Source organism: Paroedura picta, chromosome 6 (genome assembly GCF_049243985.1).
Source record: "Paroedura picta isolate Pp20150507F chromosome 6, Ppicta_v3.0, whole genome shotgun sequence".
Lineage (NCBI taxonomy): Eukaryota > Metazoa > Chordata > Lepidosauria > Squamata > Gekkonidae > Paroedura > Paroedura picta.
In genome coordinates, this window is record NC_135374.1 from 120,359,529 (window position 1) to 120,431,617 (window position 72,089).

The 72,089-nt window shown below is 46.9% G+C and overlaps 1 long non-coding RNA gene across 1 annotated transcript; it reads left to right on the forward strand.

The window, feature by feature from the left end:
- Positions 1–9,584: 9,584 nt before the first annotated feature.
- LOC143840455 (uncharacterized) lies at positions 9,585–37,132 on the forward strand. The gene is made up of 3 exons (XR_013232195.1): positions 9,585–9,672; positions 33,440–33,553; positions 34,262–37,132. It is a non-coding gene; the product is annotated as an uncharacterized LOC143840455 (long non-coding RNA).
- Positions 37,133–72,089: the final 34,957 nt, after the last annotated feature.

The following is a 72,089-nucleotide window of genomic DNA, read 5'->3' on the forward strand; positions in this document are numbered from 1 at the left end:
TCCTTGGTGTTTTTCAGACTGATTTCCTTCCGCATTTCACATAGAAAGACAAAAGGCAGCTGACCACCCTTGATGCTGTCTTCTCAGCTAGATGAACAAGCAGTCTCCGGAAGATGCTGGGAGAGAAAACCCTCACTCGGAAAGGGCAATCAAAGACCTCCAAACATTATGGGTTGGTCTTTTGCTGCAATTGGCTTTGTCATTGTCCCTGTGTTGAATGATCTCACCCAGGTTCCCATGTCCTTTCTTGGGAAACCCCTCTGTTCCTTATTCAATCTTGGCTCATAAGCTGGAAAATGCTCTTTCAATGCATTTTAGAAGTAGATTTTCCTGTTCCTCACAGGAAAATCCAGCTGCAAAAGCACATTGAAAGTGCATTATCCTTTGTGTGCAGAATGAACCCTTGAATTTGATCCTGGAAATCTCTGTCATCTAACAGAATTGTGCCCCTTTGCCTTGTTGTTGTTGTTGTTCTTGTTAGGTGCGAAGTCGTGTCCGATCCATCGCGACCCCATGGACAATGATCCTCCAGGCCTTCCTGTCCTCTACCATTCCCCAGAGTCCATTTAAGTTTGCACCGACTGCTTCAGTGACTCCATCCAGCCACCTCATTCTCTGTCGTCCCCTTCTTCTTTTGCCCTCGATTGCTCCCAGCATTTGGCTCTTCTCCAGGGAGTCCTTCCTTCTCATGAGGTAGCCAAAGTATTTCAGTTTCATCTTCACCCTTTACCTTATTTGGGCTCAAAAATTATCTCCTGAATGTCTTGCCTAACTCCAAAAATTCTAGCTTATTAAGGAGCTAAACAGGGCTATTTTAGCTCCTTTATTAATCAACCTATTCTGAAAGGATTGTGCTCCAGCCTTATTAGGGGTCGGTGGCCATATCCTTATACTTGGGTCAGTCCAGGACCCATTCTGTACACAATGGATAATGCATTTTCAATATGCTTTTGCAGCTGGATTTTCCTGTGTGGAACAAGAAAATCTGCTTCTAAATTGCTTTAAAAGTTCATTATCTAACATGTGTGGAATGGGCCAGGTACCCTTGTAGCTTTATGACAAAGATGCTGTTTTATTCTCCTGCTTCCGAGTGAGTCTGAAACATCTAATGAAACCCTTCCCTCACCCCGCTGGTATGTTATGTGGTTAATCAAAAATCCTTGAGAATCTGGAAATCCCTCATCTGGTCAAGTAGTGGTAAAAAAGTAAGAACAGGTCAAGTACTTCACGTGTGTGTGTGTGTTTATATATATATATATATATATATATATATATATATATATATATATATATATATATATATATATATATATATATATAGGTAAAGGTATCCCCTGTGCAAGCACTGGGTCATGTCTGACCCTTGGGGTGACGCCCTCTAGCGTTTTCATGGCAGACTCAATACGGGGTGGTTTGCCAGTGCCTTCCCCAGTCATTACCATTTACCCCCCAGCAAGCTGGGTCCTCATTTTACCGACCTCGGAAGGATGGAAGGCTGAGTCAACCTTGAGCTGGCTGCTGAGATAGAACTCCCAGCCTCATGGGCAGAGGGATGTAGGATAGGGAACCTGGCAAGAATACAACATATGCTTATTTCGCCTACTTCAGCCAGTTATAAAATTCATGCCAGCAGCTCCCTTCATCAAGAGTCTATGGAGAGGCAGTCCAGGGTGAAGAAACTATTTTAGTAAGGATATGGAAAAGAACTCAGAAAGGAGACCATATTTACACAGGTCAGTCCCTGATCACACACAGTCCCTGACCATGGTTATTTCAGGGAAACAGAGAAGTACCAGGAACACAGAAACAGGCCTGACTTTACCCTGTCCTTCAAACACATGAGTCTGTCTTATACTGAACCAAGGTCAAAGCCCATTGCACCAAGGAATCGAATGGGTGCTGGGTTGCATGGCTGCACTGTGTCCCTCCTGGATGCTGGCCCTCCTCCACCTGCTCCCTGCTTGAACTTGAGATCCAGCAAAGTGAAGTGGTTAAAGAGTAGCAGACTCAAATCTCAAGAACGGGGTCTGGTCTCCACCCTGCCTCCATGTGCTGCAAGCTGGGTTGTCAACTTCTAGGTAGGGGCCTGGAGCTTTTCAGGAATAACAACTGATCAGAAAAGTTCCTCTGGATAAAATAGCTGGATGGAAGGAAGAAAGAAAGAAAGAAAGAAAGAAAGAAAGAAAGAAAGAAAGAAAGAAAGAAAGAAAGAAAGAAAGAAAGAAAGAAAGAAAGAAAGAAAGAAAGAAAGAAAGAAAGAAAGAAAGAAAGAAAGAAAGAAAGAAAGAATGAATGAATGGAGTTGACTGAAGATGGCGCCATAAAAGCTGGACTTCTGTTCAGCTCTTAAGCCATGCCGAGGGTCAGGAGCTTCTACACCTGGCTGACCTGAGCAGATACGCAAATCTGCTCGCCGGTCGCCCCAGGAACCAGGAACGGCATCCTGAGGGTCCTACAGATCTGTGGGGAGGTAGGGGGACCGAGCTCCCCAGATCAACAGCGGCGTGTGCTCAAGGTCACGATGGCGCCGTTGTCGCAAACAACTTTACAAGCTTGAAACGACCAGCTGACCTTACATTCTTCCCAGACCATCTTTTACCAGATTGACAGGAGCGTTGACAGAAGCTGAAGTCTACAACAGTAAGGATTGAAAGCTTTCTGGCTTTTCTCTTTCTTCTCCCACAAGCTCTTCCTCCCCCCTCCTCAACCAATTTACAAGTGAATTCCTTCTTTCGTCGAGTGAGAGACTCCCAGCTAATTATACCCACTAACCAAACAAAGAGACAGCTTTGAAGTTTTGTTGGAAAAAGTTCAGTGGGGGTAGCTGACTTGATACGGAGATCGACAAACTGATAATTTGGGATCGCCCGTGCTCCCGCGAGACCTCACGAGACTTTCTGTTTATAATTTGTGACTGCCTGGAACTATGGAGAAATTAACTAAGGCACAGCTTTCCATTTGTTATGCGAAGGGAACTCAAAGATACTGAAAGCAGTCAATAAGCTGGAAAAGGAAATTCGTGGGATTAAGGGGGAGCTTTTGGACGGAGCCAACGGTCTGGAGAGAGCAGCTGATATAGCTCAGCCAATAATAAATCAAACGAAAATTCAATGCTTGGAAGTTAATCAATACGAGGGGGAGAGAGCTAGGGATGTAAAAACCCAAAGAAACTTTGAAGAACCTGTGAAAACAGATTCAAGGAAGGAAAGCACCGAAAACCTGGAAGTCTGTTCAGAGCAGGAAGTGATTTGGATCAGCAAAATAAAAAGAGTCTATTCAAAAGTGACAGCACCCAGGAAGCTATCAGGAGATATTCCTGTGCGACCAGAAGAAGAGATCAAGATTGATAAAGTATACAGAGCCTACTCAAAGGCGACTGCAAGCAAGAATCAAGTAAGAGACTTCTTTGGCCCTGACAGAAGGACAATCAGAAACACTCTACTATGGAAAAAAACACAATTTCATTTGCTGCGACCACCTGAAGGATGAGTTGAACAATGGAGTATTTTCCTGGCTTCCTGTGGGAAAGACAGCAGCAGTAACTTTTAGGACAGGACCAATATATGAAGGGAACTGACTTTATATCATCTAAGACAATAATAGAATATATCCTTATAATAGATTATACTCTCATATGTATCAACAACTACTCTGCTAAGGAAGATGGTAATAACTCCTAGATCAGGATCAACACGTTATGGGAATTGAATATGTATGTCAATATGTATGCTAAAAGAGGATAACAAACTATACTTCATAGGTATTAACAAGACGGCAGTAGTAACTCTTAGGTCAGGGCCAATTTATGAAGGGGACTGACCTTATACCATTTAAGATAATAACAGAATATATTCTTATAACAGATCATATTCTCATATGTATTAACAATCACTTGGCTAAGAAAAATGGTAAAAACTTCTAGATTAGGAATAATATGTGATGGGAACTGAATATGTATGTTAAAAGAGATGGCAAACCATATCAGCTGGTCGCTTTTTTTCTTAATTTTTCTGTAAATGCTTTATATAATAATAAATAATAAAATTATAAAAAGAAAGAAAGAAAGAAAGAAAGAAAGAAAGAAAGAAAGAAAGAAAGAAAGAAAGAAAGAAAGAAAGAAAGAAGGGAGGGAGGGAGGGAGGGAGGGAGGGAGGGAGGGAGGGCTAGCACTTATTCCAACAGGAAGATGGAGAAGGAAGGAGCCAAGGGTAAGGCAAACCCACTCTTGGCCCCCCATTAAAGAGTGGACATTCCTGAGGAGTAATCAGGTAGGGTGTGAGTTGTTTATCACACAACTTTAATTTTATTATAGTCAAAAGAAAGATAGGACCACTGAGCTATCAACACAATTACCAACCTCCAGGTGGTACAAAGAGATCTCTTGCTTTTACAATTGATCTCCAGATGAGTAATACCTGTTCCTCTGGATAAAATGCCTGCTTGGGACTGTAGGCTTTATGGTATTATATCACATTGATGCCCTTCCCTCCACAAACCCTTCCCTCCCCACCTCCCAGATCTCCAGCTATTTCCCATCAAGGTCACTTATGGTTGCCAGGTACCCCTGGTAACTGGTGTGTGGGGTGGGGCACCAGAGTGCTTTTATCACAGACTTTTGCCCAAATACCAGAGCGTCCATGCTACTCCAGCAACCTGATGATATCATTTCCAGTGCACACAGGAAATGATATTGCTGTGTTTCCAGAGCTAGAGGCCTAAGCCTCAGCTGCTGCCGAGTCCCCCCACTGGCCAGCTGAATGGCACTAGGGGAAGGGACCCCAAAGCAGGAGATTCCTCATCCCTGCTAGGGGTTTAGGAATCATTAGTTAAGGGTTATCTACCCTGTCTGGCAGAGACCTTCCAGGATCTCAGGCTATGGTTATTCATATTACCTCCTACCTGGCTCTTGAAACTGATCCTGGGATCTTCTGCATACAAAGCAGGTGCTCCTAAATCCAGCAGTGAAAGATAAGGTGGTGGTGAAATTGAATAGAGGAATGAGAAACACTCTAAAATCTTAACCATAAGCTTTATATATAAAAGAAAAAAGGCCATGTAGGTGTCCCTGTCCGGGCCCGGACACCACCCCTGTCTGGGTGGTGTCAGGGTCTGCGGACCAATCCGGATTGGGCTGGCCCCTGGAGTGCCTGCCTCCAGGAGCCGTGCACCAGCCGCTCGCCCACCCTCCCACCCAGAAGGTTCCTGGCCACTGAGGAGGGCGCTTTGCTCGCTCGCCGTGTTCACTGATGCTTCACCGCCATCTCCGCAGGTCAGTGCTTGCTGGTGGCAGCCTTCCCGTGGCCACTTGCCCTTCTACGGGCTCTTGCTGCATTGCAGACGCAGCAACAGCCTTTCCTGCCGCAATCCGCCGTGCACAAGGAGCATGCCCGGTGACATGGAGTTTCCCTCTTTGCTTGCCCTGCCAGGAGCTCTCTCCACTTCCCTGATGCAGAGTCAGCCCCTGCTCCCGAGCTGGCCCGCCTTCCCACGCGAAGGCCTCATGCCACCTTTCCGCTGATCTGAGAGCCCCTCGCGGCCCCCACAGGGACGGATAGCCCCCTCCAACTGGCCGCGCTCATCGTCCACCCCAGCTTCCCACGGTAAGGCCTCACGCCACCTCTCCCCTTCCCTGCCCGAGGACCGTGGCTGCCGGGAGGGCCCTTTCCCTCCCCAGTTGCCCCGCCCCACTCCTCTGTGGCTGCCCGCCTTCCTACTAGTATCATATAAATGTATGGCACTGTTAAAGCAGGATGAGAACATAATCTGAATATAAATGTATAAAGAATTTGAATTCAAATGATAATATTCTTTAGAACCCAAAGGACTGATAACCTGATAAACTCGGTTTGTAATTCTAGCAAGGCTCTTGAATCTGCTTCATTATGTTGGATATTTTTATGATGCTGTTTACTAATTAACTGCTAATTTATTCTCTCCTTATAGATGTAATCTTGTGATATCTTCTGAAGGTGTGCATGCACAATAAAGATTGCACCTTGAATAAAGCATGGGCAATAAAAAGGAAGAGCTGGAACTTCTCATGCTGATGGAAAGGTATGATCTAGTAGGCATCACAGAAACTTGGTGGAATGATTCTCATGACTGGAATGTAATGGTGGATGGATATGAACTGTTCAGAAAAAACAGAATAGATCGAAGAGGTGGAGGAGTGGCACTGTATGTGAAGAAAGGGCTTACCTGTCAGGAAATTCTAGTGAAGGAGAGCATATCTACAGTGGAAAGCATCTGGGTGAAAATAAGCGAGGGGAAAACAAACAGTGTGGTGGTTGGTGTCTGCTACCGACCGCCTGACCAACGAGAGGATGTGGATGCTGCACTTTGTGAGCAGCTTGAGAAAATATCCAAACGGCAGGACCTTGTCATCATGGGTGACTTCAATTTCCCAGATGTGTGCTGGGAAACAAACTCTGCGAAGCGTCCTCAGTCATGCAAGTTTCTGACCTGCCTGGCTGACAATTTCATTTATCAAATGGTAGAAGAACCCACAAGAGGTTCAGCCATACTGGACTTAATACTGACCAACAGGCAAGAGTTGGTGGATGAGGTGAAGGAGGTGGGGACCCTAGGGGGAAGTGACCATGTCCTCATAGAATTCCTTTTGAGATGGGGAGCCAAGGAAGCTTGTAGCCAGACGCGGATGTTGGATTTTCGTAGGGCAAACTTTAATAAACTCAGAGACATGATGAGTGTCATACCATGGACGAGAATGCTGGAAGGGAAGGGTGCATGTGAAGGGTGGGCGCTACTCAAACAAGAGCTATTGCATGCTCAATCAATGACTATTCCAGAAATACGAAAGCACTGCAGGAGCTCTAAGAAGCCTATTTGGATGAACAGAGAACTTCAAGAGGAACTAAGAAAGAAAAGGAAAATGTTCAGGAAATGGAGGGAAGGTCAGAGCTCTAAAGAAGAGTACCTACAGGTTACTAGGCACTCTAGATCAATCATCAGAAAGGCCAAAGCTGAGAGTGAGCTGAGATTGGCCAGGGAAGCCCATTGTAACAAGAAAAGATTTTTCAGTTACGTGAGGAGCAAACGTAAAGTAAAAGAGGCAATAGGCCCGCTGTTGGGTGCGGATGGACAAACGTTAACGAAAGATGCAGAGAAAGCAGAAAGGCTTAGTGCCTATTTTACATCTGTTTTTTCCCACAGGTCAAAGTGTTTAGGCACATCTAGAGATGGCTGTAGCCAAATGATAGTGTCTGGGTGGCAGGTTAACATGGATAGAGAGGTTGTCGAGAGGCATTTAGCTACATTGGATGAGTTCAAATCCCCTGGTCCAGATGAAATGCACCCGAGAGTACTCAAAGAACTTTCCAGAGAACTTGCACAGCCCTTGTCCATCATCTTCGGAACCTCTTTAAGGACTGGAGATATCCCGGAGGACTGGAAAAGAGCAAACGTTATTCCGATCTTCAAAAAAGGGAGGAAGGATGACCCGGGAAACTACAGACCAGTGAGTCTGACCTCTGTTGTGGGGAAGATAATGGAGCAGATATTAAAGGGAGCGATCTGCAAACATCTGGAGGACAATTTGGTGATCCAAGGAAGTCAGCATGGATTTGTCTCCAACAGGTCCTGCCAGACCAACCTAGTTTCCTTTTTTGACCAAGTAACAGGTTTGCTGGATCGGGGAAATTTGGTTGATGTCATTTACTTGGATTTTAGTAAAGCTTTTGACAAGGTTCCCCATGATGTTCTGATGGATAAGTTGAAGGACTGCAATCTGGATTTTCAGACAGTTAGGTGGATAGGGAATTGGTTAGAGAACCGCACTCAAAGAGTTGTTGTCAATGGTGTTTCATCAGACTGGAGAGAAGTGAGTAGCGGGGTACCTCAGGGTTCGGTGCTCGGCCCGGTACTTTTTAACATATTTATTAATGATCTAGATGAGGGGGTGGAGGGACTACTCATCAAGTTTGCAGATGACACCAAATTGGGAGGACTGGCAAATACTCCGGAAGATAGAGACAGAGTTCAACAAGATCTGAACACAATGGAAAAATGGGCAAATGAGAACAAGATGCAATTTAATAAAGATAAGTGTAAAGTTCTGCATCTGGGTCAGAAAAATGAAAAGCATGCCTACTGGATGGGGGATACGCTTCTAGGTAGCACTGTGTGTGAACAAGACCTTGGGGTACTTGTGGATTGTAAACTAAACATGAGCAGGCAGTGTGATGCAGCGGTAAAAAAGGCAAATAACATTTTGGGCTGTATCAATAGAGGCATCACATCAAAATCACAAGATGTCATAGTCCCATTGTATATGGCACTGGTCAGACCACACCTGGAGTACTGTGTGCAGTTCTGGAGGCCTCACTTCAAGAAGGACATTGATAAAATTGAAAGGGTACAGAGGAGAGCGACGAAGATGATCTGGGGCCAAGGGACCAAGCCCTATGAAGATAGGTTGAGGGACTTGGGAATGTTCAGCCTGGAGAAAAGGAGGTTGAGAGGGGACATGATAGCCCTCTTTAAGTATTTGAAAGGTTGTCACTTGGAGGAGGGCAGGATGCTGTTTCTGCTGGCTGCAGAGGAGAGGACACGCAGTAATGGGTTTAAACTTCAAGTACAACGATATAGGCTAGATATCAGGAAAAAGTTTTTCACAGTCAGAGTAGTTCAGCAGTGGAATAGGCTGCCTAAGGAGGTGGTGAGCGCCCCCTCACTGGAAGTCTTCAAGCAAAGGTTGGATACACACTTTTCTTGGATGCTTTAGGATGCTTAGGGCTAATCCTGCGTTGAGCAGGGGGTTGGACTAGATGGCCTGTATGGCCCCTTCCAACTCTATGATTCTATGATTCTATGAAATCTTTGTTGGTCTTGAAGTCGCCATTGAACTCGAACTTTATTCTTTATGTCTGGTTTTGTTTTTTATTGTGAGATACGTTTTTTTCTTTGGGGGGATTTTGATGTATTAGTGGTCATAGTTAATATGTTGCAGCTGATCTGTAAAGGCGATAAACTAAAACAGTTCTACAGGGCCTGCAAAAGGGAGCTCTTCCACCAGGCATTTGGTTGAGGTTGACCGAAATCAGCAACATCTACAGGGCCCCTGCACCCTCCCTCCCAGGAATCTATATACCCATTCTGAACTTTGGACCTGTTTGATTTGTTATAGACTGTTACCCTCTGTTATAGTTGCTAATGTTAATGTCATTATTGTTGTAGTTAATTCATATGCCATGTAGAAACCAAGTTCCATGTATTATTTATGTTCCATGTAAACTGTCCTGAGCCTCAGGGGAGGGTGGTATCTTAACACAAGCCCCCTTCCTCCGGACAGACTATTGGAGGGACCAATACTCTCCTGGAAAGCCACGGCCAGCCCCTCCTGTCCGACTTCCCAGACAGGCAGGGCTGCTAGAATCCCCCCCCCCTCGAGGCAGAGATGCGTGCCCAGAGATCCACAGCATGACACACTCACCCTGCTTCAGAGGCACGCTGAGCTGCAGGCAGAAAGCAAGAGAGCAGGACATATTTACACCAACTGCAGAACTCGCGGGGCTTTAAGACCCAGGGGACACTTACTGGTGGGGGCAGGAGAAAGAGAGGGCTGCCGGGAGACAGGGATTTTCACCCAGCTACACAGGCACAGCTGACTTCAACAGAGAGAGAAAGACACAAACCTCACACAGGACAAGACAGGTACGCAGACAGACCACCAGGCATGGGAGGAGAAATTTGCTTTCACTTTGCTCAAAGACAAGCAGCCTACGGAGAGGGCAAGTCATGCAGAGAAGGCAGGCTTGGAGATGGCGAGCCACGCCTTCTCCTGCCACTAGGAAGTGCCTGCAGGGGCTACCCTCTCTCCAACAAATGCCAACCCTCACCCCTGCTCGAAGAAAACATGCCACCTCCTCTCCAACTCTCCCTGCCCCTGCTTGGGTCCCTGGGGGTGGGGGGCATTGCTCTCTCTCTCTCTCTCTCTCTCTCTCTCTCTCTCTCTCTCTCTCTCTCTCTCTCTCTCTCTCTCTCCATTTCTCTCTTTCCATGTCATTCTCTCCCTGCCTTTCTCCCCCTCTCTTTCTCCCCATATTTCACTCTCTCTCCTGTCTTTCTCCTTTTTCCTCCCATTCTTGCTTCCTTTTTATCTAATCTACTTTCCTTTCTCTCACTCATTTCTCTGACCTCCCCCAATGCTAGCGCCCGTTGTATTTCGGACTACAACGGGCTATTAATCTAGTATAAATATAAAATGAAAGAATGAATGAATGAATGAATGGTGTAATATGTCATATGTAGAAGCAATGAACATTAATAATACAGAAAAACATAGGCCCTTAGAACTTCCTTCGCTAGCTAGAACTAAGGGAAAGGGAATCTGGCCTGTTTCCTTGTCAAGGGATCACACTTTTCCCCTTCTGCCTACAGCTAGAGACTTGATCTTATTTTTTTTTATGAAAGTTGAGAATTTGGGCCACCTAACAGGCCAAATGGTGATATGTCCAGATTCTAGCGCAAGCCTGGCTGGCTCGGCAATATGGTAGCTCTATTTAGAAGCTGGTTATGTCCTTCTGGACTCATTGTTGGGGCTGTTGGGCCTGTCAATCACAATCATGAGTCCCCTCATTAACTAGAACCAGGAGACAGAGGAAAACATTAAGGCTATAAGGTTTTAGGTAGGTTCTGGAGACCTCCTAGAATTAGAACTGATCTCCAGGTGACAGAGCAATTCACCAGAGAAAATGGAGAAAATGGCTGCTTTGGAGGGTGGACTCTATAGCATTATATCCTGCTAAAGCTCTGCCAAACCCCTCCCTCCCCAAACTCCACCCTCAATATCTCTAGGTATTGTCCAGTCCAGAGTTTGAAGTGAGGGTTTGGCAACCTCCAAGTGGGGCCTGGGAATCTCTTGGCTTTAAAGCTCATCCTGGGTACCGAGGTTAGTTCCCCTGGAGAACAAGAATTGTTTGGAGGATAGACTCTGTGGCATTGTGCCCTACCAAGGTCCTGGCCTTCCCTGTCCAAAAATCTCCAAAAATCCAGACTTTGACCTACTAAATAACCAATTAATCCTTTGATATTGTTTGGTTAAGTTCTCAAATCTCCAGGAATTTGCCAACATGAAGCTGGCACCACTACTTCCTCCCTGTTACCAGGTGAACCTATCAACCCTACCATTCACACAGCGGACTAGAGAGCGCATCTCCCTTGGAGAAAATGGATGCTTGGGAGGGTGGAATTTTTGGCATTGTACCCCCCTGAGGTCATGGTCCCCTCCAGTCTTGATCCTCAAATCTCCTGGGGTTTCCCAGCCAGGATCCTGCAACCCTAACTCTCCATCCCTCACCAGTGCCCATGGGGAACTAGTAGAATTGCTAGCTTTGCGTAAGTAAATTCCTAGAGATCTGTAGGGTGGAGCCTGGGGAGGAGGGGAGGCTCCTCAGTGGGGCATAATACCATAATTCCCACTCTCCAAAGCAACCATTTTCTGCAGGGAAACTGACTGGAAATTAGTTGTAATTCTGGGAGAGTACCAGGTTCCACCTGAAGGTTGGCAGGCCTAGGAATTGGTCTGTTTGCACTGCACTGGAAGCAGAAAATGGTTCACATTTGGCCTCCGCTCACTAGCTCTCCAAGCCCAACAACAGCAGACAGTTAAAATATTTTCAACAAATCCCATAGCCCCATCAGAATGGTGGGGAAGGAATGCAAATGCATTAATTATGAAGTCGCGTTATGACTGGAGTCTCACCAACTGTTCCCAAAGCGGCTGGTGGCATCATCGTTAACGGCAAAAAAATAGATTGAACTTCCATTAAAATAAATGTCCTCTTAGAAAGCACAGCTGGACGGCCAATGCCATTTCCTACTTAAAGCTTCCTAAAGGGAAAGCTTTAATCAACACGATCACGACTGTCTGCTCTCCTCATTTATCATCCAGGATTGTTTTTAAAGCCCAGCCTTTGGACCGCATATACTTAATTAGCTGTAAGGCTCATTACCTGAAGATGCAATTTTAATAAAGGGTGCAGAGCAAATATTGGCCTTCCCATAGATCATTTTGCAAGTGGAGTTGAGAGGAACATCACTTTGCTAACAGCCTCGTCGTGTCTGTTCCACGTTTGGAAACAAAAATATTTTAGGGGGGGGTTTTAGATTGGTTTTATCCAGCACCACTTGGGAATCTGCAGGCAAAATAGCGGCAGACTGTAAATGCGTATCTGGGACGTTTTATTCTAGTGTGCTTTATTTTTTAATCTGGGTTGGAAATGTGTAACCCTCTCCCTTGTAATTGCTGGATAAAGCTAAAGAAATACAAGGGGAAATAAATCATGGTCTTTGTGAATATGCCAGATGCCAACCAACAGAATTTGGGATGGCTCTCAGCATTGCTCCTATTTTGTTGGAGACAATGGGGTACGGAACCATTCTGACCAGTTGCTATTATGATGGATGCTTTCCCCACCCCCCTTTCCTGGCTGTTCTGCTTTACCCACCCCATTTGCCAACTCCTGGAGGGTGGCAAAAGGGCCTACCTCTCTCTGGGTAACACACTGCCAACACATGGTTGTAGTACAGGACTGTCAGCTGGGAGAACCAGGACTCCTGTATGTATGTGTGTGTGTGTGTGTGTGTGTGTGTGTGTGTGTATGTATGTGTGTATGTTTATTTGATTGTTTGTTTGTTTCTATACTGCTGCTCTCGGTTGACTCATGGCTGTTTACAATAAAATGATAAAAACACAGTTAAACCCCTAAAAACACCCCTTAATACAATTAACAAGATGGCAGGTGATAGGAATTCAAAAAAAACTCCACACCCCTCCCCCTCCCCATTCAGTACATGGGTCAAATTTCTTTCCCTGGGAGTGAGGGCTCTGACCTGACACACACATTGGGGATCCACCGATGGTAACTCTGGGACCTGTACTGGCCTCAGCCATAAGCCTGGTGGAAGAGTTCCATATAACAGGCCCTGCAGAAAGCTGACAATTCCGACTTGGCCCTTCGTTCTTCTGGGAGCTCATTCCACCAGGGCTGAATCTGTACGGAGCTTTTATTTCAATCCCAGGTCAATTCAATCCCTGCCATCTACACTGAATGCGATTTCCATTTTGATTTGGGGTGATTTAAATTTTCCCTCTGCAACAAACATGATTGATCCAGAGTGACCCTAACTTTCTCGCACAATATTCTGGAGTGGATATAACCCTCAATATTTGAAAAATCGGCATGAGTCTGCTTCCACTAAAATAAACAGTGAAATAAACAGTGAAACACTGAAATAAAAAATACAGCTGTCTGCTTCCACTGAAATAACTTGCTGCAGAGCCTCCAAAACTGTAGAAAAGCCCTAATTGGCCAGGGTGTCAGTTAAAAGGCTTCCTCATTCCCAGGTTGCAAGGCTTTATTTAAAGTGGAAGCCCTAACTTCTCTCAGCAGAAGCTCCAGAAGCCCTAACTTCTCTCTTCAGAGATTTGCCTCTTGGGTGTATTCCCCATCCTCTGCTGTCTCCAATCATCCCCCCCCCACTTCAAGAAAAGAAGGAGGCTCCTGCCCACCCATCCTTCTGAACTTCCCTAATCACGTGCAGAACACTTTTCTATTTCAATGGGGAGGCGGGATAGAGGTGCACCCGAGTTCAAATTGATCTGAATTCAGCAGGATCCACAATGGAATAAACAAAGTAAGTGCAGAATCAACCCAGGTTGGAGTTAGGGCTGAAAAGGCCCTGGCCCTGGTCAAGGCCAAGCAGATGTCCTGGGGGCCCAGGACAACCAGTAGATTCATACCCACAGAACAAAGAGCCCTGCGGGGGGCATAAACAGATAAGTGGACTCCTGAGGCCTCACCTCTGCATCTCTCACAGTACCATCGGGACAATTTACTGCAGAGTATACTTGTCCAGCGGAGTAGCTGCTTGCCAAGCTCCCTCCCCTGACCCCTTTACACTGGACTAGCATTTCTGAGATGTTAGATACTAGATGGCCTGAATGGCCCCTTCCAACTCCGTTTCTATGAAAATAAGGCTGGCTTAGAAATGTCAACTGAAACATTGGTGATTTCAAGGCTGATGTATGCGAACAGGAGTGTGAGGGTTGGATACACACTTTTCTGGGATGCTATAGGATGATTTGGGCTGATCCTGTGTTGAGCAGGGGGTTGGACTAGACGGCCTGTATGGCCCCTTCCAACTCTATGATTCTGTGATTCTGTTCCTTCCTTGGCTTGTTCAGCTTGATTCTGCTTCAGCTTTTCATAGAATCATAGAATCATAGAATCATAGAGTTGGAAGGGGCCATATAGGCCATCTAGTCCAACCCCCTGCTCAACGCAGGATCAGCCCTAAGTATCCTAAAGCATCCAAGAAAAGTGTGTATCCAACCTTTGCTTGAAGACTGCCAGTGAGGGGGAGTTCACCACCTCCTTAGGCAGCCTATTCCACTGCTGAATTACTCTCACTGTGAAATTTTTTTCCTGATATCTAGCCTATATCATTGTACTTGAAGTTTAAACCTATTACTGCATGTCCTCTCCTCTGCAGCCAACAGAAACAGCATCCTGCCCTCCTCCAATTGACAACCTTTCAAATACTTAAAGAGGGCTATCATGTCCCCTCTCAACCTCCTTTTCTCCAGGCTCAACATTCCCAAGTCCCTCAACCTATCTTCATAGGTCTTGGTCCCTTGGCCCCAGATCATCTTCGTCACTCTCCTCTGTACCCTTTCAATTTTATCTACGTCCTTCTTGAAGTGAGGCCTCCAGAACTGCACACAGTACTCCAGGTGTGGTCTGACCAGTGCCGTATACAATGGGACTATGACATCTTGTGATTTTGATGTGATGCCCCTGTTGATATAGCCCAAAATGGCATTTGCCTTTTTTACCATTGCATCACACTGCCTGCTCATGTTTAGTTTACAATTCACAAGTACCCCAAGGTCTCGTTCACACACAGTGTTACCTAGAAGCGTATCCCCCATCCAGTAGGCATGCTTTTCATTTTTCTGACCCAGATGCCGAACTTTACACTTATCTTTATTAAATTGCATCTTGTTCTCATTTGGCCATTTTTCCATTGTGTTCAGATCTCGTTGAACTCTGTCTCTATCTTCCGGAGTATTTACCAGTCCTCCCAATTTGGTGTCATCTGCAAACTTGATGAGTAATCCCTCCACCCCCTCATCTAGATCATTAATAAATATGTTAAAAAGTACCGGTCTGAGCACCGAACCCTGAGGTACCCCGCTACTCACCTCTCTCCAGTCTGATGAAACACCATTGACAACAACTCTTTGAGTGCGGTTCTCTAACCAATTCCCTATCCACTTAACTATCTGAAAATCCAGATTGCACTCCTTCAACTTACCCATCAGAACATCATGGGGAACCTTGTCAAAAGCTTTACTAAAATCCAAGTAAATGACATCAACCGAATTTCCCCGATCCAGCAAACCTATTACTTGGTTAAAAAAGGAAACCAGGTTGGTCTGGCAGGATCTGTTGGAGACAAATCCATGCTGACTTCCTTGGATCACCAAATTGTCCTCCAGATGTTTGCAGATTGCTCCCTTTAATATCTGCTCCATTATCTTCCCCACAACAGAGGTCAGACTCACTGGTCTGTAGTTTCCCAGGTCATCCTTCCTCCCTTTTTTGAAGATCGGAATGAAGTTTGCTCTCTTCCAGTCCTCCGGGACATCTCCAGTCCTTTTTGTGAGGGCATGTGTAGACATGGCAAATTGCCATGGTTTACAGAACTTTATATATTGCCATCAAGTTGCAGCTAACTTATAGTGACCCCCGTAGGATTTTCAAGGCAAGAGACATTCAGAGGTTGTTTGCAGAGCAACCTTGGACATCCTTGGTAGCCTTCCATCCAAATCCTGACCAAGGTTGACCTTCCTTGGCTTCTGAGAAATGATGAGTTGGAGCTAGCCTGGACCATCCAGGTCAAGGCCATCCAAGTTAGGGCAAATTTAAGCATAATACATTCCAGAATCAGACTAGGTAGATACTAGAAGAGAATGGGAAATGCATATGAGTAAATGGCAGGCTGAATGCTAACCTAACACCCTAAGTGTCCCTGTTCCATTTTGGCCATTTGCCAATCTCTAGGTGGGAGCTTGGAGATCTTCAGGAATAACAACTGATTTCCAGACTCTTGTGGCCCCACCTCCAAACTTCAAGGCACATTCCCAACACAGAGGTCACCAACCTCCAGGTGCGGCCTGGAGACCTCCTGGAGTTTGAGTTCATCTACAGACTATAGAGATCAACTTCCGATCTGGCTGTTTTGGAGGGGAAACGGCTGTTTTGGAGGGGAAATTTTGCTATGAATGCTCATCTCCAGACAGCAGAGATCAGTCCCCCTGGAGAAAGGGGCTGCTTGGGAGTGGGGACTGCAGCCTTGTGCCCCACAGAGCCCATGGATTCCAGCCTCCAGGGGGGACCTGGGCATCCCCCAGAATGACAGCTCTTCATCAGACTGCAGAGGTCAGTTCTCCTGGAGAAAAGGGCTGGTTGAGAGCAAGTCAATTGGGCTGGCTCTGCTTCCTCTTTCCCCAACACCAGGGCAACTCATTGGGCCAGGCTATGCTTCCCCCCTCCCTCAACTTTTACACCAGATAAACTTATTGGGGCAGGCTGTGCTTCTCTCTCCCCCTGAACTTCTACTCCAAGACAAACCATTGGGGCAAACACACACCTTCCTGGGTCGTGTTACTCACTGGGCCCAGCTCTTTTGCTGCTGCTCCTTTCCCTCTATGCCTGAGCTACTCAGTTTGACAACTTCTTCGGCTGCTGCTTCTGCTCCCCCTCCCTTCCACCAGGGCCAAGCTACTCAGTGGAGCCTCTTCTGCTGCTGCTTCTCCTCTCCCTCTATGCCTGAGCTACTCTCTGGGGCCGGCTGCATCTCTACTCAGTGCCTTTCAAGGGTAGCAGGAATTTGGGGGTGGAGAGCGGTCTCATCAGCCCTTTCTGGCTGAGGGCTCCCTCCCAATAGGGGCTTAGCTTCACGGAAGGCCATTCCTGGCCAAGGGTTAATCGGGTAGCAAGTGACTCATCATTTCTGAAAATATGTGGTTTAGTGATAAGTCACAACTGCATGGAAGCATTCAAGTTCTCCAGAACTCTGCATCAGGCTGGTGGGGAGACAGCTTCCAGCCCATGATCCCAAGTCCTCTAATAAAGATTCCGAGTGGCAGATTTGCATTGATAAAATGGTACCAGTGGCCCATTACATCTTCAGTTGTTTTTTTTTTAGAGAAACCGCAAACATGGTAGCCTCCAATTAAAAATACAGAAATCAGAAGTGGGTTGTACACCAAGTAGAACTCATGAGAGTTCTGTAGAACCTGAAAGCTGACACAGTTTTGTTTGTTGTTGCAGTTGGTCACATGAGTATACACACATGAAACTGAATCAAACCACTGGTCTGTCAAAGTCAGTATTGTCTATTCTGACAAACCGTGGCTCTCCAGGGGCTCAAGAAGAAGTCTTTCATATCACCTTTGATCCGATCCCTTCAACTGGAGATAAAAAAAGATAAAGGTAAAGGTATCCCCTGTGCAAGCACCGAGTCATGTCTGACCCTTGGGGTGACGCCCTCTAGCGTTTTCATGGCAGACTCATGGCAGACGGGGTGGTTTGCCAGTGCCTTCCCCAGTCATTACCGTTTACCCCCCAGCAAGCTGGGTACTCATTTTACCAACATCGGAAGGATGGAAGGCTGAGTCAACCTTGAGCTGGCTGCTGGGATCGAACTCCCAGCCTCATGGGCAGACAGCTTCAGACAGCATTTCTGCTGCCTTACCACCCTGCGCCACAAGAGGCTCTTTCAACTGGAGATACCAGGCATTACACCTGGGACCTCTGTATGGTTGCTACAGGAGGTGGAGCCAAACAGATTCTGTACCACTGTGTTATGGTTCATTCCCAAGGTGTCATCTGGCTTGTGCTGTTTCATTATGGCTTGCACCCAAGATGTCTGCCTGACAACAGTAAGCCACATATTAAGGTGCTTGCGAGACAGAAGTCAACCAAGAATACAAACTGTGTGCATCGTTTATAAATAGCTCTTCACCCAAGTGAACACTTATTCTCTGTCAATGCTAATTCATGCACAAAATTTGTTATCCCCTCCTCCCAAAAAGTCTAAATTATTCATGGGGGAGACTTTAAAAAGTGTTATCACTAATGTGAACTGTAAGCATGTAATTGATGAAATCTGCCTAAAGACCCCAAGGAAGATGATTTAAAATGGCAATTTGTTAAAATAATGTCTATTAGTGCTGATTTTCCCTTGCTCCTACCAGTTAACCTAGCAGGCTCATTTATCATTGGACTCAAATTAATTCAGCCATACTGTGGACTAACCTTCTGAGAGTTTCTCAAAACCACATCTTGCTGAAATGACAATATACCATGCAATGCTCTCTCCCTCAAAAAAGAAAGAAAGAAAGAAAGAAAGAAAGAAAGAAAGAAAGAAAGAAAGAAAGAAAGAAAGAAAGAAAGAAAGAAAGAAAGAAAGAAAAAGAAAAGCAAGCTGTTTGAATTTCAAGTTACCGAACAGGAAGCAAAATGTTTCAAGAGCTTTTATAGTTCTAAGATATATCGTAACTTGGGGGTTGGAAATTGGAATATCCTTTCAGTTCCTTTCAGTTCATATGAATCGCCTAATGCTGGGAACGATTGAGGGCAAAAGAAGAAGGGGACGACAGAAAATGAGGTGGCTGGATGGAGGCACTGAAGCAGTAGGTGCAAACTTAAATGGACTCCGGGGAATGGTAGAGGACAGGAAGGCCTGGAGGATCATTGTCCATGGGGTCGCAATGGGTCGGACACGACTTCGCACCTAAGAAGAAGTAGAAATGGCTGGAGAGCATAGGAACTGTAATGACTTTTTCCAACCTTGGCCTGGCAAATAAAAAAACAGTATAAAAAACCTTACTAAGGTCAAGACTGCTGTGCCCAGGGAGTCTTGCTCTTAGTGTTGCCAGCTTCCATGTGAGGCTCTCCACCCCACCTCCCTCATGGGGAGTCTGCTATAGGGAGAGGAAGGGAAGAAAATTGGAAAATACTTTGGGACACCTGAGGATCACTGTGGCTCATTCCCAGTTTTCTCAGACCTCTCACAGCCCCACATACCTCACAGGTTGATTATTGTGGGGAGACTAATGGAAAAGGTGTTTGTAAACCGCTTTGAGACTCCTTTGGGTAGTAAACAACAGGGTACAAAAATCCGTTCTTCTTCAAAGGAGCAACCATGAAAGAAGCATGTGGGCACATAATATTTTATCAACAGTGAAAAAATGGAGAAGAAGGAACAGGGTGGATACCTGCATACTGTGACTACCCCATGTGTATTAGGGCAGAGGGGCATTTCGGTGTCTGCGGCCTCATTCACACAAGAAGGCAAATGATGCAGAACTGGGGGGAATTGGTTGCCATGTAATCTCCCCCTAAGAAGAGGCTCCAGTCTGATTTTCCCTTCACATATCTGAAGACATGGCTCTGGAAAGCTCATCTGAAACCACTATGCCACAATTCCCAAAGGTCAGCTCTCTTCCACACTCAACAAACATTCCAAGCCACAGGTTATTGACACCCATATCTCAACACCCATGCCCTCATTTGTCACCATGCCACCACAACCTCCCACACAAGACACACATTCAACCCCATGCCCTTACAGACTGGACAATTCCTCCCCTTCCTCTTCCCACTGCCAATTTCTAGTGCCCCTTGTATTCTTGGATACAACGGCCTTTGCCCCTAGTATATAAATATATCCTAACCATTGGTGTCTCTAATATTTGTGAAAAAACCCTTTAGGCGAAGCACTGTCCGTGTCACATCTGGGTGTCCATCCTGTGCTTCCACCTGCACAGGCCAATCCAGGCGCACCCAGTTAAGCTTCACTCACCTGGATTGGGCCATTCCCTGGAGCGCCTGCCTCCAGAAGCTGGCTGTGAAGCACTCTGCCAGGCTTGTGGCCAGACGCTGCTAGGCTGCTGAGGAGGGTGCTCCCGCGGTGCCCTTCCTCGGCTGCAGATTGCCCCTGTCACCAGCCAGTAGCACGAGGACCAGATCGACCACTGCAGGCCGGCTGGCTGTGAGGCTGTCAGCCCAGCCACAAGCCAGAACGAAAGGTAGGGCTGCAGCGGCCCTTCTGGACTGGCCCGCTAGTGCGCATTGCATTCCTGGGTGCAACGGGCTTTCAGACTAGTACAAATATAAACAAATTGTAGGCATTATGTTAACAGGTGCTATTGGAGCCCAAAATTGAACAGTTAGTTACCTCCATTGAGTCTTGGGCCTAATTTATTTCTGAGCATATGCCTAATTTTAAGCATATGCAAACAAAAAACCTCTATGTGCCACATAGTTATAAACATCTGAAAGCAGAAATCTTATTTTATGCTAGCAGGGGCTCATGCTACTTTAAGTTCATGGCAAGAGTTGGTGGATGAGGTGAAGGAGGTGGGGACCCTAGGGGGAAGTGACCATGTCCTCATAGAATTCCTTTTGAGATGGGGAGCCAAGGAAGCTTGTAGCCAGACGCGGATGTTCGATTTTCGTAGGGCAAACTTTAATAAACTCAGAGACATGATAAGTGTCATACCATGGACGAGAATGCTGGAAGGGAAGGGAGCATGTGAAGGGTGGGTGCTACTCAAACAAGAGCTATTGCATGCTCAATCCATGACTATCCCAGAAATATGAAAACACTGCAGGAGCTCTAAGAAGCCTATTTCGATGAACAGAGAACTTCAAGAGGTACTAAGAAAGAAAAGGAAAATGTTCAGGAAATGGAAGGAAGGACAGAGCTCTAAAGAAGAGTACCTACAGGTTACTAGGCACTGTAGATCAATCATCAGAAAGGCCAAAGCTGAGAGTGAGCTAAGATTGGCCAGGGAAGCCCATTGTAACAAGAAAAGATTTTTCAGTTATGTGAGGAGCAAACGTAAAGTCAAGGAGGCAATAGGCCCACTGTTGGGTGCAGATGGACAAACTCTAACGAAAGATGCAGAGAAAACAGAAAGGCTTAGTGCCTATTTTACATCAGTTTTTTCCCACAGGTCAAAGTGTTTAGGCACATCTAGAGATGGCTGTAGCCAAAGGATAGTGTCTGGGTGGCAGGTTAACATGGATAGAGAGGTTGTCGAGAGGCATTTAGCAGCACTGGATGAGTTCAAATCCCCTGGTCCAGATGAAATGCACCCGAGAGTACTCAAAGAACTTTCCAGAGGACTTGAACAGCCCTTGTCCATCATCTTTGGAACCTCTTTAAGGACTGGAGATGTCCCGGAGGACTGGAAAAGAGCAAATGTTATTCCGATCTTCAGAAAAGGGAGGAAGGATGACCCAGGAAACTACAGACCAGTGAGTCTGACCTCTGTTGTGGGGAAGATAATGGAGCAGATATTAAAGGGAGCGATCTGCAAACATCTGGAGGACAATTTGGTGATCCAAAGAAGTCAGCATGGATTTGTCTCCAACAGGTCCTGCCAGACCAACCTAGTTTCTTTTTTTGACCAAGTAACAGGTTTGCTGGATCGGGGAAATTCGGTTGATGTCATTTACTTGGATTTTAGTAAAGCTTTTAACAAGGTTCCCCGTGATGTTCTGATGGATAAGTTGAAGGAGTGCAATCTGGATTTTCAGATAGTTAGGTGGATAGGGAATTGGTTAGAGAACCGCACTCAAAGAGTTGTTGTCAATGGTGTTTCATCAGACTGGAGAGAGGTGAGTAGCGGGGTACCTCAGGGCTCGGTGCTCGGCCCGGTACTTTTTAACATATTTAATAATGATCTAGATGAGGGGGTGGAGGGACTACTCATCAAGTTTGCAGATGACACCAAATTGGGAGGACTGGCAAATACTCCGGACGATAGAGACAGAGTTCAACGAGATCTGAACACAATGGAAAAATGGGCAAATGAGAACAAGATGCAATTTAATAAAGATAAGTGTAAAGTTCTGCATCTGGGTCAGAAAAATGAAAAGCATGCCTACTGGATGGGGGATACGCTTCTAGGTAACACTGTGTGTGAACGAGACCTTGGGGTACTTGTGGACTGTAAACTAAACATGAGCAGGCAGTGTGATGCAGCGGTAAAAAAGGCAAATGCCATTTTGGGCTGTATCAACAGAGGCATCACATCAAAATCACAAGATGTCATAGTCCCATTGTATACGGCACTGGTCAGACCACACCTGGAGTACTGTGTGCAGTTCTGGAGGCCTCACTTCAAGAAGGACGTAGATAAAATTGAAAGGGTACAGAGGAGAGCGACCGAGATGATCTGGGGCCAAGGGACCAAGCCCTATGAAGATAGGTTGAGGGACTTGGGAATGTTCAGCCTGGAGAAAAGGAGGTTGAGAGGGGACATGATAGCCCTCTTTAAGTATTTGAAAGGTTGTCACTTGGAGGAGGGCAGGATGCTGTTTCTGCTGGCTGCAGAGGAGAGGACACGCAGTAATGGGTTTAAACTTCAAGTACAACGATATAGGCTAGATATAAGGAAAAAGTTTTTCACAGTCAGAGTAGTTCAGCAGTGGAATAGGCTGCCTAAGGAGGTGGTGAGCTTCCCCTCACTTGTAGTCTTCAAGCAAAGGTTGGATACACACTTTTCTTGGATGCTTTAGGACAGTGGTCCCCAATCTGCGGGCCGCGGCCCGCTGCCGGGCCGCTAAGGCCATGGCGCCGGGCCGCGGCTCCCTCTCCCCGCCCCCCCCCCGCAGTAAAAAACTTCCCAGGCCGGAAGCTTGCGGCCCGGGAAGCTTCTTACTGCGGTAGGGCGGGGAGAGGGAAGCAGGGCCGGCCGCGACCCGATGAGCGGGCGTGGCCCGCGGGTGCGGCCTGATGCGGGGGCGCGGCCAATGCGTGGGCGTGGCCCGCGCGGGCCGCGGGCCGCGCCCTGATGCCCTGCCGGTCCCCAACCTCAGAAAGGTTGGGGACCACTGCTTTAGGATGCTTAGGGCTAATCCTGCGTTGAGCAGGGGTTTGGACTAGATGGCCTGTATGGCCCCTTCCAACTCTATGATTCTATGATTCTATGCAGAGAAAGCAGAAAGGCTTAGTGCCTATTTTACATCTGTTTTTCCCCACAGGGTTTAGGCACATCTCGAGATGGCCGTAGCCAAAGGATAGTGTCTGTGTGGCAGGGTAACATAGATAGAGAGGTTGTCGAGAGGCATTTAGCTGCACTGGATGAGTTCAAATCCCCTGGTCCGGATAAAATGCACCCGAGAGCGCTCAAAGAACTTTCCAGAGAACTTGCACAGCCCTTGTCCATCAACTTCGGGACCTCTTTAAGGACTGGAGATGTCCTGGAGGACTGGAAGAGAGCAAACGTTATTCCCTTGTCCATCAACTTTGGGACCTCTTTAAGGACTGGAGATGTCCTGGAGGACTGGAAGAGAGCAAACGTTATTCCGATCTTCAAAAAAGGGAGGAAGGATGACCCGGGAAACTACAGACCAGTGAGTCTGACCTCTGTTGTGGGGAAGATAATGGAGCAGATATTAAAGGGAGCGATCTGCAAACATCTGGAGGACAATTTGGTGATCCAAGGAAGTCAGCATGGATTTGTCTCCAACAGGTCCTGCCATAGTAGAGCCTCTTGTGGCGCAGAGTGGTAAGGCAGCCGTCTGAATGCTTTGCCCATGAGGCTGGGAGTTTGATCCCAGCAGCCGGCTCAAGGTTGACTCAGCCTTCCATCCTTCCGAGGTCGGTAACATGAGTACCCAGCTTCCTGGGGGGTAAACGGTCATGACTGGGGAAGGCACTGGCAAACCACCCCGTATTGAGTCTGCCATGAAAACGCTAGAGGGCGTCATCCCAAGGGTCAGACATGACTCGGTGCTTGCACAGGGGATACCTTTACCTTTACCTTAGGTCCTGCCAGACCAACCTGGTTTCCTTTTTTGACCAAGTAACAGATTTGCTGGATCGGTAAAATTTGGTTGATGTCATTTACTTGGATTTTAATAAAGCTTTTGACAAGGTAACCCACGATGTTCTGATAGATAAGTTGAAGGAGTGCAATCTGGATTTTCAGGTAGTTAAGTGGATAGGGAATTGGTTAGAGCAGCGGTCTGCAAGCTTCCGCTTGCTGTGGACCGCTGCGGAGTAGTAGGTGGAGAGGGTGGCCCGGGGGCCTGCGCTCGCGCCCGTGTGGCAACCCCAGCGCAAACGCACAGGCGCGGACTGCCGTGCACGCACGCTTGCACCCGGGACGGGTGCAAACGCGCGTGCGTGGTAGTCCGCACATGCGCGTTTGCGCCGCCGCCATGCTGGCTGCTGCGGCTTCCCCTCCCGGCCCCTCCAGGCCGCGAGCAAATCGGCGACTAAAGCCGATTAGCTTGCGGCTCGGCAAGATTCTCTTCCCTCCCCTCCCGAAGTGAGAAGCTTGCCGGACCGCGAGCTAATCGACCGCTTTGGCGGCCGATTTGCTCGCAGCCTGGCGAGCTTCTCGCTTCGGTGGGGGAGGGAAGAAGGAGCCGTGGCCCGGTGTCGAGGCCTTCACGGCCCGGCGCCAGGCTGCGGCCCGCGGGTTGGGGACCACTGGGTTAGAGAACCGTACTCAAAGAGTTGTTGTCAATGGTGTTTCATCAGACTGGAGAGAGGTGGTTAGCGGGGTACCTCAGGGCTTGGTGCTCGGCCCGGTACTTTTTAACATATTTATTAATGATCTAGATGAGGGGGTGGAGGGACTACTCATCAAGTTTGCAGATGACACCAAATTTGGAGGACTGGCAAATACTCCGGAAGATAGAGACAGAGTTCAACGAGATCTGAACACAATGGAAAAATGGGCAAATGAGAACAAGATGCAATTTAATAAAGATAAGTGTATAGTTCTGCATCTGGGTCAGAAAAATGAAAAGCATGCCTACTGGATGGGGGATACGCTTCTAGATAACACTGTGTGTGAACAAGACCTTGGGGTACTTGTGGATTGTAAACTAAACATGAGCAGGCAGTGTGATGCAGCGGTAAAAAAGGCAAATGCCATTTTGGGCTGTATCAACAGGGGCATCACATCAAAATGTCATAGTCCCATTGTATACAGCACTGGTCAGACCACACCTAGAGTACTGTGTGCAGTTCTGGAGGACTCACTTCAAGAAGGACGTAGATAAAATTGAAAGGGTACAGAGGAGAGCGACGAAGATGATCTGGGGCCAAGGGACCAAGCCCTATGAAGATAGGTTGAGGGACTTGGGAATGTTCAGCCTGGAGAAAAGGAGGTTGAGAGGGGACATGATAGCCCTCTTTAAGTATTTGAAAGGTTGTCACTTGGACGAGGGCAGGATGCTGTTTCTGTTGGCCGCAGAGGAGAGGACACGCAGTAATGGGTTTAAACTTCAAGTACAACGATATAGGCTAGATTTCAGGAAAATTTTTTTCACAGTCAGAGTAGTTCAGCAGTGGAATAGGCTGCCTAAGGAGGTGGTGAGCTCCCCCTCACTGGCAGTCTTCAAGCAAAGGTTGGATACACACTTTTCTTGGATGCTTTAAGATGGTTAGGGCTGATCCTGCGTTGAGCAGGGGGTTGGACTAGATGGCCTGTATGGCCCCTTCCAACTCTATGATTCTATGATTCTATGATTCTATGACATCTGGAGAGCCACAGTTTGGCCACCCCAGTCTTACAAGTAATGTGTACCAACAATAAATATCTTTTGCTCTTTCCCCTATTTGCGAGACTGCTTTCTGAAGCTAATGAACCCATGCTCTGGCAAAGAGACTAAAACCAATTTAGGTTTTCACAACTGTTTGCTAAGAGAAGCTCCAATAGCCAGAGGAAGAACATACTTTGTGCTTCATTAAACTGGCTAATATCAGTTGTGAACTGTTCAGAAAAAACAGAATAGATCGAAGAGGTGGAGGAGTGGCACTGTATGTGAGGAAAGGGCTTAGCTGTCAGGATATTCTAGTGAAGGAGAGCATATCTACAGTGGAAAGCATCTGGGTGAAAATAAGCGAGGGGAAAACAAACAGTGTGGTGATTGGTGTCTGCTACCGACCGCCTGACCAACAAGAGGATGTGGATGCTGCACTTTGTGAGCAGCTTGAGAAAATATCCAAGCGGCAGGACCTTGTCATCATGGGTGACTTTAATTTCCCAGATGTGTGCTGGGAAACAAACTCTGCGAAGCATCCTCAGTCATGCAACTTTCTGACCTGCCTGGCTGACAATTTCATTTATCAAATGGTAGATAAACCCACAAGATGTTCAGCCATACTGGACTTAATACTGACCAACAGGTAAGAGTTGGGCGCTACTCAAAGAAGAGCTATTGCATGCTCAATCTATGACTATCCCAGAAAGATGAAAACACTGCAGGAGCTGTGGATAAACAGAGAACTTCAAGAGGAACTAAGAAAGAAAAGGAAAATGTTCAGGAAATGGAGGGAAGGACAGAGCTCTAAAGACGAGTACCTACAGGTTACTAGGCACTGTAGATCAATCATCAGAAAGGCCAAAGCTGAGAGTGAGCTAAGATGGGAAGACCATTGTAACAAGAAAAGATTTTTCAGTTATGTGAGGAGCAAACGTAAAGTAAAGGAGGCAATAGGCCCACTGTTGGGTGCAGATGGACAAACTCTAACGGAAGATGCAGAGAAAGCAGAAAGGCTTAGTGCCTATTTTACATCTGTTTTTCCCCACAGGTCAAAGGGTTTAGGCACATCTAGAGATGGCTGTAGCCAAAGGATAGTGTCTGGGTGGCAGGTTAACATGGATAGAGAGGTTGTCGAGAGTCATTTAGCTGCAGTGGATGTGTTAAAATCCCCTGGGCCAGATGAAATGCACCCGAGAGTGCTCAATGAACTTTCCAGAGAACTTGCACAGCCCTTGTGATATGATTCTATGATTCTATGATTCTATAAATCATATTGACAGGCTGGAGGGCATCATCGTCCCCACTGAAGATGCTTGAGACCTTGTTCAAATTGGCATAACCGGCCACAGCTTTTATTGTAGAACATGGAGTGTTAGTTGGACATAGGGGAGAGTCTGCCCTGTGGTCATCCGACCACACCCATGCCTGTATTTCCTAGTGGCGCCTGCCAGGAATCCCTCCCCTTCTCCCAGCCGGGAGTCGAGGTTCCTTGGCCACTAAGATCCTTTCTTGGGAAGTGCCCCCACCCAAGGTACCACAGGGGGTGCACACCTCCATTAGTCCAACCTCGGGCCACCTGGCTTCGTGAACGCTGATACTCTTCCACAGAGGTCAGTCCTCCACACCCAGCCACCTCTTGGGAGTCGGGCCACAAGCCGTCCTCCCCCAAAAAACTCAGGCTCCCCCTATGCCCCCCGCCACAAGAGCAAGGACTTTAAGGCCTTGCTCCCGCCCAACACTCCTCCAACTCCAACCACGTGACAAGAGCTGCCCGAATATCCTGCAGCCACATGTCTGTGCCCCATTCCGACAGATGTATGCCATTGGGGCAGTACAAAGTCTCCAATTCGTGATCAATGTCTGGGTGCACTATCGCCACCCCCCCCCCACCATCTATAGATTTTGCTACCATTTTATTAACTTTACGGGCAGCCAGGTTCACCCCTTTTGGTGACAGCGCATGCCACCATCTACGTCGTTCCCCTATTGCTGACCAAAATATTTTTTCTTCGGCAAACCTTGCTGCAACACAGCTAGATCAGCTGTCATAACATTAATCAACTGTAACCCTTTCAACTTAGGAATATTGTTTCCTCCAAGATGAATCACTAGGGCTGTTGGTGCACCAGCCTGGTACACCTGAGCTGCAAGCATCTCCACCATTTCATCCCCCTGTAGCCAGACCAACGAAGGTGAATGCGGTCATCGAGTACCAAGTGAGGTCCCCAGCCAGAGCACGCTGCGTACAGACTTGCCTGATACACGTAGCTGTGGCCCACGCAGAGAACATCCAAAAATGATGACCGGTTCCCTGGAACAACGGACAGGTCAGCCACATTGCACAGGACACACGTACAATCTATAAGCTTTAGACCTCCACAGCCCTATGCCCATGATTTCCTCCAGTGACGCCCCATCCTGATATGCCTGCGTTGCCGCCCCAATGCAGAAAGAGTGAGTGCCATAGTGGCCAGGCTTCAGACCCACCCGCTGTATACAGGATTTAAGAATAGCTGCGAATTGGTATCTGGAGAGGCAGGAGCCATCCCGATGTATGAAGAGCGCTCCCTGTACCCTTGGCCTAATTGCCAGGTATGCTCCCATGCTGTGCACTGGGCACGTGATTCCCGTTGCCACTTTGGCTAAGGTGACCCACATCCCTTTTCCCATCTGGTGATGACTTCATAGGGGGAGTGACAATACTATCCCAGTTTCTTCAACAGTCTCCATAACAGGTGTCTGGTGATGGGGTGTCTCAAGTCCCAGGTGTATGGGTCAGACTGCTGCCACCCTTGGATAGCCCTCCTGGCTATGAAAGAGGACCCTGGGTCCCACCCTCCAAGGATCTTGCTAAAAAATGAAAGTCTGGCCAGCTGCACCTGCAATGTCCCTGGGGCCATGCCCACCCCCCTCTGCCATGCCAGATACTGCAGGACCAGTTGCTCCTCCATTGGCCATGGGGACCAGGAGCCCAACTGCCTGGAGAACTGCAGGAAGGGATCAACTGCCCCTTTATATGCTCTTCGTGTCGATGGCGGCCAGGGAACCAGGATCCCCTGGATTAGTGCTCGACGCCAAGGCTCCAAAGCCCAGGTAGAATCACCTCTGGTTCTGGTCATGCCCTTGGGACGAGCCGGCGAAATTGGGTGATCTGTGAATGAGACAAATCATCTGCTGCTTCATTGTGGACCCCTGCCACATGCCTCGCCACAAACGTAATGTTTGCTTCAAGGCACATGAGCACGAACCTCCAGACCAGCCCCATTACCCTGTCGGACCTGGAGGACTGACTGTTAATGATGCACACAACCGTCTATTTGTTGCACCAGAACGTGACCTTGCGGTTTGCAAAGCTGTCCTGCCACAAGATGGCCACCACCAGGATGGGGAAGAGCTCCAAGAATGTGAGGTCTCTCCTTACTTCTGCACCCCATGTGTCCAGCCAATTACCTGCACACCATCGCTCTTCGTACAGCACCCCAAAACCCATGCTGCCCACCACATCAGAATGGACTTGCAGGGCATCCTGCAAATCCAAAGGGGATTGCCAAATAGCTACCCCATTGAAGTTCACCAGGAATGCCTGCCATACTGCCATATCAGCCTTCATGGCCACTGTGATCCTGATGTGATGGTGTCGGGCCTGCACCCCTGCCATGGACCTGGCCATCCGCTCACAAAAAGCCCTGCCCGGGGTAACCACTTTGTAAGCAAAATTCAGGTGCCCTAAAAGCGCTTGCATTTCTTTTAGTAGGCACTTCCGGCATCGTGCCATGTCCCCCAGCAGGCGGGAGAGGTTCGGCAGCTTGTCTGGGGGCAGCTGGGAGGTTCCCTGTTCTGAATCTAGCTCTATGCCCATATAGGTCAGCCGCGTGGCTAGGCCCTCTGTTTTGTCTGCCGCCAAGGGAACCCCCAGTTCCCCAGCCAGGTCCTGAATGGACTGGATCTGGTGCAAACAGTCCCTGGTCCTCTGGGGTCCTGCGAACAAGAAATCATCGAGGTAATGAGTCCCCGTGACGAAGTCTCCCCACTCCTTGACGGCCCATTACAGGAACCAGCTGAAGGCCGCACACGCTACTGTGCAGCCCATCAGCCCTTGTCAACATACCTGGAACTTCATTCCCAACAGGCAGAAATCATCAGGGTGTACTGGCAGGAGGGGAAATGCAGACTGCACATCACATTTTGCCATCAGGGCCCCTCTTCCACAAGCCCTGACAATTGCCACTGCGTGCTCAAAGGAGGCGTATTTCACCGCACAAAGGGCCGGATCAATATGATCATTGACTGATGCCCCCCTGGGATATGACAAATGATGGATCAGGCAGTACTGACCCTTGGCCTTTTTGGGCACCACCCCAATGGGGGAGACCCTGAGGTTAGTCAGAGGTGGTGAGGAGAATGGCCCTGCAATCCTGCCTGCCCTGCACTCCTGCACAAAACCTGCCCTCCTGCCCTGCACAAAACCAACTTTTGTTTCACAACTTCTGGCATCTGCGCCGCAGATTTTAGATTCCTGCTGACCATAGCCACCCTTGGTCCTGTAAAAGGAATACAAAAACCTACCTCGAATCCAGCCAGCAAATAAGCTGCTGCTTTCCTGCCCGGGTACCTCAGCAGCCATGGCCACAAAGCCTCCAGCAGCACTGGCATGGGGGCCCGTGTAAGGTCACTTCCCCTTTTGGCCTCAGGCATTTTTAGTGGCTGTGGAAGGGCCTGGGGCTTCCAGCCCTCCCTTCTTCCTTGGGAAGGATCGGGCCCCACAAAATGGCTGCTGGTCGCCTCTTTCCTTAGTGCAACCAAGGGCAGTGTGGCTTCCGCCGCACCTTTCACACGCATGGGAGTTGCGGCAGGGTTTTCTGGTGCAGACTGTACAATTATAGTCCCAGCACACCAGTCCTACTTCCCACTAGGCTGCGGCTGCTCTCCATTCCCTCCCCTTCTGAAAGCGCATATGTGGGCCCACTCAAACTGGCCATGTATCCTGATGTTTGAGGTCCCAGCGGGCCTAGGGGTTATGCTTGACCCAACACCTTCACCCCTCCTCTGCAGGGAGGGTGAATTGCTGCCCCCCCCCTCATAGGGCTTCCGTCCCCCTTATCCCTGCCACTCTCTATGAAGGGCAACCCCTCCCGGGAGGTGAGCTCAATCCCCCACCTTCGGCCAGTTCCAGCCTCTCCCCCTCTTGCCTCCTGTTGGGTACTGCCACCGCCCACGCCGCATGGGCCTTTAGGGCACTCACCCGTCATGTGGGCTAATCCCTCCCCTTGTCCTCGGTGCTCTGGCGCTGAGTGCCTGGGGCCTTGACATCTGTCGCCTCCCCCCTGGGGGTCCCCAACCTGCTCCTTTTCTTCGGCGCCTTCGAACCACTGAGGCTCAAAGGAAAGAGAGTGGTTTGGGGGTTTTTTTACTACCAGCCAACCTGCCGCGGATCACAGCAGGTGCTCCACTTGTGAGCGATCTGAAGAGGGGGAGTAGACAGAGCCACTCCCGAGGCAAGGCCTCGCCCCTTCCCCCGCACCTCAGCCTTCTGCAGATTGCTGTGGGCTGCTATGTTTGCGAGCTGCCGCTCGTGCCTTGAAGAGGGGAAGCTGAAGAGCAGGCTGTCCTCTCGCTCCGCTGTCGGACGAGGAGTCTGGTGACGACGGAAATCCTTCCATCGTCCTTGGTGCCGGGGCGGCAAATGAGGCTGTGCTAGCACACATGGCACTATTTATAGCCTGCCTCACTGCCACGCCCTGCGTGCCAACTGGCACATCATTTCTTTGCGCCTCTTCCTCTGGCCTCTGCACTTCCGCCCGTCAAGGGGCAGCCTTGAGTAAGTCCCAGCTTTCTTTAAACCTCAGATACAGTTGACTTCATTTTCCACATGGTCATTTGTTTGACATATGAAGTGTTCCAATGTCTATGTCAAGGATGCAAGTAGAATCATCTGGATGATTTCTTGTTTTTTTAGTAAAGTGTACATATAAAACTTTACTTGTGACCATATCTCTTTTCCTCCTGTTCCCCTGTCCTCTTGTCTGAAACAAATGATAGAATTTCCCAGGAGGACTGTGACACCATAAACCGATTAAAAGTTTTCCTTTTTATTAAGAAATAAAACATATTAAATGGCAACTTGCAAAGGAAGTCGTGACCAGTAGCAGTCGGTTGTCACTCACTTTCCTCCAGTGAATTAAGCTGCCATAAACATTAGAAATATCATCCTTCATGTCAGAAGCAAACCCATTACACTTGAATTCAGAGGACGAAAGGGAATTACCTGGGATGCTAAAAACTTACACATGATTGTAATTACATTTTTCAGCATCTAAGTGGTTGAGGGGGTGGGGGAAAACAGTTTTGCTGTTTAAATTAATGAGCATCTGTCTATTAAATTTATATTCCCCATTTGGTGATTCAAAATGCCAACAGATGCTAAGGGGGGAAAAACTTCACAGGGGAAAAAAGATCATATTTAAGAAAACAAAAGGTTCATTCTTGATAGTGCAGAAAATTATATAGTCATCAAATTTAACTTTGAAAGTGGCCAAGGGAAGACTAATTATTATTTATCATATGACAAAATTACATACATGAAATATATAATCATATAAAATATGCGACCATGTTGTTACGAGTATGCAGACAAACTGAAACATCATATAGCTTGATGTGGTGGTTAAGAGTGGCAGCCTTAGGGTTGTGTGATTCAGCCGCCGAAGTAACCATTCCCGCCCATAGCATCGAGCACCGTGATGCGGCGCTGGCTGCTACAGGTGGGAACAGCTGCTTCGGTGGCCAGTTTGCACAACCCTAATCAGGAGAGCTCCAATCTGATGAAATACTATTGGCAACCATTCTTTTGCAGGTTTCAAGCTAATTGCCTATATCCCTAACCATCCAACCATCCATTGCCTATATCCCTAACCATTACAACCATCTGGGTGTAAACTGCACGGAGCTTTTATTCCAATCCTAGGTCAATTCAGTCCCTGCCATCTACACAGAATGCGATTTCCATTTTGATTTTGGGCAATTTAAATTTTCCTTCTGCAGTAAGAAGGATTGATCTGGAGTGTCCCTACGTTTATTGTGTGATATATTAGAGTGCTTTTAATGCTCAGTATTTCAAGTTTCAGATTGAGAAAGCAGGCTTTTTTGAATCTGGCCTCTCCTCTGTGGTAGAGACACTCTGATTGGCCAGAACTGCTCATGTGACAAGCTTGTCTTAAAGGAGAAGCCCCTAATTTCTCTCAACTTCTGTCAGTCTTGGATTTTTTTCTCCCTTCTCTGCCTTTTTCGATCCTCTCCCCCCCCCTCCAAGAAAAGAAAGAGGCTCCCTGCTTGGCTCTTCTCCCCCCCCCCCTTCAAGAAAAGGAAGAAAGATGCTTGGCTCTCTCCCCCTTCTGAACTACCCTAACCACGTGCAGACCACTTTCCTGTTTCAATGGTTGGGGTGGGGGGAGAGGAAGACCCGAGTTCAAATCGATCTGAATTCAACAGGATTGACAATGGAATAAACAAAGTAAGTGCAGACTCTGCCCCAGTCTACAGTCTTCCAGCTTATCCATCAGAAAGCCTCACTGAAGTCCAGGTATACAACATCAACTGAGATTCCACAATGAGCCCATCATGCATTCAGTTTGGTCTGAGAAGACCTGTTGGAGACAAATCTCTGCTGACTTCTCTAGATCAACAAACTGACCTTCATATATTTGAAGATCACCCCATTTAAAATATGCTCCATTATCTTCCCTGCAATTGAGGTACTGACTTGTAGTTTCCTGGGACATATCCCGTTTTTGATGAATGAGATAATATGCACTCTTCTTTGGTCTTCTCCCCAGTCCTCCAAGAAGCCCTGAAGCTGATTGACAAAGGCTCCACAAGCTCTCCAGAAAATTTGTTGAGAACTCTTGGGTTCTCCAGCTCAGAGATTTGAACTCATCCAGAACAGCCAGGTAAATAAATCTGATGAATGAAATTGTCAGCCAGGAAGGTCAGAAATTAGCATGACTCTTGACAATTAGCAAATTAAATTCATCATAATTATAACATCGACCGTTTATGCACTGGAGGTTTCATGACAGGCTGCAGGCTGGAGTTTTAGTCATGGCAGGTTGCCCCACCTCTTCCTGCACCCACATAGGGGAGCATTTGGCCTGGTGCACCTCATCCGGCCCAGATTTGTGCTCCTGCATTGGAGCTAGGGCAGTGAAGTTCCCAGTGCATAAACGGTCATACTGATGCCCTGATATTCTATCAAGCTGCTCAAGGAGGGCAGCATCAACATCTTCCCCCTGTTCAGGTGGTCTGTAGCAAACACCAGCCACTATATATACATGCCCTAATACACAAACAGTACACAGGTACCTTGCTTCTTCTGTCTCCATTTTTTCACTGTTGATAAAATGTTATGTGCCCACATGCTTCTTTCATGGTTGCTCCTTAGAAGATGAACTGGATTTTTGTACCCTGTTGTTTAATACCCAAAGGAGTTTCAAAGCGGTTTTCAAACGCCTTTTCCCTTCGTCTCCCCACAAAAGAAAATCTGTGAAGAATGTGGGGCTGTGAGGGGTCTGAAAGAACTGGGAATGGGCTGCAATGACCCAGCAGGCCTCAGGTGTCTCAAAGCAGTTTCCCATTGTCTTCCCTTCCTATCCCCATAGCAGACTCCCTGTGACGGAGGTGTGGTAAAGAGCCTCAAATGGAAGCTGGCAAGCATGAAGTCTTTCTGTGACCATAGTAAGGTTTTTTATAATGGTTTTTTTTTATTTGCCAGGCCAAAGTTGAAAAAAAGTCATTTCAGTTCCCAAGTCTCTCCAGTTCCCATGTCTCTTGTTCACTGTGTACAGTTTCAGGTTGTAAATATTCTTTATGTAGGTCTTCCTGCACTTTCCATACTCACAGTACTGATTCTGGTGTGTCTGTCTGTGCCCCAAAATACAAACAGTTGCTGGTAAGGGCTGGCCGTAGCCCATAGCCCAGGAGGGAAACACCTGCACCACTCATTGCCAACTGCAGCCTGCAAGCCCCTACATAATATCTAGAGTATAATGATCAGCATCCAGTTTCATCTGCAGAATAATGCTGTGCAGTAGGCCTAAATTTGCAGAGAGTTGTGAAGAAGAAATACACATGGCTTGGCTGTGTCTAACCACCAGCCAGAGCAGTATTTTAAGTGAGAAGGGACTTTTTTTTGGCCTCCCTGTCAGCCAACAGTTTGGCAGAAGGGGAAAGTTCCCTGTTCTCAAAAGGAATGCCCACACCCATGCCCTCAGGCTCCCCTGCATTGCTCCCTCCCCTCAGTCAAGGGTTGTCAGAGGCTCCTTTGCAGCAGGCCTGAAGGGGGGAGGAGTGCGCACACCATCCTCCTGCCAGCTCCATCAGTGTTTTGAGGCAAAGTTACAGTTAGACATGACAGTTAGGACAGCCTTGGGGCGAAAAGAGCTGGTGCAGCCTGTGCAAGCCTCTGTTCTCATCCCCCATGACAGCCCTACTGACCTCCTCTCCCTGCGGTGGTCAGGAGCAGACTGACTAGAATTCCTGGGTTGCTATGGCCTGTCCTGGTAAAGGCCCCACCCACTCTCACCTGGACAGGCCCCACCCACTCTCCGCCCACTTAGCCCTTCGCCAAATATGTATATTGGTCCCTGAGTGGTTTAAAGATGTTCCCATAGATTATTAAGATGATTATTGAAAATTACACGATGTATTGAACTGTTATAATGTTTTACTGTTTTATTTTATGACTAGGGTAAAGCCCGTTGTATACAGGAATACAACAGGCGCTAGAACATGGCATTGGGAAGAGGAAGGGGACGAGTTATCCTGTCCGTAAGGGCATGGGGTTGAATGTGTGTGTTGTGTGGGAGGTTGTGGTGGCATGGAGACAAATGAGGTCATGTGTGTAGATATGGATGCCAAGAACCTGTGGTTTGGAATGTTCATTGAATATGGGAAAGGACTGACCTTTAGGAATTGTGGTGTAGTTGGTTACAGATGAGCTTTCCAGAGCCATGTCTTCAGATATGTGAAGGGAAAATCAGACTAGAGACTCTTCTTAGGGGGAGATTACATAGCAATCAATTCCTCCCAGTTCTGCATTCAACATCATGTCCCTTCTTGTCCCCCTGGCCTAATAAACATGGGGTAGTCACAGTACACAGGTGTCCACCCTGCTTCTTCTGTCTCCATTTTTTTACTGTTGATAAAATTTTATGTGCCCAAATACTTCTTTCAAGGTTGCTCCTTAGAAGAAGAAGAAGAAGAAGAAGAAGAAGAAGAAGAAGAAGAAGAAGAAGAAGAAGAAGAAGAAGAAGAAGAAGAAGAGTTGGTTCTTATATGCCGCTTTCCCCTACCCAAAGGAGGCTCAAAGCGGCTTACAGTCGCCTTCCCTTTCCTCTCCAGAAGCAGAGCTGGATTTTTTTACCCTGTTGTTTAATACCCAAAGGAGTTTCAAAGCGGTTTTCAAACGCCTTTTCCCTTCGTCTCCCCACAAAAGAAAACCTGTCAAGAATGTGGGGCTGTGAGAGGTCTGAGAGAACTGGGAATGGGCTGCAGTCACCCAGCAGGCCTCAGGTGTCTCAAAGCAGTTTCCAGTCACCTTCCCTTCTTCTCTCCATAGCAGACTATCCATGAGGGTGGTGGGGTAAAGAGCCTCACTTGGAAGATGGCAAACCTAAGAGGAGATCCCTCTGTGCACAGCAGTCTTGACCTTAATCAGGTTTGTGCACACTTAGGTAGTGTGGAATTCCAGAAGATGAACCTACACCAATCTGGCAACCTTACCTCCTCTCTGCAATGTTTTCTTGACCTGAAATATGTCAGGGAGTGCTAGGTAGCTGCAGGGGTGTTACACACTTCTGAGACCCCATTTTCAGACTTCAAGGAGTATGTTCAGACCAGGGACAGCCAACCTCCAGGTGGGGCCTGGAATTGCTGCTCATCTCCAGACTATACAGACCAGTTCCACAGGCAAAAATGGCTACTTTGGAGGGGTAACTGTGTAGCAGTGTATCCCGCTGAGGTTTAGGGATGCCAGCCTCCAGGTGGGGTCTGAGAATCCCCTGGAAGTACAGCTCATCTCTAGGCAGTTAGGCTGAAGGGAAAGCTCTCTCCCCTCTCATTGTTGTTGTTGTTATGTGCGAAGTCGTGTCCGACCCATCGCGACCCCATGGACAATGATCCTCCAGGCCTTCCTGTCCTCTACCATTCCCCGGAGTCCATTTAAGTTTGCACCTACTGCTTCAGTGACTCCATCCATCCACCTCATTCTCTGTCGTCCCCTTCTTCTTTTGCCCTCGATCTCTCCCAGCATTAGGCTCTTCTCCAGGGAGTCCTTCCTTCTCATGAGGTGGCCAAAATATTTGAGTTTCATCTTCAGGATCTGGCCTTCTAAAGAGCAGTCAGGGCTGATCTCCTCTAGGACTGACTGGTTTGTTCGCCTTGCAGTCCAAGGGACTCGCAAGAGTCTTCTCCAGCACCAGAGTTCAAAAGCCTCAATTCTTTGACGCTCGGCCTTCCTTATGGTCCAACTTTCGCAGCCATACATTGCAACTGGGAAGACCATAGCCTTGACTAAACGCACTTTTGTTGGCAGGGTGATGTCTCTGCTTTTTAGGATGCTGTCTAGATTTGCCATAGCTTTCCTCCCCAGGAGCAAGCGTCTTTTAATTTCTTTGCTGCAGTCCCCATCTGCAGTGATCTTGGAGCCCAGGAAAATAAAATCTGTCACTATCTCCATTTCTTCCCCTTCTATTTGCCAGGAATTGAGAGGGCCGGATGCCATGATCTTTGTTTTCTTGATGTTGAGTTTCAAGCCAACTTTGGCACTCTCCTCCTTCACCCGCATCAACAGGCTCTTTAGTTCCTCTTCACTTTCTGCCATTAGAGTGGTATCATCTGCATATCTGAGGTTGTTGATATTTCTCCCTGCAATCTTGATCCCAATTTGTGACTCCTCTAATCCCGCATTTCTCATGATGTGCTCTGCATACAAGTTAAATAGGCAAGGCGACAGTATACAGCCTTGCCGAACTCCTTTCTCAATTTTGAACCAGTCAGTGATTCCATGTTCAGTTCTCACTGTTGCTTCTTGACCTGCATATAAATTTCTCAAGAGACAAATAAGATGCTCTGGTATTCCCATCTCTTTAAGAACTTGCCACAATTTGTTGTGCTCCACACAATCAAAGGCTTTAGCATAGTCAATGAAGCAGAAGTAGACGTTCTTCTGGTACTCCCTAGCTTTCTCCATGATCCAGCGTATGTTGGCAATTTGATCTCTAGTTCCTCTGCCTCTTCGAAATCCTGCCTGTACTTCTGGAAGTTCTCGGTCCACATATTGCTGGATCCTAGCTTGTAGGATTTTGAGCATAACTTTGCTAGCATGAGAAATTAGTGCGATGGTGCGGTAGTTTGAACATTCTTTGGCATTGCCCTTCTTTGGGATTGGAATGTAAACTGACCTTTTCCAATCCTGTGGCCATTGTTGAGTTTTCCAAATTTGCTGGCATATTGAGTGTAGCACTTTTACTGCATCGTCCTTTAAGATTTTGAATAGTTCAACTGGAATGCTGTCACTACCACTAGCTTTATTGTTGCTCAGACTTCCTAAGGCCCATTTGACTTCACATTCCAGGATGTCTGGCTCCAGGTCAGTAACTACCCCATTGTGGTCATCAGGGATGTTAAGCTCGCTCTTGTATAGTTCTTCTGTATAATTTTGCCACCTTTGTTTGATCTCTTCTGCTTCTGTGAGGTCCCTACCATTTTGGTCCCTTATCATACCCATCTTTGCATGAAACGTTCTCTTCATATCTCCAATTTTCTTGAAAAGATCTCTGGTCCTCCCCATTCTATTGTTTTCTTCTATTTGTTTGCACTGTTCATTTAAGAAGGCATTCTTATCTCTTCTAGCTTTTCTCTGGAATTCTGCATTCAGTTGGGTGTATCTTTCTCTTTCTCCCTTGCCTTTCACTTCCCTTCTCTCCTTAGCTATTTGTAAAGCTTCCTCAGACAGCCATTTTGATTTCTTGCATTTCTTTTTCTTTGGGATGGTTTTAGTTGCTACCTCTTGTACAATGTTGCGAACCTCCGTCCATAGTTCTTCAGGCACTCTGTCTATCAGATCTAATTCCTTAAATCTATTTGTCACCTCCACTGTGTATTCGTCAGGGATATGATTTAGTTCATACCTGAGTGGCCTAGTGCTTTTCCCTACTTTCTTCAATTTAAGCCTAAATTTTGCAACAAGAAGCTCATGATCTGAACCACAATCAGCTCCTGGTCTTGTTTTTATTGACTGGATAGAACTTTTCCATCTTTGGCTGCAGAGCACATAGTCAATCTGATTTCTGTGTTGACCGTCTGGTGATGTCCATGTGTAGAGTCGTCTCTTGGGTTGTTGGAAAAGAGTGTTTGCTATGACCATTGTATTCTCTTGACAAAATTCTACCAGCCTGTGCCCTGCTTCATTTTGTACTCCAAGGCCAAACTTGCCTGTTATCCCGGTTATCTTTTGGCTTCCTACTTTAGCATTCCAATCCCCCATGATGATAAGCACATCATTATGATGATAAGCACATCCCCTCTCATGCACCCCTTCAAAAGGAATGCACATGGCCCCAGAATCCACTTGGTTGCTTAGCTGGTGATGTCTGCCCTTCTGAAGCCTCAGACCTACTGCTGGCAACTGCAGTCCCTGTTGTTGTCTGCACGGCCAAGTCATTGCCTAATAAAAGTGGATCACCTAGTTTCCCCCAAAGTCTCACTGTCTACTTTCCTGTAAAGCTAAATACACTTGTAATTCTGGGCCACTTATGTCTTTGAGTTCATAGGAGTTTTTTATTTACCAGGCTCACCAGGTTAGAAGTCTGTGCTCCTAACCACCACACCAAGCTGGAGGAAAGAAGGGAAGGGTGAAGACAGGACAGATAATGGTAGGTTGGCTGGTGGGTGTTAAGGGAGGAGGGAAAGGGAGGGGCAATGAGGGTGTTCACAGAAAGGAAAGAGGAACTAGAGAGGGGGAAATGAATCCCTCCCACAAGTCCTCATGGGTTCCCTATTTCCAGCGTTTATTGTACTGGTTGAAATGACTGCAAATAGTGATGTTGTTATTACTTGTAGTATTTCTTGTCTGTTTGCTGTATGTATTATCTTGCCGTCATATTGCTTTCTATTTACCTAATACCATTTTGTGCATTGTTTAACATATCATGTTTAATACTTGTCTTGTTTCAAATTTCTGTAATCTTAGTCCTGTTATATTGTTTATTGGATGTCTCATCCTATTGATGGCTTTTAGTCTCAGCGAGGAAGGCAGACTGCAGAGAACACAAACAAAATATAGATGCTGATCCAGTAAGCTGTATAAATGCATGTCTCTCTCCACTGAAATCCATTAGTTAGGCATTCAACATGAGTGAAAATAGATTGCACTTATATCTGCCACAACCTTGAGAATATATCTGAAAACAAAAGCAGGAGTGAGCTTAAGACAACATTTTCATTTTATAATCATGCCCAACCCTAAATTTTGGCATACAGAAATACCATAGATATAATATCTGCTTTGTGTAGCATCCCTATATGTCAAACACAACAACAAAAGATCTCTAAAATAAATGGTTGGAAATGTCATATCTAATTTGTTCACCAGAGACAGTAAGAGTGCTATCACATGACAACTTGCTGAGCTGGGTGATAAATGTATGCAGTTTTTAATTGGGTTCCTTGTACTGTCATAGATAAACTCACATCTATATATTCATGCTGTTGCAAAGCTAGCGTATTCTTTTTTTAAAATTTCACCCTGCAAAACCTTATTCAATTACATGTAGACCATGCCCTCCAATTAAAAACAGCAAAGCCATTCCAAATCTGTTAACATCATCTTCTGCAACAGAGAACTTCCTCCCCTTAATGTTCAAGGAACCCTGCTTTGTCCGTCTACATGTTGGGTAGGAGGGAGATTTAGAAGATTCTTTAACGTCAGTATTATTCTTTTTTTTAAAGATTGCTTTGTGTTGGCTTTGGATGGCTTATTGATTGACTGAATGAATAAAGTATTAATATCCTTCCTTTCCTCATGGTTCAAGGCGGCATACAATAATTCACAATATTTTTAATTAAAACCCAAATTAAAATTGCAGACCCCCAAATCTCCTCCCCCTGCCTCTTCCCGATTAAAAGATGTCTGCTATTTCACACCCCTTCAAAATCTCTAGTAAATAGGCAGGCTTTGCCATACCTCCTGAAGATCTCTAGCACAGACAAGTGATGCAGAGGATTTTTCTGAGGAAGAGGCAGCCAGTAAATCTCATACAATCCCACAGAGACATCACAGGAAGAAGCAGTCTTTGAGGAAAAATGGGCAAATGTGAACAAGATGCAATTTAATAAAGATCAGTGTAAAGTTCTACATCTGGGTCAGAAAAATGAAAAACATGCCCACTGGATGGGGGATACACTTCTAGGTAACACTGTGTGTGAACGAGACCTTGGGGTACTTGTGGATTGTAAACTAAACATAAGCAGGCAGTGTGATGCAGCGGTAAAGGTAAAGGTATCCCCTGTGCAAGCACCGAGTCATGTCTGACCCTTGGGGTGACGTCCTCCAGCGTTTTCATGGCAGACTCAATACGGGGTGGTTTGCCAGTGCCTTCCCCAGTCATTACCGTTTACCCCCCAGCAAGCTGGGTACTCATTTTCCCGACCTCGGAAGGATGGAAGGCTGAGTCAACCTTGAGCCGGCTGCTGGGATTGAGCTCCCAGCCTCATGGGCAAAGCTTTCAGATGGCTGCCTTACCACTCTGCGCCACAGCGGTAAAAAAGGCAAATGCCATTTTGGGCTGTATCAACAGGGGCATCACATCAAAATCACAAGATGTCATAGTCTCATTGTATACGGCACTGGTCAGACCACACCTGGAGTACTGTGTGCAGTTCTGGATGCCTCACTTAAAGAAGGAGAGCTTTAAACTGAAGCGACAAGGGGAAAGAGACGATCAACATACAAAGGGGCAGCCCAGTCAGGAAGGCCAGCTCATAGGGAACCAAAAGTAAAAGGATTTAGATGCCTTTATACTAACGCCTGAAGCATGGGCAATAATAACTAAGAGCTGGAACTTCTCAAGTTGATGGAAAGTTATGATCTAGTAGGCATCACAGAAACTTGATTCTCATGACTGGAATGTAATAGTGGATGGATATGAACTGTTCAGAAAAAACAGAATAGATCAAAGAGGTGGAGGAGTGGCACTATATGTGAGGAAAGGGCTTACCTGTCAGGAAATTCTAGTGAAGGAGAGTACATCTACAGTGGAAAGCATCTGGGTGAAAATAAGCGAGGGGAAAATAAGCAGTGTGGTGGTTGGTGTCTGCTACCGACCGCCTGACCAATGAGAGGATGTGGATGCTGCACTTTGTGAGCAGCCTGAGAAAATATCCAAGCGGCAGGACCAGATGTGTGCTGTGAAACAAACTCTGCAAAGCGTTCTCAGTCATGCAACTTTCTGACCTGCCTGGCTGACAATTTCATTTATCAAATGGTAGATGAACCTACAAGAGGTTCAGACATACTGGACTTAATACTGACCAACAGGCAAGAGTTGGTGGATGGGGTGAAGGAGGTGGGGACCCTAGGGGGAAGTGATCATGTCCTCATAGAACTCCTTTGGATGGGGGGGGGGCAAGGAAGCTTGTAGCCAGATGCGGATGCTGGATTTTCGTAGAGCAAACTTTAATAAACTCAGAGACATGATGAGTGTCATACCATGGATGAGAATGCAGGAAGGGAAGGGAGCATGTGAAGGGTGGGCGCTACTCAAACAAGAGCTATTGCATGCTCAATCTATGACTATCCCAGAAAGACGAAAACACTGCAGGAGCTCTAAGAAGCTTATTTGGATGAACAGAGAACTTCAAGAGGAACTAAGAAAGAAAAGGGAAATGTTCAGGGAATGGAGAGAAGAACAGAGCTCTAAAGAAGAGTACCTACAGGTTACTAGGCACTGTAGATCAAGCATCAGAAAGGCCAAAGCTGAGAGTGAGCTAAGATTGGCTAGGGAAGCCCATGGTAACAAGAAAAGATTTTTTAGTTATGTGAGGAGCAAACGGAAAGAAGAAGGAGAAGGAGAAGAGTTGGTTCTTATATGCCACTTTTCCGTACCCGAAGGAGGCTCAAAGCAGCTTACAGTCGCTTTCCCATTCCTCTCCCCACAACAGACACCCTGTGGGGTGGGTGAGGCTGAGAGAGCACTGACATCACTGCCCAGTCAGAACAGTTTTATCAGTGCTGTGGCGAGCCCAAGGTCACCCAGCTGGCTGCATGTGGGGGAATCAAACCTGGCATGCCAGATTAGAAGTCCGCACTCCTAACCACTACACGAAACTGGCACTCGGGAGGCAATAAGCCCACTGTTGGGTGCAGATGGACAACATCTAACGGAGGATGCAGAGAAAGCAGAAAGGCTCAGCGCCTATTTTACATCTGGTTTTTCCCACAGGTCAAAATGTTTAGGCACATCTAGAGATGGCAGAAGCATCCAAGAGATAGTGTCTGGGTGGCAGGTTGACATGGACAGAGAGGTTGTCATGAGGCATTTAGCTGCACTGGATGAGTTCAAATCCCCTGGGCCGGATGAAATGCACCTGAGAGTCCTCAAAGAACTTTCCGGAGAACTTGCACAACCCTTGTCCATCATCTTCGGTCCCTCTTTAAGGACTGGAGATGTCCCGGAGGACTGGGAGAGAGCAACGTTATTCCGATCTTCAAAAAAGGGAGGAAGGATGACCTGGGAAACTACAGACCAGTGAGTCTGACCTCTGTTGTGGGTAAGATAATGGAGCAGATATTAAAGGGAGCGATCTGCAAACATCTGGAGGACAATTTGGTGATCCAAGGAAGTCAGCATGGATTTGTCTCCAACAGGTCCTGTCAGACCAATCTGGTTTCCTTCTTTTACCGAGTAACAGGTTTGCTGGATCGGGGAAATTCAGTTGTTGTCATTTACTTGGATTTTAGTAAAGCCTTTGATAAGGTTCCCCATGATGTTCTGATAGATAAATTTAAGGACTGCCATCTGGATTTTCAGATAGTTATGTGGATAAGGAATTGGTTAGAGAACCGCACTCAAAGTTGTTGTCAATGGTGTTTCATCAGACTGGAGGGAGGTGAGTAGCGGGATTCCTCAGGGCTCGGTCCGGTACTTTTTAACATATTTATTAATGATCTAGATGAGAGGGTGGAAGGACTACTCATCAAGTTTGCAGACGACACCAAATTGGGAGGACTATCTAGAAGATAGAGACAGAGTTCAACGAGATCTGAACACAATGAAAAATGGGCAAATGAGAACAAGATGCAATTTAATAAAGGTAAGTGTAAAGTTCTGCATCTGGGTCAGAAAAATGAAAAACATGCCTACTGGATGGGGGATACGCTTCTAGTTAACATGGTGTGTGAACAAGACCTTGGGGTACTTGTGGATTGTAAGCTAAACATGAACAGGCAGTGTAATGCAGCGGTAAAAAAGGCAAATGCCATTTTGGGCTGTATCAACAGGCGCATCACATCAAAATCACAAGATGTCATAGTCCCATTGTATACGGCACTGGTCAGACCACACCTGGAGTACTGTGTGCAGTTCTGGATGCCTCACTTCAAGAAGGACGTAGATAAAATTGAAAGGGTACAGAGGAGAGCGACGAAGATGATCTGGGGCCAAGGGACCAAGCCCTATGAAGATAGGTTGAGGGACTTGGGAATGTTCAGCCTGGAGAAAAGGAGGTTGAGAGGGGACATGATAGCCCTCTTTAAGTATCTGAAAGGCTGTCACTTGGAGGAGGGCAGGATGCTTTTCCCGTTGGCTGCAGAGGAAAAGACACCCTAATGGGTTTACACTACAAGTACAACGATATAGGCTAGATATTAGGGGGGGGGGAATTCACAGTCAGAGCAGTTCAGCAGTGGAATAGGCTGCCTAAGGAGGTGGTGAGCTCCCCCTCACTTGTAGTCTTTAAGCAAAGGTTGGATACACACTTTTCTTGCTTGCTTTAGGATGCTTAGGGCTGATCCTGCATTGAGCAGGGGGTTGGACTATATGGCCTGTATGGCTCCTTCCAACTCTATGATTCTATGGTTTACTATCAAACTCTTATGTGCCATTGTTAAACAAGGACCAAGAAAAAAATTTAGTTTCTCACCTCAGTTTTTACCAATATATCTTCAAACAGCTTTAACATTATTCAAAATATCATAAGAAGCCTAATAAAGCTCTTCCTAACAACCCAGAAAACTGGAAATGCATCCCCAGAAACCTCCCAAATATAGTGTCTTTACTTGCCAACAACTAAGGCCTAGTAATGTCTGAAGTATATTTTTGATAGATAGGCATAAAATTAGGAAACAAGGGACTTAAAACATCCCCTCAATTTATTTTTGAAAATCACTATAATTTGCACACTAAAATATGAGAACTGCTTCCTCTTTTCTTGCTTCTTCTTTCCCATTCCTTGAGCATCTAGCAAAACCTCCAGAGAAAAGAGAAAATGAATTCCCCGTTCAGATGAAAACACCAGCAGTTGGCAACCCTTGGTTACCTTTTCTTTCCCTGTTGAAGGTTTCAGTTATTCAAACTCTATTGTATTGTTCAATGGATGTTCCATCCTGTTGATTGTACATGACTTCTGCTATTTAATTTGCCTCTAATCTCAGAAAGAAAAGTGGATAGGAAGAATTAAATAAGAATAAAATAAGAATAACAATATCACTGGGGAAGAAGGGTTAAGTAGACCACCAAGGAAGTCTGGGGTTACTGTGCAGAGGAAAGCAATGGGAAATCACCTTGGATGGTCTCTTGTCTTGAAAACTCCATGGGGTCACCATACGCTGACTGTGACTTGACATTACTTTCCACCATCACCACACATTTTTTGTACCTTTTGTTCGCAAGCCCCTCCATTACATCCACGTTGGCTATCTTGAAGAGCAAGTAATTAAGATGAAACACTGATTGAGATACAGCAAAGTAAATCTGATTTCTCTTATGTCAGGATATTCACAGTTTTAATTTTTAAAAATCTTTTAATGCATTTTATTCAGTTATTTAAAACTTAATGATTGTTTTCCTTAAAAAATCAATGTCTTATTTCCATAAAATATGTATATCCTACCTTGACACTTGATGAACCTTCCTAGAAACTTGCAGAGATTAAACTAATTAAACAAAGTCCAAAGCTTAGCTTCAATACCCTGTAGAAGCATCTCTTGATTAAAACAGAAACATTTTTTTTATTTAAAAAAAATCTAGAGATGAAGAGCTGCATTTTGTTTAAATCAGAATTTTAAAATGTACATTCAGTGGACAGATCCTATGGTGTATTCAGAGATGTGAAAAACTATTGTGCCAGTACAGCTTTCATGTTCTACCCCACAGTGTTTCTGAGGGTCACCTTGCCCCCAGGTTAGCTTTTCAGGTTTTGACTGGGGGTCTTAGAAGAACAGTGAGGTTGACAATGTCCCTTCCATCATTAGATAACTCACAAATATAAACAAAAACCAAAGAGACTTTGAAAAAAGAGAGTTTCATTGTTTACATAGTAATGTACCTAAACCAAATTAGCAAATACAGAATTTAAATTAGCACAGGACATTAATTGCTTAGCTTTAAATGAACATAATGACACCTCCTGGGTATGGTTGGCATCCTGCAGAGAAGTCTAGGACTGAGTACCATGAACCCCAACCAGGTAGGTCACCCTTCAAAGAACCTTCAAAAGCAGGAATGAGAGGGCATTCCCATGTGAAGTAACCAGGGAAGTAGCATTATCTTAAGGTCTATAACCCATTATGTGAATACAAATGATTTTATTTATAATTTAAAACATATTCATAACCCATTAGGCATGGCTGCCTAATGACGGGTGGGGGTCAGATGGAAGATGCGAAGGAGGAAGGTTCACGGCAAACTGTATATGAACCGCACGGCGGCAAAATCCGGCACATCCAGCGGCGACGGGCAAAGAGATGTCAACACGCAGCAAACAGGACAGGAGTGTAGTGTGGGGCTTTCTGTCCCCGGCACGTCAAGCAGGCCACCACACCAGAAGCGTCCGTCAGCTGGGGTGGCGAGGGCACACGCATGCACGGGAGAAGCGGCCGGGGGATGCAACTGGTGGCTCTGGTCTGCTTGCGATGGAAGGAGGCTGAGGCAGCACACACAGAGGGCAAGGGAAGGGACAGAGGTCCGGTGCAGTCGAGGAGGAGGAGATCGCAGGTTGGAGCGCAAGACAGTGGCAGCTATTGATATACTAGTCAGTGGTGTCCGTGCCCTCATGGAGACCGGTCTCACAGCAGTCCGGTACCTGCGGCAGCGAAGACGGCTCCGGAGGCGACACCGAGCCACAGGGACGTGGCTCAGGAGGGGGACGTGGCAGAGTGCCTCCCTGTCATGGAGGCAGGCAGCCTGCCACTAGTGGCACATACTGTCCGCAGTGCGCTTCCCAAGGATCAGCTGGACCAAACGCCAGAGCAGGGACTGGTGGGAGAATGATGTGACAACCATCTGGAGCGATGACCACTGGATAGACAACTTCCGTATGACCTGCAATACATTCCAGGAGCTCGTGACAGCCCTACACAGCAGACTGGAGAGACAGGCCACCAACATGAGAACCCCCACCCCCGTGGAGAAGAGAGTCACCATCACCCTCTGGTTCCTGGCCATGGGGGACACGTACTGGAATGTCGCCCACCAGTTTGGGGAGTGGCAATGGCAGGGGAGATAATCCGGGAAGTGTGCTTTGCGATGGAGGCCGTGCAACGAGGTGAGGGCAGAGGGCGGAATGTCCCCATGTCATCCCCCTGTCATCTGCATATCATGGATGCCTTTGGACGCCTAGGGTTCCCCCACTGCATGGGAGCCGTCAATGGATACCACATCCCCATCTGGGCACGCGGGAGGCGCTATGACAAATATGGGAATCACAAGCGCTGCTGCTCTGTCATCCTCCAGGGGACGGTGGACCACACGAGCCACTTCATCAATGCGGAGGCGGGCTCGGGTGGCCGACGGAACAATGCCTTTGTGTTCCAGCAGTCCATCCTTCGTGCAGCCATGGATACCGGGTACATCCCTTGGAACCCCACCATCACGATCGGCGGCATCTGGGTGCCAGCCCTGATAGTCACTGATGGAGCATGCCCTCAACGCCATTGGCTGATGAAACCGTACAGCCCCCCCCCCCAGAACAGGGTGGAGGCATACTTCAACCGACGGCTAAGTTGTGCTTGAAACATGGTAGAGTGGGCATTCGGCTGTCTGAAAGCTCGCTGGTGATGCCTGCTGTCCCACCTCCAGGCCCCCATTGTGAACGTCACCCCGGTGGTCATCGCTTGTGTCACCCTACATAACATCTGTGAGGCTTAAAGCCATGAGCTCCAACTGGAGATGCCACCCAGGGAGCCCATCAAGGTCGAGGAGGAGGAGCTAGCAACGCAGCAGTTACAGGCGTGCACACGGCGCCAGAGACAATGTGTCAGGGACACCATAGCTGCCAATATGTACGAACGTAGGCCGCGAGGGGCAAACAGCCGCTGACAGGCAGTGGCTGCAGGGGGAAAGCCCCACCGTCAGCTTGTGCCGTCCCCCACCACCCTCAGGGGCTACTGGGTGAAGGAGCTATGCGGTCCAGGGGTCAGGGACCCACTGTCTGGCGGTGGAAGTTTATTGGAGAGTCTATTGGGCAGACAGGTCAGTTCTGTTGTGTCATGCATCGTTCCTGTGTCCCCCACTGGGCCCCAATAGAGGGTGTCCGGTTCCGTCCCCATCCCCTGCGCCCAGGTGGGGGGTCCCAGTGAGCAGGCTCGTCCTCTAGTGGTCCCTCTGGGGCCGTGACATATGGGGCATCCGCCGCCTGTTCCACCGGTGGCTGTGGGGGGAAGGCATCCAGTGGCCTGTCATCAGCAGAGGCTGGGACAGCGACCGCAGGAACCAGGCGCTCCAGGGCCGTGGCGATGCACTCTAGGGCCGCCACCACTGCCAATAAGGAGGTAGCTGGCCCAGCCATGGCCTCCCTTTACATGGCCTGGAAGTTGGCCCACCCCCGTTGGTCCCAGTCCTCCTCCTCTTTGGCGAGCTCCCAGTAGCACAGCAGCATGGCTTCCTTGAACCGCCACCTCTCAGCCATGTCTTCCCAGCCCTACTCCAGCAGCCATTCCCTCACCGTCATCAGGTCAGCCACCTGGCGCCAGCAGGTACATTCCCGGCATAGCCGCTCTTCGGCGGAGAGGGCCCCGAGGTCCAGGCCTGGGCTGTTGCCGTCGCTACCAGCGTCACCTGTGGGCAGACTCGGTCGGGATTCATCCACCTGTGGGCGGACTTGGTTTGGATTTGGTCCCCCCAAGCTCTGTCAGCCCGTCCTGCCCCACCACTCACCAGCGGACCGCTCCACCTGTCTCTTGCAATCCAAAGCCACCTCCGGAAATGCTGGGCTTCTGTCCTGGCTGCCCCACACACACACACAGCACCTGGAGTCAAGATGCTGTTACAGGGCCGGTGACTGCCCCTCGTCCCTAGGATTTCAGCTGGCTGCCTATAGGGGGGCATGTGGCTGGCTCCACACCCGTTTGCGCATTGTGCTCCAGCACATAGAAATACTCCTGCCGCAGCGCCTTGGTCTTCCTGCGGCACTCCGTGGCACTGCGCTGATAGCCATGCGCACAGAAATCCCTCGCAATGCCCTCAAAGACATCTCGGTTCTGGTGGGATGCGTGGAGTGCCTTCTAGACATCGGGCTCCCCCCACACTTCCAGCAGGGCTACCACCTCATTGTTGCGCCAGCTGTGGCCCCATTCCCCATGGCCGCCCATGCTGGCTGCTGCTGAGGAGCTGGGCGTTGGGTGGTCATCTGCCAGTGCCGGTGCCCCGTCGGGGTTGGGTGTGGCCGGCCTAAGGCACTGCACTGCCATATCCAAGGTCCATCGCATGTATTCCCATCTCGGCTGGGCATGGGGTCTGGCTGCTGAGGCCGGTCTTTATGGGGTGGTGTGTCTGTGGATGGACATCCCGCTCCGCTGTCCTTGTGTCCATGGGACTCTGGCTGTCCGTCATGCATCGGAGGCGGGCCCCATTCCCATCACGAGTGTTTGGGCAGGCTGCCACGAGGGCGTTGTGGGAAGAGGTGGGGACGGGACTCAGTTGGTCACTTTTGACCATGCTGCACTCCTGGCAAGAGCCCCATGAGGGGGCTCGCTGTCAATGCCGCGCAGTGGAGCTTTTCCTGCTCCACTGCCTGTCAATGGGCCACTCACAGTGCCTAATGACCAGTGATCTGGTCAACTGTTTTGACATCTTTAGGGGGGCGTCAGAGTACGTGGACAGTGCTGGTTACTGCCACACACCCTGCCAGTGCCAGGAAAAGTTTCCCTGGCTCCGGAGTGCCTTTTTCGCCGCTCTCTGCGCCATCACCGCCGAGACCCCTGCAGCGCCCCCAACACACAGAGACATCCTTGATCTGATGTGGACAGAAGCCGGGGCGCCCACATGGATGTTACAACAGCAATAGGGTGGGTATGGTGGCAACGGGCGGTCATGCTGTGCCGCCCACTGGCCCGACTATGCTGTGCCGCCCTGCCGCCATGGCCCTATTAGCCCGCCTGCTCCATCCATCGCTCTCACATGGTCCCTATCTTCCTACCCTTGCAGGCGATGCCCTGATGGACACTGAGGGTGCTAGGTCATCCACAGCTCCTACATGATCCCTGTCGATGGTGGAAGCACCTCCCTGGAGCTGGACTTTGGGGGGGGGGGTTGTGGGTCGGTGTTCCGGTGTCCCACTCAGCAAACTTTAAGTCAAGTGCTGGGGTGAGGCTTTCTGAGGGCAGAGGACAGAGCCAAGCATGTGATCATATGCATAATGAATGACTGGTGTAATCAGCCTTGTGACTAATACAGGAAGGAGAAGAAAGTAATAGAAGTCCACCAATAAATGAAAAATGGCAGCCAGCTCCTCTAAGGGTAATAAGGGCAACAAAGAGGTTTGGTTCTGTTCCAAAATGAGTATTTGTCCAATCCCAATTGGCTATGGAGTATTTGCAGAAGCGGTGTAAAGATGGTTTCGGTACAGAAAGAACCACCCCCTAGTGGGAAACCGCTATCTACCCATCTTCACAAGGAATGCTTGTTTAACTAGATCAAGAGTTTGCAGGAAGGAGATTATACCAAGAATAAATAGCTGATATTGAGAATATCATGTCTCAAATACATTCTGAAAAGTCTTTCATTCATCCAGATTCATGCTAGTGATCCCATGGTGAAAACACTATAAAATACATTATCTGACTGGAGGCATTTTGCAAAAGAAAGTTTGTGTGTGTGTGTGCGTCTATATAATTGTTATGACACATACCTGGAGGCATGATTAATAAATGGATTCATTTTTTCTCCTTTTCTTTAACTTACGGGATTGGGCTGTTGAGGCGACATCGACTCACAGCAATCTTTTGATTTGTCTTCCCATTGGGAAGAGCCATTTCAACCAAGTCACCTTAGATGTGTCAAGTCAAATGCTTTGGAGCAGTGCAGCTGTGCTCCATGTCAACGCTATTCTTGAAAAACGGGCCCGAGGGAAAGCAAACCTATCACCAGCCTTCGTGTTCTACTGTAAAAACCATCATGACTGTATAATCGGGGTGACCTTGGCCTACAGCCTCTTCTTTCTTAATCCAACATCACGAGACATTTTTTTTTAGAAACTTAACTCAATAAAAATAAAACGGCATGACCTTCGTGCATGCAAATGAAGTTTTCAGCAGTGCTGAGTGGGTTAAGATCAGATCCCTGTTGTTCACATCAATTAAAAAAAATTAAACTGTGGCCAACCAGACTGGCCTGACTACTATTTCCTGTAAATGAAAATGTGACTTTATACCAGCAATATGCATGGACGTTTATCACTTGATGATACAAATGGGTAGCCGTGTTGGTCTGAAGTAGCACAATAAAATCAGAGTCCAGTAGCAGCTTTAAGACCAACAAAGATTTATTCAGGGTGTGAGCATTCGAGTGCAAGTACTCTTCGTCAGACTAAAATCATCTTACTGTCAAAGGCAGACATACTCACAACTCGGCTTCTGGATTAATAGAAAGCTTTATTGGAAGTAGATCTGAACACTGACGTCTGTCGTCGAATCTAATCGATACATGGCAAGCAAGCAGTTATCAATGCCTCCTTCCTGCCCAGTTGCCCCCTCATTCCCAGGGTAGAATTACCCCCCTCTCACAGGTGCCATCCTGGGCTTCCTGCCAGACCGTCTCTAGCCTGGCTGGCCTTGGCGCCCTCCCGTTCAGATAACAAAATAGACTGTGTCACAACCAAATACAGCCAATGATAATCCTTTGTCAAAACAGCCAAACAATCCCCTAGAATTCAGTGTACTTTACAAAGAGAAACCAAAATGTTGTTACCTGAGATCAAAGGCTATCATCTCCCCATATGTTGCTTGCTCCATACAACTGTGAGACATTCCTCCCAGGGAATTGCTGGTAACTATTCCAAGGCCAGGCAGTCAAACTCAAAATTCCATTGCAATGCCATATCTTACAGTCACATTATCACAAAAAAAAAAGAAAAGCCATCTACAAATTTTAGTTGGATTTACTGATAGAACAGAATTCCTCACTATGTATTTTATTTGTGAATATATATATCTTCTGAACATATAACCCAAGATGGCCATATGGGTGATAAGACACTGTTGTATAGTCCGTCTTGGTTTGAGTCTGCCTTGGCTTCAGAATACCCACATTCAAGTCTCCATTTCCATGCACTCCTACCCAAACTAGCCTACCTCATAGGGTTTTTCAAAGGATAAAATGGTAGAGCAGAGAAGAAAGAACATTGCCTTGAGCATCTTGAAGGAAGGTATTGAGACAGAGGAATGTTTGCTGTGCTTGCTAAGTAATAAAAGAACTGGCTCCGTGGTAGAGCATCGCTCAGAATGCAGGAGGCCTCAAGTTCAATCCCTGAAGCAGTATTGCTGTCTGACTTTTTAAGAACACATGCATAAGCAAATATATTCCAACATTCCTAATTTCCCTAAATCCCTGATATATCCAATTAAAAGATCTGGCAGTAGATGAGGTGAAAGACCTCTGCCCAAGTCACTGGAGAGCAGCTGCCAGTCTGAGTAGACAATATTGACTTTGATGGACCAAGGGTCTAATTCAGTATAAGGCAGTTTCACGTGAGTCCAGGGAATACGTAAGCTTTTGAGAATCAATGTTCTCTTCAGCATTTAAGCTATAATTCTCAATAAACTTCTACTCTCTTAGGCTTAGACCTAAAAAATCTTGTTGGCATCCAAGGCGCTATTGGACTTGAATCTAATTGTTCTAGTGCAGTCCAACATGGTTGTCTTCTGAAACTATCTTCATGGAATGCTGATAAAATGGTTGATCCTTGTTCTGACGTGGACAATAATGCTTCAAAACATTGCATTAGCAACATCTCATCTTTTTTATCTGGTTCACGTTCAGTTATTGAAGGCTGGGGAAGTTGACAGGGTCCTTGGAAATGTGCATCTTGTCTGTATATTCAGCCCTTGCACATGATAGCTGATGGTGTCTGATTAATGGGGAGAAGAATCAGTGTACATAACAATGTATATTAAACAACACTTAGTTAATAAACTACTGTCTGATGAATTTCCAGTAATTACTAAATCTGTAGATAAGTTTTGTCTGGCAGTATATAGAGTTTGTAGAGATGGCAGGATTATGTTATAAGAACTGAGGTTGAGAAAATTTATTCATCTAAGAACTATTTAACTGGCCAGAAGCCATTCTTGCTTATATCTTGACAATTTTGATTTTAATTTTTTGTCACAAATTTTGTCCTAATCTTGTGATAATTTATTTATACACACACAAACAAACATACGTACATACATAAATACATACGGTACGGTTTGGTATATAGTGTATTTTATTTCTTTTGTACTGTTCTAGTGTAAGCAGTAATAAATATACACACACAATATCCTCAGTGATTTTATAAGATGAAGAAAAACTATATAGATGTGTTTCTACTTGAACCTACTTTGACATATATTTCTTTCAGTGAGCATATTCAAGCTTTACTGGCAAACACACAGTACACCCTGTACTGTTTCACTTCAGAATTCAGGTGTGCAATCCCACTTTAAATGTACTTCCATGCCATAAATTTTCTGTACATAAATATGTTGGAAGAAAAAAATATGGTGTGATGGATTGTCAAGGGTTCATGCCTCAAAGAGTCTGAGAATCTTTGAGTGACAGGCTATTCAAACAGAATTCTATGGAAAGCATCAATTAAGAAATGACAGTTGGGAACTGACAATTGAAGAACAGACAGTTTAGCACTGATGGAGAACTGGGAAAGAGACTAAAAGTGGAGTGGGAGGATCATGAAGATTCCCACTCAAAAAAGGGATAGGGCTTCTAGTCTAGAGAAACAATCCCTGCCCAGTGAATTTACTTGAAAAGGAACTAGGGGTCTTAGTAAACCATATACTGAATGAGTCAGCAGTGTGCTAAAAAGGCAAATGGGATTTTGAGTGGTATCAAAATAAGTATGGTGACCAGATTGCAGGAGATGATGGTACTACTTTACTTTGCTCTGGTTAGACCACGCTTAGAGTACTGTGTTCAGTGTTATTGTTGTTGTTGTTTTTATAATTATTTAATTTTTTACCCGCCTCCCCCCGAAGGCTTGAGGGGGAGCTCCTCTGGAAGCTCAAAAAAGGCCCTGGCCAAAATTGAGGCCAGGCAAGCCTCCCTGGGGCCGGGAATGACCAATAAATTAGTAGGAACTCAAAAGTTGAGCTGAACAATAAAAAAATAATGTAAAACTTGTTAATTATTTAAATTAGTACCCACAGAGTGTAAGGCCCTGCAGAGCATAAGGCTCTCACCGCTACCCTCTGTATCCGGTTGTGGAGAAAGGAGTGTATCGAGCACAAGGCTATGACCCATATCCCCGTCCTGGCGAGGCAGTGTGCCAGCAGTTCATGGTCTACCACGTCAAACATGGCTGACAGATATAGCAGAACAAGCACGGCTAACCCACCTCGATCCAGCTGGTGACGGAGGTGACCAACACTGTCTTCACTCTGTGGCCAGGACAAAAGCCAGACTGAAATGGATTGTGGGCCAACGTTTCTTCCAGGAACACCAGGAGCTGGTCTGCCGCTGACCTTTTCACCACCTTCCCCAGATATGCAAGATGTGCAACTGGTTGGTAGTTATCAGGTTCCCATGCGGCCAGTGATGGTTTCTTAAGGAGGGGACGAAGCACCGACTTCCTTGAGCAGCTCAGGGAACTCCCCAGACTGCAGGGAGCAGTTGACAATATCCCTGAGCTGATCACCTATCCGACTACTGCCCCACTTAAGGAACCAAAACGGACAGGGATCAAGAGGGCAAGTGGTCACCCTAAATTTCCCCAGCAACCTGTCAATTTTGGGTAATGACAGCTGCCTGAAGGCATCAAATGTTACATCCAAACGTGGCCAACAGGCCTCCAGTGACAGGACTTTATCCACAAAATAGCTTGCTAATGCCTCACAGCCAAGTTCCAATTGTCTACAATTTTTACTGCCTTCCTAGTACTCCTAGCCTAATTCTCATGCAGCTGTACTAGAATCATAGAATCATAGAGTTGGAAGGGGCCAGACAGGCCATCTAGTCCAACCCCCTGCTCAATGCAGGATCAGCCCTAAGCATCCTAAAGCACTACTCACCCCCTAGCCCAACCAGACTTCTCCCCCCCACACTATCCATCTAACCCAAATCCACCCTCCTCCCTAACCTTACTACCAGCCGGTGGTTCTGTTTTGCTGGCTTAAGGGAGCATGGCCGGATCCCGCCTTGCAGGGGTTCTCATGACCTAGCACCCCAGCCAGCTCCAGCAGACCCCTACCAGAAAAGCCTAATTAACCCTTTCCCCTGTTGTTGGCACTCCCTCCCCACTCCCCACTGGTCAGACCCAGAGAAAACACCAGACTTAGGTCTCTCACGTGAATCATCCACTGCCACTAGTAGGCAAAAGAACTGCAGAACAGCACAGCTAGCAGATCGTCCCAGACAGTTAGTCCGATTGCCAGCAGATGGCGGAGGATGCACAGACTGCCTACTCTCCTGCTCTTCCATCCGAAATAATTTGGTCGCCCACCCCCCCAAGTGGCGCAGGACATCCAATCCCTTCTTCTCCTGATGACTGGCTGAACTTAAAGACATATACCGCTTAATCCACTCTGGACTGAGAATACAACCAGTCTTGAAGAGGATAAGGAGATTGACCACAATAGGGAGCCTCTGCAGACAGTTCGGAAAAAGACTCAACGGCGAAGAGCGAGAAAGTTCTCGGGGCATTTGGAGCTCCAGAATAGATATCAGGCCCTTGCAGAGGAGGTGCAAGGGTCAACAAGGGAAGAGGTCCTGAAACAAAGTCTAAGACAAAGGGAAGAGGCCACGGGGACAGAAGGAAATGGAGTTGAGAAGAAAAAAAAAGGAGAGTACTGGTAATTGGAGACTCCCTGTTAAGAGGAATGGATCGCCATGTGGCTGGGCTCGACCCCCTAACCCCAGAGGTGTGTTGCTTGCCAGGGGCGAAAATTAAAGATGTTTCAGAAAGGCTGCCCAAATTCCTCAAATCTATGGATCACTACCCATTTGTGATGGTCCATGTGGGAACGAATGACATGTCCCTGAATACCATCGCTCCTATTAAAAAAGACTATCAAGATCTGGGGAGGAAGCTCAACCAAATGGGGGCACAAGTGGTATTCTCTTCAATCTTGCCTGTCAAGGGAAGAGGAATGCGTCAGGAGAGGAAGATAATGGAGGTGAATCACTGGCTGCATAGTTGGTGCCGGCAGGAGAGATTTGGTTTCTGGGACCATGGGATAGGCTTTCTTGAGAAAGGCCTACTAGCACCTGATGGACTGCACTTATCAAAACTGGGGAAGAATGTGTTTGGCAGGAACCTGGGGAGATTCATCAGGAAAGCTTTAAACTAAATCCACTAGGGGAAGAAGACGATCAACATAGGGAGTGTATGGAAGGAAAACGACCGGGGGCAGCCCAACCGGCAAGGCCAGCTCATAGGGAACCAAAAGTAAAAGGATTCAGATGTCTTTATACTAACGCCCGAAGCATGGGCAATAAAAAGGAAGAGCTGGAACTTCTCATACTGATGGAAAGGTATGATCTAGTAGGCATCATAGAAACTTGGTGGAATGATTCTCATGACTGGAATGTAATGGTGGATGGATATGAACTGTTCAGAAAAAACAGAATAGATCGAAGAGGTGGAGGAGTGGCACTGTATGTGAGGAAAGGGCTTACCTGTCAGGAAATTCTAGTGAAGGAGAGCATATCTACAGTGGAAAGCATCTGGGTGAAAATAAGCGAGGGGAAAACAAACAGTGTGGTGGTTGGTGTCTACTACCAACCGCCTGACCAACGAGAGGATATGGATGCTACACTTTTTGAGCAGCTTGAGAAAATATCCAAGCGGCAGGACCTTGTCATCATGGGTGACTTCAATTTCCCAGATGTGTGCTGGGAAACAAACTCTGCGAAGCGTCCTCAGTCATGCAACTTTCTGACCTGCCTGGCTGACAATTTCATTTATCAAATGGTAGATGAACCCACAAGAGGTTCAGCCATACTGGACTTAATACTGACCAACAGGAAAGAGTTGGTGGATGAGGTGAAGGAGGTGAGGACCCTAGGGGGAAGTGACCATGTCCTCATAGAATTCCTTTTGAGATGGGGAGCCAAGGAAGCTTTCAGCCAGACGTGGATGTTGGATTTTCGTAGGGCAAACTTTAATAAACTCAGAGACATGATGAGTGTCATACCATGGACGAGAATGCTGGAAGGGAAGGGAGCATGTGAAGGGTGGGCGCTACTCAAACAAGAGCTATTGCATGCTCAATCAATGACTATTCCAGAAAGACGAAAACACTGCAGGAGCTCTAAGAAGCCTATTTGGATGAACAGAGAACTTCAAGAGGAACTAAGAAAGAAAAGGAAAAAGTTCAGGAAATGGAGGGAAGGACAGAGCTCTAAAGAAGAGTACCTACAGGTTACTAGGCACTGTAGATTTAAAAGAAAGGCCAAAGCTGAGAGTGAGCTAAGATTGGCCAGGGAAGCCCACTATAACAAGAAAAGATTTTTCAGTTATGTGAGGACCAAACGTAAAGTAAAGGAGGCAATAGGCCCACTGTTGGGTGTGGATGGACAAACTCTAACGGAAGACGCAGAGAAAGCAGAAAGCAGAAAATAGTGCCTATTTTACATCTGTTTTTTCCCACAGGTCAAAGTGTTTAGGCACATCTAGAGATGGCCGTAGCCAAAGGATAGTGTCTGGGTGGCAGGTTAACATGGATAGAGAGGTTGTTGAGAGGCATTTAGCTGCACTGGATGAGTTCAAATCCCCTGGTCCGGATGAAATGCACCCGAGAGTACTCAAAGAACTTTCCAGTGAACTTGCACAGCCCTTGTCCATCATCTTCGGAATCTCTTTAAGGACTGGAGATGTCCCGGAGGACTGGAAGAGAGCAAACGTTATTCCGATCTTCAAAAAAGGGAGGAAAGATGACCCAGGAAACTACAGACCAGTGAGTCTGACCTCTGTTGTGGGGAAGATAATGGAGCAGATATTAAAGTGAGCGATCTGCAAACATCTGGAGGACAATTTGGTGATCCAAGGAAGTCAGCATGGATTTGTCTCCAACAGGTCCTGCCAGACCAACCTGGTTTTCTTTTCTGACTAAGTAACAGGTTTGCTGGATCGGGGAAATTCAGTTGATGTCATTTACTTGGATTTTAGTTTGACAAGGTTCCCCATGATGTTCTGATGGATAAGTTGAAGGAGTGCAATCTGGATTTTCAGATAGTTAGGTGGATAGGGAATTGGTTAGAGAACCGCACTCAAAGAGTTGTTGTCAATGGCGTTTCATCAGACTGGAGAGAGGTGAGTAGCGGGGTACCTCAGGGCTCGGTGCTCAGCCCGGTACTTTTTAACATATTTATTAATGATCTAGATGAGGGGGTGGAGGGACTAATCAAGTTTGCAGATGACACCAAATTGGGAGGACTGGCAAATACTCCAGAAGATAGAGACAGAGTTCAACAAGATCTGAACACAATGGAAAAATGGGCAAATGAGAACAAGATGCAATTTAATAAAGATAAGTGTAAAGTTCTGCATCTGGGTCTGAAAAATCAAAAGCATGCCTACTGGATGGGGGATACGCTTCTAGGTAACACTGTGTGTGAACGAGACCTTGGGGTACTTGTGGATTGTAAACTAAACATGAGCAGGCAGTGTGATGCAGCGGTAAAAAAGGCAAATGCCATTTTGGGCTGTATCAACAGAGGCATCACATCAAAATCACAAGATGTCATAGTCCCATTGTATACGGCACTGGTCAGACCACACCTGGAGTACTGTGTGCAGTTCTGGAGGCCTCACTTCAAGAAGGACGTAGATAAAATTGAAATGGTACAAAGGAGAGTGACGAAGATGATCTGGGGCCAAGGGACCAAGCCCTATGAAAATAGGTTGAGGGACTTGGGAATGTTCAGCCTGGAGAAAAGGAGGTTGAGAGGGGACATGATAGCCCTCTTTAAGTATTTGAAAGGTTGTCATGTGGAGGAGGGCAGGATGCTGTTTCTGTTGGCTGCAGAGGAGAGGACACGCAGTAATGGGTTTAAACTTCAAGTACAACGATATAGGCTAGATATCAGGAAAAAAATTTTCACAGTCGGAGTAGTTCAGCAGTGGAATAGGCTGCCTAAGGAGATGGTGAGCTCCCCCTCACTGGCAGTCTTCAAGCAAAGGTTGGATACACACTTTTCTTGGATGTTTTAGGATGCTTAGATTTGATCCTGCGTTGAGCAGGGGGTTGGACTAGATTGCCTGTATGGCCCCTTCCAACTCTATGATTCTATGATTCTATGATTCTATGACTGGCACTCCACCGGGGAGAGTGCTGGAAAATCCTCATGGGCCAACCTCGAGCTCACGCTATGCAAGGAACACCAAGAGGAGCTCCCCTCCCTTTGCCCAGTTACTCAGGCTGGTAGCAACCGTACCGCTCGGGGGTGAATTGCCATTTACACTGCTGTCCCTGAATCCTGGCTCTACTCCACGATCTCCAGCTGTGCTCTGCCACTTCCCCAGCTGGTAGTTGTTTCATTTGCCAGAGAGACTGGTGGCCAGCACTCGTGGCGATGGAGTCTTCTGTCCCACTCTTCGCTCCAAGCCCGATAAGCCCTCACACTTTCCATCTCCCCTACTGTTGTTAACTAGTGAGACAAATTCCGGAGGGGGCCAAGTCTGCCAATGAGAAGGGGTGGAGAACAAACGGGAAGAGGAGGGGGGGGAGGCAATGGTAGAGTTTTTACAATGCCCACAAAGCAGGAAAGTTCTCGATGTTCCTTCCCCCCCAACTGTGGTAAAGCTAGCTAAGGCAGACTCTGCACCCCAGTCCGGGAATAGAACTTCGTGCCAGGCCGCCAAACCGTCCCTTCTATACACCTTTCCAGTTCGTCACTTCTCCCAACTCACCGCGACTTCCAAGCAGCTCCTTCTCCATCTAACCCAGTTGAGAGAGGGAGGCAAGATGAACCTCGACAATCCCTCATAAAGGTCCAGGAAAAAAGTGTGCACCAAACTCTTAAGCACCCCATATTCCTGCGGTCGGGCAGAGCCCTAAGCTCCAGCAACCGACCTCGCCGCCATCTTGACTCCTGTTAAGAACTATCTCTTAAGAAAGGAGTGATCCCTTGGTTGGTGTATAGAGAAGGATTTTCAGAACAGGTTGGTTCCCTGCTTAATATTCAGTGAAACTCAGGAACTTTTGCTGGAGTGTTCAGACAGAAACTGACAAGAAAGTCTCTGGCCTCAAAGTTTCAGTTACTATGCTGAAAAGCTAAAAGAAACCCTACTTGTTGGCAACATGTTATCTGGATTTAGTGTAATTGCCTAGTTACCAAAGGATTTTTTATTGTCTGTTCATCTCACACATCCTACATCTGATTTCACCTGACATTTCCCCCTCCAAGTTATTTTGAATTTTCAAAAGCTTTTTGTGTGCCATTTCAGAAGGAGAATATTAAAAGATGAATTTGTTTCTTCTCTGGGTTAGGCCACCATATATCTAAATATGAGATAATGGGACCAATAAAATGGAAGGAAGGAAGGAAGGAAGGAAGGAAGGAAGGAAGGAAGGAAGGAAGGAAGGAAGGAAGGAAGGAAGGAAGGAAGGAAGGAAGGAAGGAAGGAAGATGGTGCCCATCAAAACCTTTCTTGGTGCCTGCCAAGTATTTTTAGAAAGTAGGTAAAGTCAACTGGACTCCTGCCCAGTAGGGCAGCGGTCCCCAACCTTCTTGTAGTCGGGGACCGCCTCCGAGGGTGGGAGAGAGGCGGCGGCCCGGCCACAGCAGCTGCACGTAAACGTGCACACGCAGTTGCTGCGCATGCGCGTTTTCGCCACTAGGTGGCGCTAACGCGCATGCGCAGAACAGTGCGCGTTTTTGCGAGCAGGGGGCGCAAACACGCATGCGCGGCGGCTCCGCGCGTGCACGTTTGTGTCGCTGGCGTGCCAGCGGCCGCGCCTGCCTCTTCCCCCCTCTCGCTGCGGGGGGCAGAGTCAGGCGCGCCCGCTGGCGGCCCGGTACCATGGCCTTAATGGCCCGGTACCAGGCCGCGGACCGGGGGTTGAAGACCCCTGCAGTAAGGCTTCAGATTGCCCTCAGGAGATCTGACTGGCTATACAGATTAAAATAACATTTCAGTGACAAATGATGTTTTTTTCTCTAACTCCTCTTTCCCGATGTATTTTTAAAATTACTCCTCTTGTCCTCTGTACTTAGCATCCTCTGTGTGTTGGTTCTGCCTCCCATGGTGACCGTCTTGTAGCTGCATTCACCAGCCTGCATCAGAAATCCAAAGGTGCCCCCAGGCTCAAAACATTTGGAAGTCCCTCTTCTATATTCCACATGTTGGAAGGGTTTGACCTTGGGGAGCACATGTATGCATGAAATTCTCCCCTGGTGTTCTGAAGTGCTACACAATCCCAGAATATTGCTTCGTGTGCTAATTGGATCTGTTCTCTCTAGCAGCAGAGCGTGGCCTGCTCGGCATAAGCAAAACACTCAGCAGTCCAATAACACTAAAAGCCCACAGGAGAGCCCATCAAACTCATAAGCCCTTCACACTGCTGTCAAAGAATTTTTTTTAAGGATTTCCTTCCATTTTTCTAAAACGTTTTCTGGTTGGCATTTAGTCAACATTAGTCTTCATTATATCGCCAAGTTTTGACACCAAATCAAAGCCACTGTCATCAATGCATCCCTTAAAAGAATATATGACTCCATAAAGCGCATCCGATTGTTCCTCAAGGTGAACATAAATTCTGTCGAAGTAGATATTGTAACAACTGTTTGTTCAATTTGAGATAAAGTCTTTGTGGTGTCTTTTATCAGGCTGACGTCTTTCAATCCTAATGACAATAATCTATTTAAAATAGGCTTAAGATATAAAATTGTGGAATGTATTATTTTAGGAGAACTGTTGTCTAAAAACCGTTCTCTCATGCCATAATCTAGAAGCAAGGTGAATTAACCAAAATGAAAATTTAAACACAAAATTAAGTATGGAAAATCTACGTCCACTGCCCTAGGACTGATATTTGGCCTTTGTGACTCACCTGCCTTTCATTTATATTAATTTAGTCAACCTATGGGGCTCTTTGATATAACAGAACTGCAGGAAAATGTGATTGGATTCTATATAGCAGCTGTCCCCAACCCTTGGTCCTGGGACTGGTACCAGACCAGTCGTTACCGGCCCGCGACTCCTCCTCCTGGGCTGCAGCCTCAGGGCTGCCCTGCCACTCTGCTGACAGCTCACCTTTGGTGCTCTGCAGTGGCCACCATGGCTGGGGCTCCCCATTGGCATGGCACTGAGCTGCTGCTAGCAGCACCACCCAGCGGGTGGTGGGAAGTCAGGGGCGCCAGCGGGAAAGCAAGTGGAGCAGCGGCTCAGGCAGTGGCAGTGACATCCCTCGGAAAAAGACTCCCCCCCCCCCCCCCAGGCCTCAGTAAAATTGTCAAATGTTGACCGGTCCTCAGTGATAAAAAAAAGTTGGGGACCACTGCTATATAGGTAGCAGCAGGTGGCTGGTGCAGTAAAGAGACTTTGGTTCAAATTCCATCCCAGCCCGGACTGATCCAGGGACTATCATAGTTTCATGCAATCTTATAGTATTGTTCTTGGCCAGTGGCTCTTAGCCTGGGGTTCTTAACCTAGCAATTAAAATCTGTAGATTATATTTTCCTAGTAGTTGCACTGCCTAGAAGTTACAATGGACCTCCAGGACACTCATCCCATCATCTGCAGTGTGTGTGACATGATTGTCTTCCTCCCTGAAGACAAGATGGATTACATCTTCCCCAAGTGTAAACTGGTAAGACTTTTGGAGGAAAGGATTAGGGGCTTAGAAGAGAGGATTATTACTCTGACAGAAATTAAGAAAGGGGAGGAGTTCATAGACAGGAGCTGTACAACTCTGAATAAAGAGGTTACCATCAGTCCTGAAGAGAATATGGGGATTGACCTCATTATGCAACCTCTGCAGATAGTTAGGAAAAAGACTCAAAGGCATAGAGCGAGATGGTTCTCGGGGCCTTTGGAGCTCCAGAACAGATTTCAGGCCCTTGCAGAGGAGGTGTAAGTGTCAATGAGGGAAGAGGTCCCAAAACAAAGTCTAAGACAAGGTGAAGAGAACAAGGGGATAGAAGGAAATGTTGTTGAGGGGGGAAAAAGGAGAGTACTGGTGATTGGAGACTCCCTACTAACAGGAGCCTCTTGTGGCGCAGAGTGGTAAGGCAGCCGTCTGAAAGCTTTGCCCATAAGGCTGGGAGTTCAATCCCAGCAGCCGGCTCAAGGTTGACTCAGCCTTCCATCCTTCCGAGGTCGGTAAAATGAGTACCCAGCTTGCTGGGGGGTAAACGGTCATGACTGGGGAAGGCACTGGCAAACCACCCCGTACTGAGTCTGCCATGAAAACGCTAGAGGGCGTCACCCCAAGGGTCAGACATGACTCGGTGCTTGCACAGGGGATACCTTTACCTTTACCTTTACTAACAGGAATGGTTCGTCATGTGGCTGGGTCCGACCCTCTAACCTGAGATGTGTGTTGCTTGCTAGGGGCGAAACTTAAAGACATTTCAGAACGGCTGCCCAAACTCCTCAAATCTACGAATCGCTACCCATTTGTGATGGTCCACGTGGGAATTAATAACATGTCTGAGAATACCATTGCTCCAATTAAAACAGACTATCAAGATCTAGGGAGGAAGCTCAAGCAAACGGGGGCACAAGTGGTATTCTCTTCAATCTTGCCTGTCAAGGGAAGAGGAATGCGTCAGGAGAGGAAGATAATGGAGGTGAATCAGGGGCTGTGTAGTTGGTGCCGGCAGGAGAGATTTGGTTTCTGGGACCATGGGATAGGTTTTCTTGAAGAAGGCCTACTAGCACCTGATGGACTGTACTTGTTGAAGTTGGGGAAGAATGTGTTTGGCAGGAATCTGGGGAGATTCATCAGGAGAGCTTTAAACAGAAGCCACAAGGGGAAGGAGACGATCAACATAGGGAGTATAAGGAAGGAGAATGATCGGGGTCAGCCCAACCGGCAAGGCCAGCTCATAGGGAACCAAAAGTAAAAGGATTCAGATGCCTTTATACTAACGCCCAAAGCATGGGCAATAAGAAGGAAGAGCTGGAACTTCTCCTGCTGATGGAAAGGTGTGATCTAGTAGGCATCACAGAAACTTGGTGGAATGATTCTCATGACTGGAATGTAATAGTGTTCAGAATAAAACAGAATAGATTGAAGAGGTGGAGGAGTGGCACTGTATGTGAGGAAAGGTCTTAGCTGTCAGGAAATTCTAGTGAAGGAGAGTATATCTCCAGTGGAAAGCATCTGATGAAAATAAGCGAGGGAGAAAACAGTGTGGTGGTTGGTGTCTGCTACCAACCACCTGACCAATGAGAGGATGTGGATGCTGCACTTTTTGAGCAGCTTGGGAAAATATCCAAGTGGCAAGACCTTCTAATCATGGGCAACTTCAATGTCCCAGATGTGTACTGGGAAACAAACTCTGCAAAGCGTCCTCAGTCATGCAACTTTCTGACCTGCCTGGCTGACAATTTCATTTATCAAATGGTAAATGAACCCATAAGAGGTTCAGACATACTGGTCTTAATATTGACGAACAGGCAAGAGTTGGTGGATGGGGTGAAGTAGGTGGGGAACCTAAGGGGAAGTGACCTAAGGGGAAGAAAGCAAAGGGAAATGTTCAGGAAATGGAGGGAAGGACAGAGCTCTAAAGAAGTGTACCTACAGGTTACTAGGCACTGTCGATCAATCATCAGAAAGACCAAAGCTGAGAGTGAGCTAAGATTGGCCAGGGAAGCCCATTGTAACAAGAAAAGATTTTTCAGTTATGTGAGGAGCAAACGGGAGGGAGGCAATAGGTCCACTGTTGGGTGCGGATGGACAAACTCTAACGGAGGATGCAGAGAAAGCAGAAAGGCTCAGTGCCTATTTTACATCTGTTTTTTTCCCACAGGTCAAAGGGTTTAGCCACATCTAGATATGGCAGTAACCAAAGGATAGTGTCTGGGTGGCAGGTTGACATGGACAGAGAGGTTGTCGAGAGGCATTTATCTGCACTGGGTGAGTTCAAATCCCCTGGTCCGGATGAAATGCACCCGAGAGTGCTCAAAGAACTTTCTGGAGAACTTGCTCAACCCTTGTCCATCATCTTCGGGATCTCTTTAAGGACTGGAGATGTCCCAGAGGACTGGAAGAGAGCAAAAGTTATTCCGATCTTCAAAAAAGGGAGGAAGGATAACCCAGGAAACTACAGACCAGTGAGTCTGACCTCTGTTTTGGGGATGATAATGGAGCAGATATTAAAGGGAGTGATCTGCAAACATCTGGAGGACAATTTGGTGATCCATGGAAGTCAGCATGGATCTGTCTCCAACAGGTCCTGCCAGACCAACCTGGTTTCCTTTTTTTACCAAGTGACAGGTTTGCTGGATCGGGGAAATTCAGTTGATGTCATTTACTTGGATTTTAGTAAAGCTTTTGACAAGGTTCCCCATGATGTTCTGATGGATAAGTTGAAGGAGTGCAATCTGGATTTTCAGATAGTTAGGTGGATAGGGAATTGGTTAGAGAACCGCACTCAAAAGTTGTTGTCAATGGTTTTTCCACAGACTGGAGAGAGGTGAGTAGCGGGGTACCTCAGGGCTCGGTGCTCGGCCCGGTACTTTTTAACATATTTATTAATGATCTAGATGAGGGGGTGGAGGGACTACTCATCAAGTTTGCAGATGACACCAAATGGGGAGGACTGGCAAATACTCTATTTATTTATTTATTTTATTATATTTATATACCACCCTCCCCGGGGGCTCAGGGCGGTTTACATAATAACATAAGAACAATACATGGAACAGTCTATAAACATTTGAGTAACCGTGCAATAATAACTGATAATTGTAAACATATAACATTATAATAGTATAACCTATAAACAATACAACGTTGCAACATACAAACAGGTCCAGAGTGTATAGGTGGTGTTCTGAGGGGGGCGGGGGGGGCAGGGTCCCTTTGGTCGCTGTTGGTTATATCTGGTTTCAACCAAATGCCTGGCGGAAGAGCTCCTCCTTGCAGGCCCCGCGGAACTGTTTAAGCTAGAAGATAGACACAGAGTTCAACGAGATCTGAACACAATGGAAAAATGGGCAAATGAGAACAAGATGCAATTTAATAAAGATAAGTGTAAAGTTCTGCATCTGGGTCAGAAAAATAAAAAGCATGCCTACTGGATGGGGGATACGCTTCTAGGTAACACTGTGTGTGAACGAGACCTTGTGGATACTTGTGGATTGTAAACTAAACATGAGCAGGCAGTGTGATGCAGCGGTAAAAAAGGCAAATGCCATTTCGCGCTGTATCAACAGGGGCATCACATCAAAATCACAAGATGTCATAGTCCCATTGTAGACGGCACTGCTCAGACCACACCTGGAGTACTGTGTGCAGTTCTGGAGGCCTCACTTCAAGAAGGACGTAGATAAAATTGAAAGGGTACAGAGGAGAGCGACGAAGATGATCTGGGGCCAAGTCAGCATGGATTTGTCTCCAACAGGTCCTGCCAGACCAACAAGTTTAATAACCTCGTAAACATTGACAAACGACCCATCTTGTGACGTTTTCACCTCTCACTAAGCCTATTCCTCATAGCTGAATATACACGTATTGCAGGACATGTGTGTAAGTGTGTTTCTGGTAACAGAGAGGAGGAGACTGGGAGGGAGGTTAACCTATAGGGAGGGAGATTTTTTTGGGAGGGAAACTGTACTTGGCCACTCACAGAACGTTTTTGTTTTTTGAAAATCTTCTGTGCATGGCCAAGAGGTATAAAGCTTGGGGGTCTTACCTGACTCTCTTGCTGGCTGCTGCCTCACTGATCTGCTGCTGATCTGTGGAGGAGATTCTTTGTATCTGACTCCCAGAGAGTGTCCTGGGCCTGGCAGGCAGGCTGGCTGGCTGGCTGGCTGGCTGCTACTGCGCTGAATCTTGGAGGATCATCATCGCTGGAGAAGACATTAGGACCACATCAGATCTTTCTTCCCTCTTGCTTTCTCACTTTTCTTCTTTTCTCACTTTTAATTAATCTTGACTTCACTTTTTATTTTTAAACCAAGCTATTATTTTGGTTTCTGTAGGTGGAGTTGCGTGGGGTGGGGTATGGTCCGGGGTTGCACTGGGGTGCTTGGGATTCACTGTTGTTGTTTTCTACTGGTGTTTATTTGTTCTTTTTTCTCTGCTCTGGTTTGATGGTTTGGTGCTGTCTAAATGCTATTGTGGCCTGAAGGGCAGCACTGTTAGTTTTGTTCTTCATCTTGGGGTGCTGTCCTTTACACTTGTAATGAAATTTAATGGAGTTTGCATTTTTAGCAGAGTTGGTCTTCCAAGAGATATCTGGGTAGTTGAAGTCACCCATGACCACTGTTTCCCCCTTTTTTGAAAATTGTGTAATTTGGTCTAGCGGTATCTCATTCAAGTCCTCTGACTGGCTTGGTGGTCTATAGCAGACCCTCACACTAATATTATTCTAATTTCCTACTCCTTTCATATTTTCCCAAATACACTCAACTAAACTTTAATGCACAGGTACCTGTATTTCTTCAAAAGTATACAGATTCTTAATATACATTGCTATTCCTCCCCTATTCAGAAAGTAATTATAAATGTGCAGCATTTTACAGTATAAGTTAGTTAACAAGGCTTGGTACTTGTTCATAACTGCTCTGGGGTTGGGACTGGTGAAGTGCCAAAGTTTGCAGATTACACAAAATTGTTAAGGGTGATAAGAACCGGGGGAGGACTGTGAGGTGCTCCAGAGGTATCTGGTGAATCTGGATGAGTGAGTAACAATGAGGTAAATGAAATGCAATGCAGAAAAGTGCAAAGTACTGTGCACTGGAACCAAAAATCCCACATTGCTGGGGTACGAAGTGGTGGTAACTGACCAGGAGAGAGATCTTGACATCATGGTATTTAACTCACTGAAAATGTGACTCAGTATGTAACTGCAGTTTAAAAAGAAAAATGCCATGCTGGGCACTATAAGAAAGAGAACTCAAAAGAAATCAGCCAGTATCATAGTGCCTTCAATCTCTTGGATCTTGTGAAACAAATCTCTCGAACACCTTTTTTTGTCATTCTTTTGTTTCTTTACATGGGTGGTTATAATAGTTTTCTTTATGTATAAATTGCTGAAACACTGCTTTTAGACTTCTGATTCTGTTTCTGACACATAATTCTGTTTTTTTTTAAGTGATGAGGTTTTCAGAATTCCAAATCAATATCCCAAATCAATACACTGTATATTCTCAATATTTTGGTCTGGAAGCAATAGACATATGTCAGGAATGTATTATTGCAGATTGTATATAATTAAATGCTCCATACCCTCCCCCTCTCAGTCTATGCCCACAGAAAACTAATATATCAGATACACAGATATCCTTTTCCTTGATGTCAAGTTTTCTGTGTGTACAATGAATATCTGAACATTTAATCATGTGGATTGAGAGTAAAGAAACACAGTTATAGTCCTTTTAGAATTGCATTGTGGTGCAGATATGGACATCTGAGACAAACACCAAGGGATGTTTCTCCGGAGTGATGGATAGCATAGAAAGCCAGAGTGGTGTTTTATTGCCTGTTGACTTGTTAAAATATTTTGCAACTGATATTGCTTTCTGAAGCAATAGGTTGGGGGTTGAAGGCATTTGAAAAAAATAGGTAATATGGAATGATAGATGTATATAAGTTATTGTTGCAGGGGGGAAGACAAAATTTTAAAGGCAAAAATATGAGAAGATCTAAGCTGGTAACCTGTTAAATTATATTTGTCACTTTCTTTTCTCCCCCTTTGTTGCTCTTCTCTTCAAAACTGAATTCTATCTGAGCTTTTAAATGTATTTTACAGGTGATTCCTTTTGAATTCAAATCTAACTGAAATGCAAGCGAGCGAAAGGAAATGTATTCTCTAGAAAAAGCAGTAAAAATGAATGGATAAGGAGGACAGGGGTGGGGAAGACTTGCCATTGGTCCTCAGTGGGGGACTAGCCACTCGTTGTTGAGGGCATACCCCCACTGAGGGTCAATAGGGTAGGGTATTCATCACCCTGGGGAAGGCACTGGCAAACCACCCCGTATTTGAGTCTGCCATGAAAACGCTAGAGGGCGTCACCCCAAGGGTCAGACATGACCTGGTGCTTGCACAGGGATACCTTTACCTTTACCTTTTTATTCCTCACCCACATACCATCCGACAATTATTATGGGAACAGATGTTGCTTTGCTTAACAAGACAGGTCTCTCTCTCAATAAAACCTCACAATAAAACATAGCTGCTCACCTAAACCTTACTTCAAAAAGTCCCTTGCCTTCTTCCTTTGAAGGTCTGTCTTTCTAATCTTAAAGAAGCATGCCTCTAGAGGATGAAAGTATGATTCAGGTGGGTTGCTGTGTTGGTCTGAAGCAATAGAACAAAGTTTGAGTCCAGTGGCATCTTTAAGAGCGCCTATGTTTTATTCAAGGTGTCAGACACACACATGTCTCTGAGGAAGTTGTTTGACTAGCAGGTGGCGACTGTTCCAAAAACGACGCGACCCAGCTTTTTTGGCAACAAATTGGCCATAGCAGTTTATTAACCAAGACCCCCCCCCCCCCAATGGAGGGTTGGCCCGAATGCCGGTAAGGGAGCCTACCCTCATCAGCCGTCTGGCTGATCACCAAAAACCGCGGCACTCTGGCTCCACGCCTCACTCCCAGCTGGGAGGATGGGACGCCTTCCGCCGCGGGATCCCTGGGAAGTGACATTGGAGGACCCAACGGGCGTCCGCCTCCATTAGGTCCCCTATCCGCTTGGCCACGGGCCCCTGGCCTCCCAGCCGGGTAGGCCGCGCCAGGTGTCAAGTGCAGCAAGAACTCACAACGAGCTTCTATGAAAAGAAAGCGTTTATTGAGAAGTTACTTCAGACACCTAAACTAGAGAAGTCAATTCTGCCGGCCGTTACGTTTGCAAACCCTTTTCAATAGGATTCTCCCGCCCAAACCTTGAAGGTTCCCAAGGGAGGGGGGGAGAGGAGCACCAGGTGCAATAACCCGGGAGTGTTACTTCTTGCACGTCCTTGGGCGCCCTGGTGCCCACTGACAAGATAACTGTTTTTGTTACACAGAGCAGGCCTTGCTGGCCGGTTCAAAAGACAAATAGTTCACAGCAAATCATGATAGCAGAGCACAGCAGACAGGTTTCGATTTCAGGCATGCAGCTAAAAATATAGAGGGTCGAGGTTACATGGAGACTCAAAAGCGAAAGGTAAAATGCAGGCTAAACAAACATGGAGAAACCCAGGCCAACCTAATAACTCATGACAGCGAGCAGGCACTGATCCTGACACCCGGTTAACGGGCGGTCTCATTAGTGAGACCCCCTACTCCGGGGAGTCCCATGCGCAGACGGGCTCCCTGCCAACAGGCTCCCTACCTGGCATAACCCGACTGCGACGAACTGTAACAAAATAACGCATTCAGGGTGGGATGGGAGGATAGCTGTCCGGGCAGCATCGTGGGAACAAAAGGGGTGGGCTGCCTGCTCCAGGCCTCTTTAAGGTCGGCAGCCCCGCCCGTCGCGTGCCGTGCCGCGGCCGATGACGTGGCTGGGTCTGTGCCGTTCCCAGGCGCCTCCGCCGCATCAATGGCGGCTGCACTTATTCGCGGCCGCTATTTATCTTAAACATAACTAGCACTTATTCAGATTATAGCAGCGCATGAACTTTTATTCAAGGTAGAAGCTTTTGTGTATATGCACACTTCCTCAGAGCTACCGCTTCCACGCTGACTGGTAAATCATTCTGCCATATATAACTACACAAGAGCCTTTGGTGACAGCAGAATTAAGGATAACACCTCAGGACTCTACAGCGAGGTGCCTTTACTGAGGCTACACACATAAAGGGGCCTCACTGCAAAAGAGGGGGAAATGTTACAGTTAACATATTGCTTGTTTACGCACTGGGCCGTAAGCATGGCCATGACTTTACGGAGAAATGACACCTCGCCTTATGACACCACGACTTTATGGAGAAATGACACATCCCACCCCCATGTGGGATGACTGTAAAAATAACTCCTTCAGAAGGCAAAGACTTCTGTATGTACTCTATTCACTTTGAAACGGTCGCCTTGAAAATAAGAAGGAAAAGGCTGAAGGTCAAGTACTTCTTGCTTCTCTCTGCTTGGATATAGCATATGTCTTGGGACTCATAGAAAATGCTTAGCGAGGCCAGGAATCTGATGGTGAACTGTGCTGGGGATATGGGCTTTGGGCACAATAAAATGTTACAGAGGACAAGAGACATAATCTACTAATTTATTAAAACGTCTCTCCTACCACAATATCTCTCTGTCTTCACAGCCAGATTGTCCCTTTGGGCAAAAAAAAAAAGTATTAAAAAGAGTAGCATTTTAAACTTTATTTTAGGCTGGGTAGCTAGAAGAATCACAGAGAATCATAGAATCATAGAGTTGGAAGGGACCTTCTGGGTCACCTAGTCCAACTCCCGGCGCTATGCCCCACTTTTCACTGCATGAAGGAGTCTCATTAGCTTACAATCGCCTTCCCTTCCACTTTGCACAACATACACCCTGTGAGGTAGCTGGGACTGAGAGAGCTCTGAGAGAACTGTGACTAGTCCAGGATCACCCAGCTGGCTTTGTGTGGAGGAGTGGGGAAGCCCTGCTCATAAGATAGAAGGCAACCACCTTCTATCTTA